We start from the raw sequence: 72,089 nt of genomic DNA on the forward strand, positions 1-72,089 counted from the left end.
GTTTCATGTAATCACTGGTACTTTGTCCCCAATGGAAAAAAGACATAGAGAAGGATATGGCAACAATACATTGTTGCTCATCATGAACATGACCCATGCGGTTTTAAAGAAAAAAGATTGCTGGGTTTGTGCCCATTTACCACAACACGGTAGGAAAGGGATAGGCTGGTATGTACAACCGTTATCATTGGTTTATTCTTGTGAAATATCAATGAGTGCAATGTTCTTTGGGAAATGGAACAAGAGCAATACTGGTCAGCTAGATGAGACCAATATGAATGAATTTGAGGAAGTGATCATGAGACCTGTGGGTTGCTCCATATTTCACAAAGCTTGCATGCTTTCTCCAGATCCCATGAGGAAAAATACACGAAAGACAACAAGACTAGATCGATTACATAGGCAGAATAGACCGACCCCGCCAGCAGAAGAAACATCAGTAATGACATTTCGAATAAGGAATGAATGGAATAAAGATGCTGTGCCCCCTGCCTACACAGTAGATTACAGCCCAAAAACTGCTCCCCTATGTTTAAAGAAAAAAGGTTCCTATAAAGTAGGAACGTTTAGCAGCTGCCTGAACACAGTGGTTTTAAAGCACGAAATAGAACCCGTGTACGTAGGGGACCCTGTTTACTTTATATGTGGGGAAAAAGCATATCCATGGTTACCTAGAAACTGGGGAGGTACGTGTACTTGGGTCTACTATTCCCAGGAGTGTTCCTCTTAGAAACTGCAGAAGTAGTGAGGAGGTTACGAGGTAGAACCCGAAGGAGTAGTGAAGATGGAATGATAGCAATGGATGTAGCCAAATCATTTATACCATCCTTGGCCCAAATAGAAAACTCCTATAACATAAGGAAACTGTCCAGAATACTAAAAAATACAATAGATACAACAACGGATATCTTATACAACATGACGTTGGAAGAAAAAGGAATTAGGCTAATGGCACTACAAAATAGGATGGCTCTTGATATAATATTAGTTGATCATGGGGGAGTTTGCAAACTCGTAAAAACTGCATGCTGTGTGTTTAAAGATGATTACTCCCCTACGATATTTAAAGCAATCCAAAAATTACATGTCCTAAGTTCCACACTCTCTACTGAAGAAGGGGGTTGGGGAATAGGATCTTGGTTTTGGGGACTATTGCGGTCCTGGGGATGGAAGCTAATTTCGATACTTGTGGTGGTATTTGGTATATTCATAACTTGTTGTTGTTGCATACAATGCTTACCAATAGTTTGGACTGAGATAACTGAGGGATGTACTAAGGGATGTATGCACATGGTGTCGAGAGGAAAACAAACGCATGGCCGAAATAACAGAGACACTGATGAAACAAAAACAATAAAACAATTCGTGGCTATAGACATTAATGATAAAGATGATGCTTATGATAGCATGAAAGGTTCAGACATAGATACCCCAGACTTATCCTCATCAGAGGAGGATACGATGAATGAATAAGACCTTTGGCATATGGCCAAAAGGAGGGTTTGTCAATCTGGACAAATGAAATACCCTTCATTTGGATGATAGACGTATCTTGATGGCCGAAGGCCAACCGTTTTATGCACAGAATTATAGAAATACAGACTGCTATGCTTGACCAACAAGCAGCCATTTTAAACGTAACAAGAATCACCATTTTGTTTGTTAACCATTGCTCATTGCTTTCTGTCTAAACTGCTTTGCAGCCTGCAATTCTTGCGAATTCTGCTTACTCTGCTCAACTGTTAACATTGTTGTCTGGATATGAAAGGGCAAGGCCGGGGGACTGAGGAGTTCGTTGAAACTCCTCATGAGCAGCCCAGGAAGGAATGCCCACGCTCCCTCTCTGTAGCCTTGAGGGAGAGCTGCAGGGCATTTCATCATTTCACAGCTGCCAGCCAGTCTCGTACTGTGGTAGAATATGCTAGAATAAAGCAGCTAAAGGCTTGAATGATGCTCTACTCCGCACTTTCTAAATTGCACATTGTTACTAGAATAGACAACGAAAGTGTCACAATTGCCATACTCGTCGGAAATGTCCATCATCATCCCGAGTTCAAAGAAACTCAATAAAAGGGGGGTGTTAAGCATGACATAGCTGATTGTATGATATGCATTTTGTATATATGTGACTGATGTACATAATTCGCTCTATTGCGTCCCTCGAGATCTAGAGAATACACGTCGTGGGGCGTGAGACCACAGTTGGCCAATTGGGACTATTTTGCTTGCAATAAACCCTAGCATTGGGAATTTGAACCTCGTGTCTGGCGCATCCTTTTGTGTTTAGTTTAGTTTTAGTTTATTCATTTGTATTGCGCACCAGACCCGAGGGTATGAGGGCGCATGAGCAGCATGGTTATTCAAAGCTTGGTTACAGGTTGCTTATACATATCTTATACATGTCAATTACAGTGTTACAACAAGAGGGATATAATACATTACAGATATTTTATAGAATTTGCAGATAAGCATTCATTCTAGGATAGCGGCAGTGTGGTGTTGGGTTGGAGTATTAGTGATCTTTGTTCTTTATCCATTGGATATAATTGCGTCTAAAGTGTGTAAAGGTTTGGGGTGTCCTGAGGGAAGGTGGTAGGGCGTTCCAGTGTTGGGGTGCCTTCACCTGGAAGCTGTTGCCGCGCATTTTGGTACGTTTGAACCTGGGGACTGTGAGTAGGTTTGCGTTAGAGGTTCTAGTGGGTCTGTTGGGGGTGTATTTGCATATTTGTCTACCAGGTAGCGTGGGGCAGCGTTGTTCAGACATTTGTGGGTTAGTGAGGCTACTTTGAGCAAGATTTTGTTTGAAGTGTTGAGCCAGTTATGGGATTTCCGGATGTTGGAAATGTGGGCTCTCCTGGGGATGTTAAGCGCTGCTCTGAGAGCGTTGTTTTGGAGCGTCTGAATTTTGTTGGTGATTTGCTTGCTGGCTCCTACTTAGAGGGCATTATAGTAGTCCAGTTTGGATAATACCAAGGCTCTGGCTAGTGTAATGCAGCTCTGGGGAGATAGGAAGGGTTTGGCTGCTCTTATAAGCTTACATGTGTAGGCCGTGGAGGATGCCATGGAGCTAACCTGTTTGTGGAAGGTTAGGGCGGAGTCGAGGTATATTCCTAAAGTTTTCACTTCTTTGGCTACCTTGATCGGGTTCCCGTCTATGATGAAGTTGGTGTAGTTATGGTCTAATTTGGATATGTTTGAAGTGGGCCCAAGGATGATGAGTTCCGTCTTGTCATCATTCAGGCATAGACTGTGCGAAGCCATCCATGCCTGGATGATGAGGTACACCTTGTTCACCAAGGACAAATCCTGGTTGTAGTCTCCCGTCAGCGGGATGAGGATCTGTGTATCATCAGCGTAATTGGTGTAGGTGATACCCAGGCCATCTAGATCATCAAACAGGGGCTTCGTGAACACGTTGTACAGAGTGGGGGAGACGCAGGATCCCTGAGGGACTCCGCATGTGATGGGGATGGGGTCGGCAGCGGCAGAGGTGGAGAAGACACACATGGATCTGTTGCTGAGGAATGACTCGATCCAGCTGATGGCTTCTTGGGAGAAGTGTGCGGCTGAGTTTAGATGATTGCATAGGATTTTGTGGTCAACTAGATCAAACGCCGCGGAGAGGTCTAGTAAGAGTAGTAATGCAGTTTTCCAGTTGTCTCTGATGGTGTCTATTTGGGCTTTCAGATCAATGAGGGCTGTTTCAGTCCCATGTAGGGGTCTGAAGCCTGATTGGTGCATACCCAGAAGGTGGTTTGTTTCCAGGTATTTTTGGATTTGTTGGTATGCTGTCTTGTCTAGTATCTTGAGCAGGAAGGGGACAGTGGTAATGGGTCTGTAGTTGGTCGAGATAGAAGGGTCAAGGGAAGGTTTTTTAAGGAGGGGGAGGACCCAGGACTCTTTGAGGTTACTGGGGACTGTTCCTGAGGAGAATGAGGCGTTGATGAGTCTGGTGATGAATGGCGAGAGGTCTCTTGCCGCATCTTTAATGATTTGTATGGGGTAGAGGTCGCCTTTACAGTTAGATGGTTTAAGGCTGAGAATTATTTTTCCACTTCTAGGGTGGAGACTTTGGAGGAGCTGAAGCGAGTGGTGTTGGGTGGAGGGTAAGTGGGTGAAGTGCTTGGGGGGTGTTGATGGGGTTGGATGGTTTGGTAAGGGAATCTTTCTTGTTTTTAATTTTGGTTTGAAGGCCTGTGACTTTGTTGTTTAGTGCATTTTGGACACTAGTGCCCCATTGTTTGTTCTTCACGCAGGTATCTGGGATAAGCACAGGTGTTTCCAATTCTTTGATAATTGTAAACAATTCTTTGGTGTTGGAGTTGGATTGTGCGATCCTCTGGTTATAGGATTCTTGTTTGGCAGCTATGATTTCTTTTTTGTAATTGGCCGTGATTTTATTAAGCAATAACTTGTTGTGGTCTGTGGGAGACTGTCTCCAGACTTGTTCCATTTACGTTTTTCTAGACGAAGCGCTTTAAGGTGGCTGGAGAACCATTGGTTGAGGTGCTTTTTTGGTTTGCATTTTCTAAGTTTTAGAGGTTCAATGGAGTCTAAGGCTGTGCGCATGGTATTATTATAGCCTTCTACAAGGTCATAGGGGTTGGAAGCAGGGAGTCGGTTGAGCGTAGGGAGGATGAGGGGGATCAGTTTTTCCACTGTAATATTTTTCTTGCTTCTCGTGGGGATGGCTGCGGCTAGCGTCAAGTTAGTTATAGGGCTTGAAGCTTCAAGAGAGAAGGAGAGGAGATGATGGTCAGACCAAGGTTGAGGAGAGTTGTTGGTGATAAGTGCAGCGCAGTTATAGTCTGCTACCCAATCGAGGGTTCTCCCTTTGTTGTGGGTGGGGCCGGACACTTTTTGTGTGAAGCCTAGTTCAGACAAAGTGTTATTGATGAGGGTGGCCTGGTGGTCTTTGGGGTCTTTGTAGCCTAGGTTAAAATCTCCTAGGAGGAGGCATTGCGAGAAATTTTTTAGGTTATCGGTAAGGATGGCACTGAGGTCTTCCTCAAAGGATCCCAGGGGTCCAGGTGGTCTGTAAAGTAGGTGAATGGATATCGTTTGGGAGTTAGCAGTAGGCAGCTTGGATGTGAGTGCTTCGCATGATGGGAGGTGTGTAGCGGTATCTAGTCTGATGTTAAGGTGAGTTTTGGCGATGATGGCCAGGCCTCTGCCTCTAGATTCAGTTCTATCCGCTCGGATGATGGTCATTGCCTTGTTTCCATATCGCGAGGGACCCCTAAGGGCCCCTTTCATTCCCAATATCACAGGAATGCTGGGAACGATTCGAGAAGTGGAGTGGTTTTCTACCTTAAATGTGAAGTCATCTTACCATCAGATTAAATGACACCCCTCATCGAAAAATCACACCTGTGGGCTTATTCCAATGTGTGGACTGGCCATTCGATTTAGTCTCACCACCGGCTGTGTTCAAACGTAAAACGTATCAGTTGTTTCGTGATGAAGAAGGCATCACTTGTTTCAAGATGACGTATTGGTTTATGGAAAAAGGTAGAGGAACATAATAGGAGACTTTCAAGAGCTTTAAACATCCTTGAGACAGCTAGTAAGAGGGTGAGCAAAGAAAAATGCAAAATACATTATATAGGACATGAAGTTTTTAAACGTGAGATTAAGATCAAAGTTTATTTAGTAAACAGTATTAGTGGGTTTGTGAGTCCCCAGAGAAAGGAACAGTTATTGTCGTTCCTGGGAATGGCTGAATACTATGCAAGATTAATTCAAGGTTTTTCGAGCAAGACATTTCACATGCGGAAATTTGCGAAGAAGGGAGAAAATTCTATCTGGGATAGCCAAAGTGCTGTATCAAATGCTCATTCTAAGTAATTACAATGTCTTCAGAGTGAGTGTTGTGATGACGGATGCCAGTAACAAGGATTTAGGACAATGCGAGGGGGTGCCCTGCAAAGTTCATGAAGTTATAGGGTAAATGGGAGGGGTGGGTGTTGGCGGGGGGTAGCTAGTTATTGGACTGGCAAATATGCTCAAGAAGCTGTGTGCAAAGGTGGCAGCGGATTTAGGTGGAAAGCCCTATATTGTATCCTTTTGTAAAGATTGTTAGTGGTGCAATGTAAAGCAATGATGGTTGTGTTCATGGTGTTCTCTAAGGGTTTGGGGGCAGTCTTGTCACAAAGAGAATGATTGGAGGAGTTCACAGTGGCATTTGCATCTAGGGTTTTGAAACAATCAGAGATAAACTCTTCCACTATAGAGAAGGAGTTACCAGCAATCAAATGGGCTGTGGAGAAGTTCCAAACATTCTTATGGAGATCTAGGTTTATTTTGACTTCCAAGGGGTTGGATAAAGTGTCTTTCCAGATAAGGAAATGGATTAGAAACATGCAGGAACATACATGGGATGTGGAATATGTTCCACATGTTCAGACAAAGGCAGCATATTGTTCATATATGCTCACTAATGTGATAGCTGATAGTGAGTATTAAGATGATAAGGATCAGGTCCTAAGTGTAGAACAAGGGACGGTGACTGAGGTTGAGTGGTATGCGGACATGAATTTGGATAAAACATTGAAAAGGTTGAAGGATACTCTAGAATGAGGGAGTGCAAATGAAGAAGCATGTTGGGGATTTCAATCAGAAGCGATTAAGATGATGCATAATGAATTGCTTGTTGAGAATGGCTTTATTTTGAGAGGTAATCAGAGTATCCCTCCCATTGGGGTGAGAGAAACGATTTTATTGGTTGCCCATGTGGGCCATCATGGAATAACGAAAACCAAACAAAGGGACAGACTGGATTATTGGTGGCCAGGTGTTCATTTGCAATTTGAGAGGATAGTCAGAGTTTGCAGTTACATGTGAAAATGCGAGTAAAGGATGTGTCAGTAGGACTACTCCTATGAAAGTCATATCCATTCCAACAGTTCCATGGGAAAGGTTGATTTTGATACTGTTGGTCCCGTGAGGAGTCAAGGGAAACAGATGTATTTTATGGTTTTGGTTGATTTTTGTCTTGTTAGGTTGAAGTACAGTGTACACAGAATATATGTACCAGTGATCTTATAAAATTCCTAGATGTTGTGTTTCAGAGGGCAGGTTACCCCATGATTATGCTCATGGTGCATCTAGTATCAGGCAAGATGGAGGAATTTCTTAGGAGGAATGGAATTGAACATCGCACAAGTTCGATTTACCATCCAGAGACTAATGGGTTGGTTAAAAAATGTTATTGTGTGAGTAAGCAGAGCATTCAGAGTGCCATAGTGGAAACTAAGGACTAGAGGAACATTGTGGATGGGACTGTGGTGGTGTACAGATTTACTTCCCATTAATGACTGCAGTATCTCCTTTTGAGTTCCTCAAAGGCAGGAATTCTAACACCAGGGTGTGTCCAGCGTAGATGGGTAGATTTAATGTGAGTAAGGTGAGACTGGAAGATATTAGAGAAAACACTAGAGAGAGAGACAGCTGAATACCAAAGCTGTGTATAACATTGTAAAGCATCCAAAGAATGTAATGTAGTGGAAGGTGAATAAGTGCAAATTCAATTGCCATTTGCAGTACTGAGGCAAAGTAGTGTCTGGTCTAAGCACATAATGGTGATGGCAGTGTTGCACAGAGCTGGAAGGATGGCAGATGGAAGGGTGTGGAATATCGATAGAGTGAGTAGATGTGAGAAGCCATCATTATCTCTATGTACCGGTGGCAGAAGTGCTGTTGATAAGAATGACATACATGACAAGTGTAATGAGAGGAGGTATAGTAATGAGGTTGATGATAGGGCCAGGAGAGAAAGGAGGAAGCCTGGTTAACTAGATGAGTATGTTGACTGATTCTTTTGTTTACCTTAATGAGTTTGTTGACAGATTCCTTTGCTCTCAGCATGTTTGCGGGTCAGTTGTTTACCTTGATGAGCATGTTGACTGACCCACATGTCATCAGCATGTTTGAAGTTCAATTTAGGTGTGTGTTTTGTTGCTCAAATTCTCTTTCTTTAGTTGTTGTATGTAGCTGTTCTTATTGAAAGTAATTGTTCTGAAAATGTTAAGAATTGCATTACTGTGAATAAGGAAAGTAGATGTGTAGCATTCTCTTCCTGTGCACATTCTTCACAATATGGAATCATGCTTTTCAGCCTTGATTCCCTGTTCCATGAGTTGAAAACCAGCGGGGTTGTGAGTGTCTGGACCCCAAGGATCCCTTACGCAGGTGGCCAGGGCACGGCCATTGCCTTTGGTTTCAGACCCTGGGGGTGGACAAGTGTGGGAGGATCAACTGGGTGAGGGGTCCACGGGAAGTAAGGAAGAGACACCCGATGGGACATGCATTATCCTCCTTTCCCAATATCTCTATCCAATCCTATTTTATGGGATATTCCAACTTTCCAGACCCCCACACTTTCCTACACAAACACTGAGCCAATGAAGAGGAGGTCTAAGGTTGAAAGGATTACCACCCATGCAAAACATTGGACATGTCCCTCTAGCAAGATCTCGCAGGGTCAGGCACTTGACTTCAAACACACACACCTAATACCTATTAACTCTTATTAACTCTCCCCACATGGTTTAAAGGTAGAACACTGACACACATTTTGAGCAAGGCAGTGCACAAGAAGGAGCAGTTCCTCCAGGGCTATGGCGAACCAGGCGAAGGAGAGTGACAAACCGAGGGATTGAACCGAGGAGGCAGGAAGCCAGAGACCCCCCGGCGAGTGATTGTTATTTCCGAAAGGCCGTGTGGATTGCGCACGATAGCCCAGCTAGAAGGGAGAAATAGTCTTCCAAGTGCTATAAGGTTACCAGTCAGCAGAGTTGGGGAGGTGCAGAAGCAGCAGTGGTAACAACCTTGACTCCTACATCAAATGCGTGAAAGACGGAAAGCATCTTAACACAACCGGTGAGTTGAGGGAAGCAAAGAAAGCCCATTCTGTGTTTAATTGAAATGCTTGCGACAGTATCCGAGCGAAGAAAGTTACGCAAGTGCGGATAAACTATGAGAGAAAGTGAATCCATTGTTAAGAAGTGTGAATACGAAATACAAAGTAGACGAGTGGTCCGGCGAAGTGAGATTGCCTAATCGAAAGTCTCTGTGAAATGTTTTAAAGATGCAGAGGCAACAGGAAGCGAGAGAAAGAAAGTAACAAGAAAACCACATGAAATAAAAGTTTGAAAGTCTTGATCTAGGAGCAATTTATATGAAAGCAAGTCATAAGTAGCAAGTACATTTTCCAAGAGACATTGAAACGGAAGGAAAATATTTAAAGTGGAAGTAAAGAAAGAAAGGAGGGTCGAAGAGGTAATGTGGCGGTGAGAGCAAAAATCCTCCCAGTTTCGAAAAGTCTTCGACAGCAAAATCAAAATATAAAAGCAGGTTTGAGCACAATTGAGGGGAGCCTATAGTGTGCAATGTGAAGAAAGCTTGGGGAAGGGAACCCTGCCAAGAAGAAAAGGTTTGAGTCCAATTGAGGGGAAACTATAGTGAACTGTGACCAAATACTACACTTAGAAACTTTTTGTTAAAACTGTGTAGAAGCTTGAGGGTGACCTGGACTTGGATGATGGGAATCCAAGAGGTTAAACCCGTGAACTTGTAACTTAGGCGTGAATGGCCAAGAAGACTCTGCAGGGCAGAGCCAGCTGCCTAACTGTGTTTGCAAGCCAAAGTGTGTTCATCCATCAAGTTTTCATCTAACCCTGTGCTATACAATGTGGGGACGAGAATTAATACTGATTTATATTGCTATTCTGACATTCATTTCACCACTGATTCTTTATTTTTTAGATGCATATCCCTATGTCGCATTAGAGTGAGGGCAGGCATTAGTTTTTATTAGTATTGGCCTTTATTGTTTGACTAAGACTGACTAGGGCTGGTTCTTTATTATTTGATGGTCGAGATTATTTCCATCGTAGTTATAGGGCCAAACAGGAGTTTTTCCAACCCCCTTGAACCTAACAATAGAGGTTTTGAAACTTGCAACTCTCATGTCATGTTGTGTTGCCTTGCCTCCCTTGCACATGTGAGAAGGATTGTCGGTTGAAGAGGAGCCGGTGGGGTAAGAAGGCAGTAAATAAACAGCACTTCTTACTTACCGTTGTTGAGTGTCTTTATTACAGACACCAACAGTGAGAATCTGGTAAATCAAAAGAGTGGACTCCCCAACCCCTGGATCAACCAACTTGTATACCCTTGAGTTCACACAGGTTTGACTTCAAGTGAGTTGAATTTTACTATGACTTCCTAGGGAGGAACCATCCCATAATTACAACAATAACCTGTAGGGTAGGAGCTGTACTGTCCCAGGTACTGCAAAGTTGAAAGCTCTGTCAGAGTTAGATAAACATGCAGCAGTGGACAAATGGAATAAAATAATGCTTTGAAGCTTGTTCTTGCAATATTAGAAGAGTGGAAAACTTATCAATTTGCACTTAATAAAATGTATCGATAAAAGCAGCTATTTGTGCTAACATAGCAAAATATAAACGTGAAAACAAGTACATATAATAAAATGTAAACATACATCAGAAAGCATTGTTTCCATTGCAGCTAATCACAAGTTTTAATTTACAATAGTTTTTCAATATAACTTTAAAAATCAGTTTTCCTGACAGATCCCTCCTTTGAAATTCTTCTCTGTGCAGCATCAAACATTGTGTAAACATTCTGGATTGACAGTTCTAAGAAATAGGCATCAGCGCGGTCACTCTTAAAAGCGTCTTCAGACACGTTCATCAACATCATTCGCTCTTGCACATTCAAAATATTGGAGTAATCTTTACAAAGAGAACACTTTTTGTCAGCCTGAACAAGCAATATACACCAAGTATGATTGTGAATAAAAGCAGGATACCATTGATTATGGATGCACCTAGCGAACTGGCTGATGCAGTTTATCAAGTCCTGAGAGACTGCCAGAATATGAATTATCTCTGGGTAAGGCAGCAGAGGTTTGGATATGTGTGAATATGTTGGATATATTATTTGAATGATCTAGGATGAATGTGCAGCATTCTGAACCAATCAGGGTGTCTACTCCTCCCGGGAAGGCTAAAATGTTATGCAGAGCCATGCAATTCTTTATTACTATACTACACAAGGCTACCTGTTTATGATGATTAATTAAGGTCAGGATACCTAATGCATCATTTGCCACTTTTTCCATCAACAGGGGAAACTGAAGTTGTTATCTTGTGTTAGCATGATGCTGACCCTAGTTATCAGTAGCTACCCCATACCTTCAGCAAACTTTTCCCAATTTATTATCTGTTGTTTCTGGGGTGGGAGGGTAGTTTAGAAAGGTATCTAATTGCAGGTAATACATATTCTATATAACAGGAACTGTAACAATTCTTTGGAATCCACCGGTAAATGGAGGTTTAACAAGTGAAGTAAGTAGGTAAAGTAAGTACCTCAAGAGGTGGTATTATATAATGCAGTGAAAGAGAAACCTTTGTTAAACAAGAGTGATATTCAGAGCTCTCTAGATATCTCTAAGAACCTGGTTGGTAAAATGAGCACCCTTCATTACTTATGATAACTTTGATGCCAAAAATAGGATTAAACTTGCTTTAAAACATTTTTGCCATAGTGATAGTGTAAGATATTCTATAGGGATAGGGTTCAACCCACCCAGAAAATACATCAATGATGACTAAAAAAATTTTATGGGGCAAATATTTTGGAAGCTGAATCAAATCATTTTTTACATTTATGAAAGTGGCTTTGGGGCTAGAGTGTGTAGAGAGTATTTACTAACGGGAACAACAACATTATTATGAGATAAACATATGGCACAAGTACTACAATCAGGGTGCATCATAGTAGGAAAACAATGTGTGAACCAATCACAATTCATAAGATCAATCATTCTTGTCTTACCAGCGTGGGTCACAGAATGGTCTACTTGGATGTGATGTGACAAAAGTGATCCTAGCACTACCAGGTAGCTATCAGGACTGTTTCATAAAGAATCATTTTCCAACCTACAATTTCTGCACAACCAGTATTCCTTCTCCTTTTCAGCAGCTAAATGCTATAATACAACCAGACTAGAGAGGGTAGCACTCACACACTAGCCTACTGCAACACAAATAAGGACATCAATAGCAGCTAAAAGTCCTTTGAAGGCTGCGGTTGTAGCTGATTTGTCAGCCTAGATGTTTCTTTGTGAGACAGCAGTACCAGATAATGAATGTCCTTTGCATTTAATATTGCAAGGGCAGAAGGTAATAATATAGCACCTAACAAAGAAGCTACATAAGGTCCATTGCACACAGGGGCACAAGCTGAAGTTAAGGTACCCTGTTGCTGCCACAGAATGTCAGAGCAATGGGCATAGTGGGAGTCATTATAGATTGTAACTGTTTTATTCTTGGCTATAATACACGCACATTTTGGAGCAGCCAGCTCAGCAACTTGGGATGAATGGCCATTTGGCAAGCAATTAGCCTCTAACACTTCATACTGCTTACACACTGCGTACCTTGTATGTTTTCCATGAGGATTTCTCAGACAAGACTAATCAAATATGGGGATCAGGAGATGTTCAATAACTGCAAGACAATTATGGGGCTGACCATCAAAGAGAGTCCAAATAAAGAAGCGCAGTTCAAAATAGAATGAGAATATGGTTACATTAGCAGCAGAAAATAAAAATGTTTCATCATATTTTATTAAATAAGAAATTGAAATGTGCTGTGTTTAAAAGAAAGCAGTAACAGCATGCAACAATGCCACAGTCACTGGATGACCTAAGACCAGTGTGTCAGTTTTCTCTACTAATGAAGCGGTTGCAGTGACATACCGAAAGAAGGGTGGCAAACCTGCTGTAACAGGGTCCACGGCTGAGCTATAGTAAGTTATAGGGCATTGCTTTTCATTCTGGCAAATGACTCAAAACTCTTAGGGCATTACCATCACCTACCTATTAATAAAGGTTAAATGTTTTTGACTGCCAAACTAGGGCAGGGGCTTTCAACAGCTCATGCATGGGTTTGACAAATGCCTTACCAGTTTCAGGGAATCAAGGGTTCAATCATGAGTAAGAGTCTGTAGGGCTTTTATAATCGAGTAGTAACCCACTACCCATTGCCGACAGTAGTTGGATATACCAAGAAAACCGCTCAGATGATTGAGGTTTATGGGTTTGGAACCTGGAGGATTACAACTATTTGCGTCTGACATAGGTATCTGTCTCCTGCAGTCCTGTCGTGCTCCGGGTAATAGACTAAGGTTTAGTATAGCTGGAATTTTTCTTTCAAGGCTTTATGACCTTCCAAAGCAAGAAATGCTGATAAATTGGGGGTATGTTGTTGGCAGACTTCTAGTGATGGGGATGCCAGCAGGTAATCAGCCACATAGTATATCAAAACAGACTCTCATTTGAAGGCAAGTGTCAGGCTTTCTACAAAAGTCTTCTGAATATATATTATACATTTTTAAAAGTAATGGCAAATAGATATTGACTGACAGAGTGCACCGGTACAGAAAATGCAGAACACATCTACTATAGGATTAAAGCAGGCTGCAGGGATGCAAGATAACATGGTTGCAGGGTTGGGAACATTAGTACAAGTGGGCAAAATGCCATTTTACAGAGGTTATTCATGGGCAAAATAGGGTTTTGGAAGTGTTGTGGATCTGGATATAAATCCATGCTGAAGCAGAAATGTAATGATGGATTTTACAACTTGTCCTTTGAGATGGAATGTTGTCTGGCAGAAACAAGAGGTTTGGCTGGGTTCAGTGTGATATGTATGGGTTGTACACTCAAGGTGTTTGAAACCTCATTCATATGAGAGGACCATAATTGTGGGGGAACGCGATCCAACAGTTCCTGTTGCAAGAAAATAGTGTTCTCTCGTGGCCCATACATCATTTGGGTTGGGGAATCTTTCAGCACAGCCACAAATTCCAGTCCCTACACACAGGAACATACAAGTAAATACTATTGGTGGAACAGTTAATAGTGCAACCCATTTTACGTAAAAGATCCAGTTCTAAAAGGTTCACAGGTGTCAAAGGAACAAGTAGAAATGCATTAAGCAGTAACAGTCCAAATTTGGTATGGTGCAGAGGCATGACACCAATACTTGCAGCATTTATAAGCTCCTTTGAACATAGAACACCTGGAAATCTGTAACTATCAATGTGGAACTAGACACCCCTCTGTCTACTAGGCAAGAAACATGTTTTCCATTAGCAGAGCACCCCGCATAAGTAGCAGAATTAAAGGTACAATGATGTTTCTTGGGCCCTTTGACTGTCCAATTGTAGATTGAAAGAAGTGAGAGATGAAGGCGATTGGTGGAAGTAATTGTGTATAAGACTGAAGTGCAATGTGGGCAGTCTGTTGGGCTGGTGGGTTTGGACTTTCAGAGCTCCAGTGACCAAATTCTTTACAATAGTTACCCTGGTCAGTGTATGAGTTCTGGGGTGGTCGTGGGTCTTGTGTTCAACCAGGGTTTTGGTTCGCAGATACTCCTCCTCTCCTGGAATTTCTTTTCCATATGGTGTCAATCCTGCCCTGTGTCTCATTCTTTCTTGAGGAGGCTAGAGTTGCTGGATTTTCGATGCCATGAATCACGTTTTGGTTGCTTCTTTCTGCTGTTCCATTAAAGTATTATTTGGCTAGCAGTACTTCAGTTAATTTCTTGCCTTCCCAACATATGAGTACTCCTTTAATTCCTTCCACAATTTTGGGCTAAATTCCCATTACAAATGTGGACATACAAGCTTGTTGAGCTTTCTCAGCTTCATTGGCTATCCCTATCTATTGATGAAAACAAGTCTAAGTCATAGCTGGGTTACTTTCTTACATTGTTTACATGTGTTTATTTTCATCCAATCCGTTTTCTTGTGGCAGATTTCTTAAATTCCAGAGAGAGAGGCCTGTCTGTGGAGTCTTTCAGATTAGCTCTTAAAGGTTTTTGTAGGGGCCAATTGCTTGTTTGTTGAAGTAGGGTAAATGTGTCAAGTGGAATAGCAACATGAAACAATTGGTTTAGATCATCCCTCAATGGGTAATTACCGGATCCGGCGGGTTCGGAATACCCCGGTAATTGCCCATTAGCAGGTGCTGGTATTTTCAGAAGTTTGGCAGCAGCCTTCCACCAAACTCGTAATGAGGCACATTTTCTTTTTATCACTAATTTATCACTTTTATAGGGATCTAACCAAGGAACTTCGCTGATCACATATTTCTAATACCTACATTACTTGGAGCTCTAAAATGGAGTTGACATAGGATAAGAAAACTTCTTTTTCACATCTGGTTGCCTATATTTTGTTAATTATTGACATCAGACTTTGTCCTTTTTGGTGTTTGAGAAGGGACATCTAATGTTGATTTCCTCTTCCTGCTTTACCATACAGAATCGGATTTGATTGAAACCTTAATCATGTACCACGTTTCATTGCCAAAAGGACCAGCCAAACTTCTGTCTTCCTATTACTTTGTTACACGCGGTTATCATACCGGGTACGTTGATTACTCTTTGCCCTTACTTCTCAAGTACTATACTCAGGCTTACATTGACCTGCTTCCACTTATTTGTTCTTAAGGTTTTGTTCATTTGTTCATATGAGGGAATCCCCACCCATCATAACCTGAGCCAAGGAGAAACACAAAGGTTCACTTTAGGTTTCATTTTGTTTTTGGCTTTCGAAAAGTCATTGCCCTATACTGCGAGGTGCATTCTGCTAGCCTGTCCTTTCATATTCTTTCTTTTGTTTATTTTTACATACAAAATATTATTAACATCAACCTCACCCACATTCTTCTGGGATAGGTGATAGACAGCTGGCTTTACAACTGATGTCTCAGTGGAGTTTTCATAAGGAGTCACATCACCTGAGACTCGTTCACAGACTGACACCCATCCATCTGATACAGGTCCAATCTCAGGACAGCATGCGCCCTGCTGCGTTCTGGGAAGAGCACCTTCATTTGTGGGAGGCTGTATTAGCAGTTTTGAAGAACAACCACATTGGAAAGCGGAATGTTTAACACATCCATGCACCCCATTTCCTGACTCTGCGATTTTTCTCCATTGAGGAGGCTAGAAATTTCAAGTAACAATTTTGATGGTGCAAGTCTTCAGCCAACAAATCTAGACTTTTCCCAAATCTAAATAAGACAGAGTTCATAGGTTCACCAATTTCACCAAAGTGGCCAAATTAGATTATTTGTAAAATTTTAGATGCATTTATCATATCACAGGGGGACATTTGTTGCAATTCCTTGTATTCTATTCCCCCCCTGAACATCCAACATTCCCCCCCAATATCGGGAATAGTGTGTCCAGTAAAGCTAAAGAAAGATCATTCTGGTACATACAGGAATGTGCAAGACAACAAACGGATGAACGTAGCTATTAGTATTTAGCTATTGATCTAACGCAGAAGCTGCAAGAGATCTTTGCTGAAAGAATTGCCATGGAAAGGCAAGTCTTTCCAAAAAGGAAATGACTACCAAGAATTCCTGTCTTTTATATGTTCCCTATAATACATTATCATTGTTACTAGGGTATTTATTGAGTTCAGACCTAGCTTTGAGAAGCAATGGAGCACTTTACACTCATAAGAATACGATTAGGGAGCATAGAAACAAGGGAGTAGGATTCTAACAGGGGAGGGAGGGCAATAGTCAGCAATGGATCTACAAGCGACCATTGGAGGGAACAGTGGGGATCAGATCATCCACTCTAAGGTTAAGGTGGGGAGTGGATGGTGTATGGACCTAGATGTTAGGGAGGAACCATTCCTTGCAGAGGAGGGTCTTGAGCTCTTTATTTAATTGTAGAAGTGAGGGGCAAGTTGGATATTCAAAGGAGGAGGTTCCAGAGTCTTAGCGAATAGACAGGGAAGGCATGTCTTCAGGGCTTTTCCTTGCTGCACCATCAGAGTTCAAGTCTGCATGTGTCTTTACTTCTGGTGGATCGTAGGCTTCCGGAGATGCTGAGTTTCTCAGTGAGGTTGCTGGGGGACTTCAGGATGACAGCCTTGCACATAATGCAGCAGGATTTGAAAATGACATGGGCTTGCAACGGGAGCCAGTGCAGTTAGATGAGGGTCAGGGTGATGTGGTCAGACTTGCAGAGTCCTTTAAGGAATCGTGCTGCAGCATGCAGGACACCTCTTAGGGGGAACCTGAGTAGTTGCCGGAAAGCCTTGCCTTATAAAAAGGCATTGCCACCATTCATGTGGGAGAGGACCAAGCCTTGGACAACAGACCTGAAGTTGTTTTCTGAGATGAAGGGATTGATTTTTCCACAGGAGAGAAAGTTGGTACCAAGCGGTTTGTGTCTTCTTTGCTACGTGCTGTTTGAAGCAGAGGTGTCTGTCAATGTCGATGCATAAACAGGTTATTCCACCGCTGAAAGGCCCATAATCATGGACATGTTTTGTTGTATTTTATTGTTTAAAGTGCAGACCTAGTTTAAGAGCAGCAGCGCACTATATAGGGTGAGGGTAGTGAGTGTTTGAGCTGGTGTCTTTTAACAATAGTGCAGTACCATGAGTTGCAGTCTGTGGATCAGTCTGTGGATCCATTGGGATTAGTCCTTGGTCAGGTGGGTTGAAAAAGCCACATTTTGAGAGATTTGTAAAACTGGTGATTGTGGTGGCATTCCAAGCTGATACAGGGATCAAGTTCCAGATGGTGGTTGAATGACAAGAGAAAAATTGTTTGTATGGCCTCTCTTTATAGACAAATTGTGATTTAGGCCGGTTGCACAATTTTCTGTGCATGGAGCATGTGCCACCAGAAAAGTGGAGCTTAGACATGAGGTATGCTGATTGGCTTCTCGCCCCTGCTTTGTAGATGATACAGGAAGTCTTGGACAGTAGCCAAGCCTGGAGAGGAAGCCAATGTGTTTGTGTAGGATTGGGGTGATTCAGTCAAATTTCCACACACCTGTAATTAGATGTGCTGTTGCGTAGTGGACTGTTGTTAGGAGAGCTGCTGCGAGCCCTGTCAGGAGGGCATTTCCCCCATCGATGTGCAAGACCTCAAGTGCCTGCACTACAGTCTGGAAATACCACACCGCGATGAAGGGTTTGATTTTGTGAAGGGTGGAGATTTGGAGCCAGGCTGGTTGGGCATTCTTGGCTATGTGTTTCTGGAAGGAGAGTTTGCTGTTGATAATGAAGCTCGAGAGTTGCAGATCAAAAACTTCCAGGCGCATATCATTGAGCCATATTATTGAGCATATCATTGAACCACGTGGATGCTGGCTGTCTCTATACTACACTTGGGGCAGAACCCTGACTCATAGTTGTTTACAAGGTGTAGTTGTTCGAGTCAGGTGAGAAATTATGTATCAACTACTTTTCCCAAGATTTTGCCAATATATGGGAGGTTCATAATGGACAGGTAGTTGGCCAGGTCATCATGGTCTAGGGTCATTCTTTCAAAAGAGATTGTATGACATCAGCCTTGAGGGTATACGTGAATCACATTTCATTGAGGGTGTCATTAAGGATGTTGCGGAGTTCATAGAGTGCTTGGCCCATCAATTGTTTAATGTCAGATGTCGAGATGATATCTTCACAGTATAAGGAAGATTTGGGGGAATTAAGCATTTTATGTGAGGTTATGGGGAGAGAGAGAGGAGAACATTTGGTCCAGAGGATCAGTGTGTATCCTAGCCTGCAAGGGGGGGCTAATGAACGCAGAGGGAAGATTGTTCGATGATCAAATTTTGTCTCTCTTTTGCTGATTCCATGGCATATTATTCTGAGTTGCTGGCACCTTGGAGTCTGGTGATGGTTTGGTACTTTACTACTTTGAAGATGGCTTTGCTCCTGTTTGGAGTCTGCCACAATGTTGGTGGAGTAGTAAGCAGCTTTGGTCTTAGTGATGACCACTAATTTGGTTTTGGATTTCAAACAAAGCACCTTATACATAGTGCCATGCATTCTGCTAACTCCAGATGATGGGTGATTAATTGAAATACGAGTCGATGAAGAAGAAATTATTGGTTGATAAGTGTGACTGGGTGCCCTTTTTTATTGACACGTGTTCCGGCCCCACTTGGGCCTTTTTCAAAACAAGGCTGCACAGATCAAAATGATGCAGTAAAAATAATATCACATAATATCAAGATGCCGAAAGCAAAACAACGTTATAATGCTGTCTCAATTTGTCAAAGCAATCAAAATACACATAAACAGTGAGTCGCATCATGAACACATGTATATTCAATATATGGACAGAAAACATGGGATGGGACAAGGGAGGATCACAATGGATATGAGAGTGGAAAACAGAGATTGTATGATTCCTACATCACTAATTAATTCAAAACAAGATCTGTGTCTTGTTATTGAGTGGTACTTGATTATTGATACATGGTGACCTCTTTGTACTGCCTTTAGTAACTCCTACCATATTCTCAAGGTGACTAATAATGGTTATTGGGTGATCAATGATGTCATTCATACATAAAGTATCAATGCAAACTGTGTGAATCGTATTCGTCTAAGATATTGTGACTCAGTGACAGCTATCACACATGCTCTGTGATTGCTGTTGGTCCAAGATGTTGTGCCTTTGTGACAACTATATCCTCATTATGCACCAACAATAATATAAATATGTATCATTTTTTTTAAATAGTGAAAATGCAACCCATGGACACCAACTGACTTTGTTGTTGTTCTGTGTGACATGAATGTATTCCAATATATAAGCTTACCTGGTGTATACTACAACAATGACAGTTAGTTAGAAATATATATATTAAGAGGGCTGGTTCCCTTGATCCTGAAACAAAAGGAATGTACAAAGTTAATGCTGTAATCGGGGTGAATCAAGTCATTTGATTTTTCAAGTTAATTATATGGTAACTGAATTAATATCAAAGTGTGCAGTGAGCAATGATGATGCCACATTACAGATGCTAGGAGCATCGGACTCAAAAGGATTAACCATGCCTAGTTATTCTAATTGTGTCATTAAAGTATCACGTATCTAAGGCTAGTGGGCTAAGGTGGTTGTGTATCCCCTGTGCTTATCAGGGGTGCAGTTGCATTAGAAATATTTGTGCGGTCAGTATCTATAAAATGACCCCTTGGCAAGCAGAGACTTCTGATGCATCTGTTCGGATAGCATGTTGATATATCATTAGGGTTCCCAGTGCATTGATAATAACAGTTTATCTATATAAAAGACTGTTTGATGGATTCAAACATGCATGTGGTGACCACCCTCTAACCTCCTTGCTAAGGCAGGATCCACAAATACTCTGCGTTCGCCTGCTGATATTTCATGGCCGGCGCCAAAGAAACTGGGGATATATGATGCGAGTGTGCGTGACGTCATGCGTATTATGCATGACTTCATGCGTAAATCCACCCTCTTGGGATCGGTCAGGTTCCGTCTGACCTGTGCAATATTCAAAAGAGCAGAGGGGTTGGAGACCCTCTTCAAAACACAAATATTTACCTTATAAATGTTTGACAAGCAAAATGTCTACGAATTGTTAGTTCAAAAGATTTGTTAAGTAATGAGCATCATGTGTCAAACCCGACTCTTGGGATAGATCCGATATTGCCTGACCTGTACAGTATTCAAAAGAATAGAGGAGATGAGATCCTTTTCAAAACAGAATGAATTGCCTAATGATTGTTTGATAAAGACAGTGTCTATTATTTGTTAGTTCAAAAGAATTGTTTGGTAGTGAATATTAACAACCTGAGTGTATTGGGGATTAGACATTGCTGGTGTTCCGGTGCCCCATGATGAAACTCCACTACAATATGGTTGCCTCTATGTGTTATGTGATATATGTTTGGCCAAAGAGTATAATTTGCTTTTGGAACTATTACTCCAGTTTTCTGACAGTTTTCTAACTACACATGTTAAAAAGATGGCCTATTATGTTAGAGGTAGTACTGATATGATCAATTTGGTTGAAAGTTTGCTTTTGATCGATGGCACCAATTGTCGATTAGTTTAGACATACAAGTGCTTTATATCAGTGTTGCACATAGGAATCCCTTAACACAGTTTTGAACACATTAGATTCACCACCAGCAGTACCTATTGACATTCTGCTGTGGTGTGTAAGTATGGCAATGGAAGGGACTTATTTTCAATTTAACAGAAAATTGTACAAACAAATTAGTGGTATGGACATGGGTGCTAAATGTGCACCAAATTTAGCCAAACCTTATTTGGAGTACTTTGAAAAAACAGTCCTCTATTTCGGAAATAATCTGTTAAAATAGAATATTGTGACTTGCAAGAGTATATTAGTGATGTTGTCATCCTCAGAGATGGTCCAGAATAGATAGATGTGGATTTTGTTGAATGACTTAACCAGTAATACCAGCTCCCGAACTTTGCTAGTGCCCGCAAATGCACTTCCTAGATTTGCACTTTTTTATGAGAGAGGGTGCTTGGCTACTAAAGACTAGAGGACTCCTACAGACAAGAATGCATGTTTGGGAAAGTGTGGTGTAAGTGAGCAGTCCTGCAGTCATCCTGTCTTGCTATTGAAGACTACTGACGATGCTATCTGGTATCTGGCTATCTGGCATCCATTGGTTTGGGCTACAGTATCAGCAATCAAACACTCTGCCTGGGAGACTTAAAATTACTGTGCATTTGTAGTTACAATCTATTCAACTAATTCATAAATTCTGTCATGTAGTCCAGTAACCTAACTGGAACACGTATCACCATTTGTTTTTTAGGATTTTAGGAATCTATTTAAAAAACACGCACAAGCCAAACTAAGAGGAGTTACATTTTCATTCTCAAAATGGCCATCCTGGATTATCAAGCCAGATATCCCACATCCATTAGTGAGTATTACCATCACTTCATAAATGAAGGTTGTTGAGTCTCACATCAACCGATGTAACCAATCAAATTCCTTAATATAAACATCCTTAAATGAATTTGTTTAGACTGATATCAAGTCATTTTTTGTTTTAGGTTACTCAAAATTGCATCACTGAACCCTCCTGAAGAACCACCTTAACGGTTGGGGAAACACGTGTTGAGGTACCACAAAGTATTTCAATAAAGTGAATAAGATTTAATGTATAATCTTCAAACTGAACTTTAACAGAAGGACCTCGAAAGCTGTTCAATAAAGTGAAGAGACTCAATTCATATTTTTCACTGTGAACTTTATCAATAAATACACAGATCTTGGTGCAAAATATTGGATTCCTTCCTTTTCTTTTCATGTGCTTGGGCAAGTCTGGTGTAAGTGAGCAATCCTGCAGTTCAGCTGCCAGTGAAGACGGAAGGAGTGGGCTGCTGGAAAAGACATAATCTGCGCTGAGAAGTAAGTGTCATCATGATTTTTATTAGAGGAAGCCTTGCAGTTGTATGCAGATTGTAAAATAAAGTGTGAAAGAAGCTACTGCTCAAAACATTGATATGCCTCCCCACAGGAAGGCCAGGTCTGCTAATTATAATTTGTGGCCGAGACAAAGGGGGAAAGGGAAGTCTTGAAGCATGCTCGATTTGGGAGGAATGGAAGAAACACATAGTGACATCACTATGGCTAAACCACAAATATCTGATGTGTGCCAGAGAGGCAAATTTACACACGTTTTAGAAGTTGAGTCTAACCGTGGTACGCCTGGGACAAACTCAAGAAAGAGAGAGGGTGGAAATGAATGAAACAACAAGATCTAAATCCACAGCAATTGATAACAACTCTCTTTTGGAACTATGCTACTCCCTCCAGAAATAAATGAATTACATACCCAAGAGTGTAGCAACTGAAGGTACAGGGCCGGAAACAGTGGTAAAAAGTAATCATCAATGATGATACAGAATCCTCCAACAAACAACCTTATGCATCACTGTTGTTGTTTACAGACAGGTCGAATAAAGCGCTTGATTCTGATAATGGCAACCTAACGACTATAGATAGTGCATCACTGGATAAGTTTCATTTTGCCGTCAAAAATTCTGTTAAAATTATGTAACAGGATACTTGAAAATGTTTTTATGCAGGGAACTGCTTTAATGATGATAGAGACAATGGAGGACATTATAAAGAAAGCCAGATCAGAGTGCTGGGAAACCTCTATTCCCTCATTAAGTGTAGGAGATGATGCCTCTATATCAGAGAACAGAGAGGGACGGCTAACTATAAATCACAATAATCCAATAGCCACAGAAATCACAGAGCAATAGCAGAATATTACAGGAGCTATGCATGAAAGCTCAGTCAGCATATATGTGTCCCGTAAAGAAAGAAGACGATTAAAAAGACTAGCGGTTATGAAAGCCAAAAACAGGCAACATCAAAAGGCCTTACCAATGACTAATAATGATTTGAAAGGTAAGGATAACTATGTGTGCAACCAAAAAGGCCAGGAAGAAAACTAAGAGAAAATTAAAAAGAGACAGTAAAAATGGTGTACTGACAAGCTGGCTAGTGAAACCCTAACAATGTTAATAACAAAAGGGGCAAGGAGGATGAGGCACTCGATGGCTCTATCTGCAAAGAAAATCTATCGATAGACAATCTATCGATAGACAATCCATAGAAATTAAGCTCAAAGGAAGCCGATCGACATTGGGGGAGGGGGCGAGCAAAGGGTTTACTATAAGTAACCTGCTTATGAATGGTGATGATGAATGGCCAAACAGGCAAACTATTCTGCGGTTGTTTAATACCATTCCACAACTTTGTGTGCTTCTGTCTAGTGCTATATGTTGAACTTATAGAGGACACCAAAATACCGACCATGATTGTACATTGTCACGCCCATGATATAGTTGAACTAGTTTGACATCACTTGCCACTCCTCTTGAAAATGGGCTATGAGATAGAAATAAAAAAGTATTCTTTTGTGGAGGAAAGTAAAACACAAGTGCGGAATCCCCCTGCTGGTGATCCGGTTTGGCTACTAGCAAAAACATCGTAGGACAGATGGCCAGCTCTTCCCAAGAGGGAAATAAAGGGATGGGATGTATTGGGGGCCTCTTGAAGAGCACAGCCTCTAGTCAGGGCAACACAGTGGTAAATTAAAAGGTTGGGGGTAAAAATGATTCCTGCCATCAAGAGTGGGACTGGCTGATAGGCTTCTTGCCAGTAAACCCCCAAAATGGGCCATGAAATTTGAAAGTACCAACACCCGGGATTGGACCAGCAGAAATCTAAAGGCTATGAATTCCATCTAGGCAGAATTTGGATTGGGTGAATTCTATAATAGGCTGAAACTACATGAAACTGCACTAATAGGCGATAGATATGTTCATAAAGAAAGAGTAAGACATGCTAGGGTCTTTGATCCAAAGATCAGAGAAGCTAAGTGCCACCGAGGTGGTGTATTAGACTACTAAGGAGATGGGCTTCAGAAGTTGCTGTATGCATCAAGAGAGAAAAATGCAAATATTGCATCTGGGTTAAAAGATGGCGGCACAATGTGCCTCCTGGAAGAACATGATCTCGATGTCCTCGGTCTCACCAAGGCATGGTTCATGGCCAGCTCTGTCACAAGCTTTGACAATCTCCTCCCAGATGGCTACTAGATCATCTCCGCACCCAGATCCAACCATTCTGGAGAAGGTGTAGCCTTGATCTTCCCAGATTGTATTCCTGCCTTTGTCATTTCTATGCAGGCCTACTCCTCTTTTGAATGCCTTGTCTGCAGGCTCTTTCTCTCTGAGTGGGTGGACCTCTCCTCCTCCCTCCTGGTCTCGACCACTCAACTCCTCCTTCCTGGAGACTTTAACATGCACCTGTATGCTTCCTGTCCCTCTGGACTCTTTCGCGACCTCTGCAACTCTCTCTCTCTATTCTCCCCTCTGGCCCGACTCACTCTGCAGGGCACACTCTGGATGTTCTGATCTCCTTTGACCTCCTCCTCTCTATCCCCCTCACCACTCCTCTCTCTTGTAGTGATCACTTTCTCCTTTCCTCCCATCTCTCTCTCTCTACACCTCAGGCCAAGCCAACTCCAGCACTGCCACCTACCTTCTGGGTCATCCAACCCATGAAGCGTGTGTCAGTTGAGGCTTTTGCCGCCATGTTCTCTCCCCCTCCTCCTCCTCTAGCTGACACAGCTCTTTCGATTCTCCACTCTTCTATCTGATACTGTTGATGTTGTTGCCCCTGTCATGAGGATCCGCTTGAAGCCCAAAGCCAAGTGCAACTCCTGGTATGACGCTGACCATGTCGCCCTTAAACGCAAGTGCAGGGTGGCTGAGAGGAAATAGCTAGCTTCTTGTGCATCCTCTGATAAATTGGCCTGCCGCCTGCTCCAAAGACAATACCAACTCTCTGTCAGCACTAAAAAAAGAGCCCACATCCAAGCCTGCCTCTCTGCGGCATCTAACTACTCGATCAAACTCTTTAAAATCTGCAAGGAGCTGGCCAGTCCTGCTGCAGTCTCTAGATCCGGCCCTGGCTTCTCATTTCATCTTTAAAACCCAGGACATCCTGTACACCCTCTTGTCCTCTCGTCCTCTCCTCCTCCTCCGTCTACTCTCTCCTCTACCTCTTGCCCCCTTGTGGCCACCTCTACTCCCTCTTTCTCTTCCTTTCCTCAAGTCTCCCCTGACAAGGTTTCTAGACAAGTCCGATCTATGAAAGTCTTGTCAAAACAGGTTCTTCCCTGTTCTTCCAAAACCATCAAGGACCACATTGACACCCTCGCACCTGGCCTGGCTGACTTCTACAACCACTCCTTCGCCATGGAGCCTTCCCTTCCCCATGAAGCACTCTCTTGGGCACCCTCTTCTCAAGAAACGCTCACCCGACCCCTCCTGCCCGGCTAACTATTGCCTGATCTCCATCACTGCTTTCCTGGGAAAACTCCTGGAAAAGCTGGCCATCTCCCAACTTAATTTTCACACTGAATCTGTTGGTTGCATCCATGAACATCAGTCTGGCTTCAGAGCAGCCAGAGCATGGAAACTGCTCTCCAAGCCCTCTTCCTGCTCCCGCATGTGAGGCTAGGAACCTCGGGGTCATCTTCGACTCCACACTCTCCTTTTCTACTCACATCTCTGACATCTCTAAGAATTCAAACTACCAACTGAACCTCCTCAGAGGTATTCTTCCTTTCCTCTCCATCCCCCAGACACTCACTGTCTCTAGAGCTCTGGTTCTCTCTAGGCTAGACTACTGCAACAGCCTCTTTCTAAATCTGCCTGCTTCTACTCTCTGCCCTCTGCAACTCATCCAGAACAGGACTGCAAAACTTGTCCTTTTCCTCAAGCCCAAGGATTGTATCTCTCCAACACTGAAATCGCTGGATTGGCTCCCAGTGGCTGCAAGGATTAAGTTCAAGACCCTCTCATTGTCCACAAGGCCTTCTGGGGCCTGGGTCATCAATACCTTCAACTCTCTCTTTGTAAATACCTTCCTACTCGAGCTCCTCGCTCCTCCACCTCCAACTCCCTCAGGGTCAGTAGCTTCTCCAAGCAATGAGTCAGTAGTAAATCTCTTTCTTCGCCTTGGGCCTTCTTCTGGAACAGCCTCCCTTCCTCTCTGAAATTTGAGGAGAACCATCTCCGGTTCCGGAAGCACCTCAAGACCTTCTTCTTTGCTTCTGCCTTCTCTCTTCCTCTCCCCTGCTGATTTCCTGTCTGGTACTGCACTGGTCACCTGGCTTCCCTCTGATTTCGGGCGCAGGTCCCTACCCGCCCAGTTGCACACCCACACTGCCTCCTGGCAACCCCTGCACTTGGGTCTGTATCTGTAACCGTACAGTCCACCTAGCTGCACTTTTGGACACCTGCTGTCTGCACTTCCCCTTGCACCTACCACCTGCTGGCCACACTTCTTGTTATTGTTTTGATCCCATGTACAGCACTGCCACCCTTCCCTTTCCCCCGAAACCTTTCCCCTCCCCGCTCCCCTGCAGTTGCTCGATCTTAATGTCACTTCGTCTAGTAAGATCGTTGTCTCTGTCCTCCCTCATTTCTCCCTTCCTTGCCTCGTCGCGCCTTGAAACACTTCTGTATAGGCGCGTTACAAATGCTGTATCATATCATTTCATATCAATGGCAACATATATTCTGCATCATAACTCTATTGATGAAGATACCTTTGTCAAATACATACAGAAAGTGTATGGCAGCGATGATGACCTGAGACACCAGAAAATAGAAGATCTACCACTTAACTTCACATTTGACAAGGAAGATGTTTTGCTGCGGATAAAGAGATTGAAACGATCGAGGGCACCGGCGCCTGATGGCCTTTACAAAGTGGTGCTAACTAGAAATCCAGAGGTCTGGGGAAAAATACTGTTGATGCTGTTTAAATGGGGAGTGCTGAATCCCAGATCTTGGAGAAGGGCCATTATAATACCTATCTATAATATAAAGCAGAGTTCAGATCCGGCAAACTGTAGGTTATTATCTATGATGGATGTGCTAGGAGAGATTTTCGCTGCACTTGCCTTAAAAGAACTTAAACGCTTGGCTGATGATAACAATATATTAGGTCCCTTCCAAACGGGGTTCAGTGCTGGCTCAGATGCTGCCCACAATATAATATTATTAAATACATTGATTAATAAGGCACGAAAGAACAACTATACCTCGCTGCATTTGATGTATATCGACTTCAAAGCGGCCTTCGATACAGTAGATAGATCAAGATTATTGAATAAGCTGGAGCAATGGGGGATACCACAGGATTTATTATGCATTCTTCAGCACTTTCATACAGACACGTGGGTGCAGGTCAGGCTGGACAGCATGGTGTTGCGAGTCCTACTAGCAAAGAAAGGATGTGACACAAGAGGAACGGATGGCACCTCCACTTTATTTAACAGCTACATACGAACTGCTGTTTCCCTCCTTTGCTCCTCCCTTTCCTCTCTCTCACTCCTGCTTCCCGCCAGTGCGCTGGTCTCTCCCTTAAAGGTACAGAGACCTGTAACATTGCCCCCAGACAAATGATCTGTCGTCGGTCTTAGCATTCTTCTCCCAGGCCTGCAGGCCTCCTAGTCATGCATTGCACGCGCAGAGACACCTCGCTGTGTCCGGCTGATTCTATTGCTCTAGATGGGTCCTGTGTTTCATGTCGAACCTTCTTGGGAGGGATACATGTGTCATCTCTGGGTTCCCTGGGTTCAGGGTCCGGTTCTGGTGGGAGCAGTTTGGGTTCTTTTCTTTTGATGAGATGTTTGAAATGCAAGCTGTTCCTTGTTATTTCGTGGGCCGCGTTTTGGGCTGTCACCATGGATCCTTTAACGGAAACCACTTTCAGTGGTCTTGGTGAGTATCTTGCATCTGTTTTCCTGTCATAGCTTGCTGTACCAGAATGTCATCTCCAACCTGGATGTCTTTGGGTACAGCTCTCTGTCTTGTGTCGGTATCCACTTTTACATGTTCCTTTCCCTCCGTGTCTCTCCTTATGATTTCTTCACTATCCCTCTCTTGTTCACTAGCGTTTCTCACAATCCTGGTGTGAACTTGATAGCGCATCATTATTTCTGCGGGTGACATTTGGTGGCTTCATGGGGCGTGTTGCGATAGTTACGGAGCATCCTGAAGAGTGCTTGGTGTGGGTTGGTAGCTTTTATGCAAACTCTTTGGATTGTCTTTTTAATTGATGCCATGAAGCGTTCTGCCATTCCGTTGGCTTGTGGCCACCAGGGGGCAATATTTTTGGTGTGCGAATCCCATGTGTCTTGCGAATGCTGAGAACTCCTTACTGTTAAACGGGGGTCTGTTATCTGACTTGATGGAATGTGGAATGCCGCACTCGCTGAGTACCTCGTCAAAGGTGGCGGCCACCTGGTGTTATGCTGTTGTTGTCATCTTCTTTACAATGGGAAATCTTGAGTATTCATCAATAAATACTAGTACTCTCCTGACTCCATGGAACCATAGAAGTCGACAGCCACTCAGCCCACGACCGGTCCGATATGTGTGTCAGTTGTCGCGGGAGGGGGCTTCCACCTGTGCGGTGCATTGGCAGGGCAGACAGTTCTTGACCCAACTGTCTACCAGTGAGTCCATGAACGGGAACCATACGTGGCACCTCAGCTGCTTCTTTGTATTGTCAGTTCCACATGACCTTTGTGTACTGTTTTGATGACTTCGGCCCTGTGTGTCGCAGTGATAACCAGTCGACAACCTCTTAGTAGAATGGAGTGGTCCTTGACCACTAATTCGTTATGCACCCTCGGTAGCCTCTGTAGCTCTTCCTTACTCACCCCCCTGGTGGCTCTCAACTGCACGGCAGTAGTCTTTCCATTTGTTGTTGCACGTGAGGCTGATGGCTAACGCCATTGATGGGTCGGCCGCCGATGCAGTTGCAAAGGTTTCCACGGATAGTGCGGGTGGTAGGGCATTAGCAGCCACAAAGTTGATGTATTTGTGTTTCCTTTGTGCGTCGTCGGTGCCACAGACCGATGGCGTGAGCTATATTCTGCCAGATTTTGGTCACCTCCTGGCCTATGGAAGATGGTGTAGTCGTACTCCTGCAACCTGCTGCCCCATCATTCTATCCTGGGTGGCATTTTCATGCAAGTGTTTCCAAAAAGCGAGAGAAGCGCTTGGTAGTCGGTGACCATCGTGAATATTTTTCCAATGACGAAATTGAGAAAATGCTTGCATGCCCAGACTGCTGCCAAGCTTTCTTTCTCAGCCTGCGAGTATACTGACTCTGCGGCTGACAGGGCTCTGCTTGCATAGGCGACAATGTGTCTGCAGTGTATGTCAGACTGACTTATTTGCGCCAAAATGGCACCCACTCCCACCAGGCTGGAGTCCACTGTTATCACTGTGTGCCATGTGGGGTCAAAGTATGTAAGTCGGAGTGCCTCAGCTGGAGCCGTCTTGATGTCGTCAAAAGCTGTCTTGCAGTTTTTTGACCAATCAAATGGGGAGTCCTTCTGCAGCAGTCTTCTCAAAGGTTCGGTGAGGGAAGCATAATGTGGAATGTATCGGGCGCAGTACCTAGACATGCCAAGAAATGTCTGTACGTCCGCTACTTGTGCCGTTTCCTGTAGGTTGGTGATGTCGATTTTTCTTACTGAACCTGTACTTCTCTAGGTTGAGTGTCAGGCCTGCTTTGTGTAGCGCCTCGCATGTCTCTATTAGTCTCTAGTAGTGCTGTGTCGTGTTCCTCCTGAGACGTGCCGAAGACGAGGATCTAGTCACTGTAGTTTAGTGCACCTTTAGTCGGGTGAATGACTTGCTGTATGTCTGAAAAATGTCTGTGTCAGAGGAGATGCTGAAATGTAGTCGCTGATAGCAGAAGAGTCCTTCATTCGAGGCAAATGTGGTAATGCTTCTTGATTCCAGGTGGAGTTCCAGCTGGTGGTATCCTTGTAAAAGATCAAGTTTTGAAAATGTGGTTGTTTTGTTTAATAGCACAATCATGTCCTCGATACATGGACCTGGGTGTCGCTCCCGTTGTATGGCAGTATTTGCCATTCTCATGTCGATGCATATTCGCAGGCGTCCTGCTTCCTTCAGCACAATGACTAACGGGGATACCCACGGGGTGGGACCCATAGCTGGTTCAATGATTCTGTCGTGAAGTAGTTGGTCGAGTTCCTTCAAGATGGTGTCATGGAGGTGAAAACCTACCCTTCTCGGTTGTTGAGGGACAGGTCTGATGGTTTCGTCAATGTGTAGTCTAACTGGTACCCCATTGAATGTTCCTAGACCTCTACATAAGTCTGGGAACCTGGGTAAAATTGTGTATTTTGCAATATGGTCAAGTTCTTTCAGTGTAGTATTGATTGTGCACACCAGCTCTCGATTGTTCTCTGCGAACGTGGTCGATTGAATCACCTCAACCTCCTGGAAATGGATGTCAATGAGGCCGATGCAGCACGCTGTGTGATAGCTGAGGAGGCAGCAACCTTTCGTCGGGCTCCGAATGACATGGATGGTGGTGTCTAGTGTTAAACCGTTGTGCATCAGGGGTCTCCTGAACTGTCCCATTGCGTGTAAGGGCAGTTCTGCTCCCCATTAGAAGATGCTTGAGTTGGCTTTCGAGAGTTCAGGTCTCTCCGGCATCTGCAGGAATTCCCGTTCCCATTTACCGTTGCACCTGAGTCAATGAGAAAACAGAATTGCTTGTTCCCTAGATGGACTGCTATTCTGAGTGCTTCTCTTGCTTCATGGTCATCTTGGATGAGGTTGACGTATTCATCCAGGTAACTTTGGTCATATTCATCGCCAACTTGTTACTGGAAATTGTGTAGGTCTGGTACGTGTTTGGGGGTTCGCCGTATTCATCTCCGAACTAGGAGTACTGTTCATACTGGTCATAGCCCTGTTCACTGTGTTGCGGGGGAGCCTTTTCTACTGCTCTGATGTACCACTGCTGCCCTTGGTAGTAGGGTATGTTTGGTCTGTTCTGATGGGCTGGAGTCTGTGGCGGGCGGCCATATGTCCTACCTTGTGGCTGAGTGTTCATTCGCGGGGTGGGGAATGGTCTTCCTTCCCTGCAGACCGACAGAAAATTACCTTCTCTGCCACAGTTGGAGCATTTTTGTGATAGTGCTGGGCAGGTCCCAAAATGCGGGAAGTTCATGCCACAACATTAGCATTGTCTCTGTGTCCTGAAACCCATTTGGTTGGAAATTCTGTTGGGTGTGGTCTCCTCATTGAGGTATTGGTTGGATGGCAGCGATGGTCTCTCCCTTCTCATGTTTTGCGTACAGGTTTCCTTCAAACGTGACCGCCTGTGCATCCACCCTCTCAAAGATTCTAGCCATCTCATCTCAATGGAGAGGTTTTCCTTTAGTAGTTTCCTGAGGGCGGCCAACGTACATCCTTCTGTTACGCATAGTCTGATCACCTCGTCAGTGGAGAATAGGTGGAACTGGCAATGGATGCTCTTCAGCCAGAGGCGAGTGATAAACTCATTGATGGTCTCCTCGATTCTTTGAATGCATTGATTAAATATGTATTTTTCATAGTCTCTGTTAGGTTCGATAATATGTTTTCTGTTGAGGGCGGTGATCAATGCAGTTAAGTCTGTCTTCCCTTCTGGGGCAATGGTTTTGACAATAGTCTTTATTTTGCTGCCCACCAGGTTGATGAGCATGTCACTTAAGTTTGGAGATTTCTCCTCTCCTGCCGCTTTCACAAAGTGGTGGAAATCCTCCACCCACTCAATCCATCTCGGGCCTTTATCAGACTGGGGTGAAAGGGAGTGGCTTGCGTAGCAGTGCCAACGTGGATGTGGGGGCGGGAGTGGGTGGTAGTGCCTCTGGGCTGCTCATGATGGCAGGGTGGTAGGTGGTTGCCTGAACTGATCTGGGCCCAGTTGCCTGTGCACCTGGTGGGCCGTGAGTTTGGTGATGCAACGTGTCCCCAGTGTTGGGATGCTGCCTCTCGGGTGGTGCTTTGTTAGTGTCCTCTTCAAGGACTGGAAATGAGGGTATTGTGCGCAGCTCCTGCTGTGGGGGTGTGCCCCTGGCCGTGACTTTGCTACTAATTTGTGCTGGTGGCCGATCGCGGCAAACTGCTTAGAAAAAAAACAGCCTGCATGTGATCAGTTCTCAAAGGTTCAAACACACTCACACCAATCCCCCACCCCCAACCACTCCTCCCTACTTACCAGTTTGCTCGCGGCCTGGTTGACTGCAGCACTGCGGTGTCAGATCTGTCCCTCAAACGCGGGTCTGATTCGATGCCGCAGGGTCCCTTTTCAAATTTTTTTTAGGTCCCCGCCCCCAATATTGAGGAAGTGGGGCACACCCCTGTATACCACCAAGGCTAATACATACCAATCAGAGGAGCAGGGGACACCCCCACAACCCTCGATCCACATGTTCAGTATGTATTAGCCAATGTGTATGTTTTTATTCGGTCAAATGGTACAAGCCAAATTCGGTCAAATGTACCATTCAGCCAAATAAAAACAAACACATTTACTAATGCCTTATTGGACACCTACCTGTGGGAAATATCTGGCAAATTGGATGAAAAGATAATGAATGTGGAGATAGAATTGATGGCCACTAAACAATGTCTGTCTTTACCCGACTATCAGGTGGGCCTTTGTCTGCGCTGGGTAAGCCCTGTGAGAATACACGCAAAGGGGACGGGAGGTGTAGACAATTGGAAATGGGACAGATACGGTTACTAGGGTCGTTCCTAACAGCACAACTACCCGGCCTCCCGGGACAAACAGAAAACATAATGGCCACTGTATAACACTTGGAGGAATTGGAATAGGAGGAGCCGAGGCTGAGGTCCAGGTAAAAGTTATACCATGTCCAAATGTAGGTAAGAGAGAAAGGAGGAGTGAGGAAGTGAAGGGGTTTGCTGGGGTGCAATCAGAACAGGAAAACAGCTTAGTATGTGTACAAACTTTAGTAATGAATTTGAAGGAGAGTGTAGATAAACATCTTAAAAGAATCATTAAAACCGATTTGGGATTTTTTAAAAGAATTTATTTGAAAACAACGCTTTTTACTTTTTTTAAAGTTATGCATGATGTGCTCAGGCAGGCAAAAAATGAAGCTAGCCAGATAAAAGGAATTGTTTGCTGTCCTACTATTAACAAAGTGCAGGATGATTCTATTGTCAGTGGGCAATTTAAGAATACCATCCCTGAACCAGCAATGGGCCATGAGCGAAACATGCTTGTTACAGCCCAGAGTATTCAGGATTGCCCTGAAGCTAAACTGTCAGCCATAAAACCAAATGAAGGAGTACCAAATGGCAACAATGTGGTGGGTAATATTACCTATGGTTTCTGTAGTAAACTCTGATTCAGTAATTACTCTGCGTCTTCCACAAGCAACTGCCCCAATTGTGGGTATAATAGTGGGGGCAGAACCTTTACCCAAAGGATCTTTTGAAACCACAGCCTCCTTAATTAACAAGGCAGCTCATTGGCTAAACACTCATATATCTGGGACCTTTATTAATCCTAGTTCCATTATCATGGCCAGGAGAGTAGAATGGGTGGGTGCGATTGCTAAAAAGGAGAAAGGAGATTGTATGGTTCTGTCTTTTACATCATGCCAAGTTTCGTTGTATGTACTTAGCTCCAACTTGGCATATTCTTGCCGGACCTCACAGCTCAGTATGCCCCCCCATTTCTTTATTTATCCTAAAACAGTGTGTGAGGAAAGGACTGGGCCTTCCAGGCAGACATTGGGCAGTGGTTTACAAGGTAATGTTAACAAAAATCATGGCAAAGTACCAGCAAATATTGGGAAAGTGGCAATGAATAAGTGCAAAGCGTTGAAAAATGTGGGCAATCTTACACTTAAGAACAGATTTGATCCTCTAACTTCACTAGAATAAATGTACTGGCTATTGGTCGAGCTACTATATGAAATCTGGAAATGTTAAGTTCCCCTGAGGACACCTTGGCAGCTGAGACCGGGGTCTCACCATAAGTCATTACCAAAATCCAGGCTGATGGCTTTAGTTCACCCAAGGATTTGACGAAATTGTCACTAATTTCATAGAACATTGCTTTGCCAAAGATAAATTAAAAGACCCCAAAGTGAAATCTGTACTTAATGATACCATTATTCTGCTGCAAGAAACCTGGGAAGGGGGGAAATAGTTTTCGATGCCTATATGGCCTATCAGGTTAAAGCTAACAAAGGGAAACGTGGGAAATAGTACGGTGGTCTAGGCTTTCTTTTCAAGTAGTCACTTGATACAGAGATATTTGATTTGGGTGGTCACTTAGATGCTCCAATGCAAGTGTTTATGTTAACTACCAAAATTGGCAACCCTATACATATTTTGAATATACATACTAGTCCCTATGGACTCGATCTCCATGATAAAAGGGGAAATTGAAAATCTCTTTAATCAGTCGACTGATAAAGATCTAATGATTGTTGGTGGTGGGGACATAAATATCAAAATAGGCAATGGCCCAGCAGAGGCTTTATTTGATCCAGAGGAAGGCATTGCATTGGATATTACACCCCCTCAAATGCCGAATCCACTTATGTGTGGTGAGGGCCTACAATTCTCACAATGGCTGATGAATATGGGATTGAGAACAGCAAATGGTAAATTCACTGATGATCAACCCAGTGCTTGGATGTTTAGAAACACAAGAGGTAATTCAACTATAAACTCTTCTATGGTGATGATCAACATGTGGGGTACAATAGAGGAATTATTTAGTCACCATCATGCACTTGTGTTAGTTTTACAGTGGGGTTGGCCCGAAGTAAGAGGCAGCATTATTCAACAACTGTCTGAGGTCTCGTGCCAGGGTTTTGCCACCAAGCGACTGAGATGGGAAAAGGCAAGCAAAATACATTTAGAAGCACACATTACGAAAAATAATATGCCTAACTTTTGCATTTTGTTAAATGAGCATATAAGAAACGTATGGCTGATATTCATGAAGTAACTCTAGCTAGGAGTATGATAAATAAATATAAATAAGATTCAGAGAGAAGGGAAGAATGGATGGTTCGATAAAGACTGTAGAGTTGCGAGGAAATACCTGCTGTGTTTATTGAACAAGGGAGATACGCCAAAGGGAGAGATTTTACAAGCTAGAGCTAGTTACAAAAGTGCAATTAGGAAACAGAAAACTGAGTTAGACCTATTGGCATGGGAAAATCTGGAGGCAGTCAATGGGGAGAAAGATTCCCAAAGGTTTTGGGAAGCCGTAAACAGTGGTCTGATATATGAAGAGTAATTGTCTGGATTAGAATCCAGTGTCCCAGATAATAACTGGGTGTGTCACGACCCTTACCCCAGACTCCTACTGGCAAGCCCACTTGCAGGTAGGACCAGGGCTCAGGGCTCCATCAAAGCCTTGAAGGCCTGGCACCCACTCCCAAAACTCTCTTGGGGCCAGTCCTGGCACCTGTGGTGCCAGGCTCATACACCTTGAAAAACATATGTAAAGGGGACTACTTTTTTTATTTGTGCCTGCAGCCAACATTGAGGCACCCACATAGCTTGGTTCCTAGGAACTAAGCTATACGGTATAGTGTTTTGGGTGTGGTGGCCTAGGGACTACTTTACCTGTACTACTTTGTTGAGGCTATTTAAACCACACCCGAACAAGAAAGCACGCTTCGTGTTACTTTGCAGACTGCAACATGACGCTCACCGTGTCCTGTGATATCCACAAGCCTCGGAGAAGCGAACCTGCAGAAGGAGACAAAAGGGACATCATTAGCAGCATCTTACCTGCAATCTCCATCCTGTTATCCGCTCTCATCTCCAGTGAACAGCTTCCTCTGGACTCTGCATACCTTCCGGACCGAAAGACCTCAAAGAGGAAAGGAGAGGACAATATTAAAGAAGGCATATTCTTACATTGCCAAACCACAAAAAGCGCAAGAAGCTTACCTGGCTGGTCGCCTCCCGGGCCGGCACTGCTCTGGAGCCCACACACGCTGGAGAAGCATCGCGACCTGTAAGGGAGGAAGAAAACAGGTTAGCAAAGTCAAGGCAAGGCAGCGCTGCCTTTAGCGCATACTTACCACATCGTAGCAAACATCACGTGCCATCCATTACCGGTGAGGCCCAACTCAACCAGTTTGCCACGCTGAAGCTCAGCACACCTATGGGAGAAAACAGAAATTATTAGACAATGAAAGGCATGCAGGAATAACAACGCTATACAGAACTGCTGCAATATGACCTACCTGAGAGACACTTAAACGGGCACACGCCAGTGAAGTAACTCGCCCGCATATGCCCACAGAAGACAACATGCCCCTGCCAAGAAGGCAGGACGGAGAGCACGCCTAATTCCACAACAAGGTGAAGAGAGGGCCCAAAGGGGCTGAAGTCGCACGGGGTGGTGGGAGGATACTTACCTCAGTTGGCCAGTCTTGAACCCAGCCCTCTTGTTCTTTCAAGCTAAACATTCTCTGTAGACAACATCTGGGAAAACTGGGGAGAAGATACCAGCAACCAACCAGGGCTGAGTGGCGTCCCTGTGGATACCAGGTGAGCGTAACAGGGTGGAACATATCAGTGATATTCATAAAATCCTGGGCAATGGGGCAGTGGAGATGAGTACATATATGCAGAAAATTTTAAGTAGCGATACTGGCTATTTTGGAAGGCCATATACGAGAGGGATACGGTGCGTTTTTTTACATATATTTAGGTAATCAGGGCCATCAAGACAGCTAAGCGTAACTGAGCAGCTGGAACTAATGGACTCCCTGCAGATTACTACCAGGACTTTCTGGAAGTTTGGGGTCCAATTCTAATGATACTCTTTAGTGCCATATTGGAATCAAATACAATCCCAGGTGACTTGACAAGGTCAATCATTGTCCCTATATTTATAAAAAGGATGCAAGAAAATCCCCCAATACTACAGGAGATCTCACGTTTAAACACACGTTTCAAACTATTTGGTAGGTGCCTCCTAAATATAATGGAGTACTGGCTTACCTCAGAAGATATCCTCGCTCCAATTACGATTTAGACCGCTATTGGGAATTATGGAACAAGGGCTAAATCTATACCTATATATGGTAATTGGCTACCAGCTGTATATCGAACAAGAGCCTGTCTACCTGGCCTTATTGGTGCAAAGCACTGCATTTAATGAAGTCAAACGGAAAGAAATCTTGGCGGGTTCTCGGGTGCTTAGGTCCTATGACATTCCAGCAAGCATTGTGGATCCCAGGGTGTGCTTATGCTGACGATACAGTCCTCATCGCTCCTACCCCAAGAGCCTTACAGACCCTAATTGATAAAAGTATGACTTTTGGGGGGGATTTAGATCTAAAAGTGAACTAAATAAATCTGCTGTTGTGGCTTGCTGTCGATAAGAAGAAAGACAACATTTACCACCATGTGGTGTGATGCCAACCCGATCCTGGGGGTCAATTATTTTTGACTATCTTGGGATCCACTTTTCAGAAAGTTTCAAGCTGGAGGCTCACTCCACTAAACAACTATTGGATTTAGATCTAAAAGTGAACTAAATAAATCTGCTGTTATGGCTTGCTGTCGATAAGAAGAAAGATAACATTTACCACCATGTGGTGTGATGCCAACCCTATCCTGAGGGTCAATTATTTTTGACTAACTTGGGATCCACTTTTCAGAATGTTTCAAGCTGGAGGCTCACTCCACTAAACAACTATTGCTTATGGGAGTCTAAAGGGGGAATATTTTGTGTCATCAAGCAGCACAAGCAGCAACTACTTAATATTATTAAAACCATCCATAGAGCACAAACCTTGGGGGCTGTAAAATATGGACTAAACGGGTTGTGGAAAATACAAAATCGCTCTCTAATATCAAGATGATTGTGGAAAACATCAATGCAAATAATTGTTTTGATGCTCCAACCTTATTGAGTAGCAAAATGAGCTGTGAAGTCAAAAACAGGTTAAAGATGTGGGCAATGGAGGCTAAAGAATCTCTTCAAATACTAAAACCTGCCAATAGACGTTTTATGATTTTAGCTAGTGACAAAATTAAAGATTATCTGATCTGGACCAACAATAAATTCCAAAGGGCCTGATAACAAGAACCTGGTTTCAATGCCTTTTGTCAGGGGAAACCCTCGGCAAAGATCAGGATGGAATATTAAGGTGAGATGTCCGATGTGCCTGGTAGAACCAGAAGATTAGGAACATTTCTTTTTTTCTGTACTGGTTATGATTTACTGAGGAAAAGGTTGCTGGTTCCTTTATTAAAAAGAAATAGATTTGCTCAACATCATCCGGCATTATATTTCCTATTGAATGTTGGATCTTCACTAGTGGCTTGGTCAGTTTCCTTGTACATTCATGGAGCCTGGAGCATATGGGAAAAGAAAAGTAAGATAGAAGGTTAATAACTTTCTCCAATTAATGTCTTTGCTATTAAACCTTTACTGTCCGTTAAATGCCCAGGCACTTTAAGTGAGTCATTAGTGATTTCGACCTCCATGTATTTTAGATATTGTTTTATTCTATAAGCGTCATTATTGGAATTGGTCTGCATGAATTTTGAATTTTTGTGGACAGTGATTTTAATGTTTCTTTTATTTCTTATACATGTATATTATTACATAAATGTATGTTTTCAAATTGCTGTTACATGGATATTATTATCCAAAATAAAGAATTGCACTTTATGTAATGATTTAATGAATACTAATTTTGATATCTTTGGGAAAATATAATTTTATGTGATAGGTTCTGTGAACCAAAAACAATAAAAGAATTACGAAAAATGATTTAGATTTTAGGGCATTCCACCCAGGAGCTCTAAGAGAATATATACCATATATGAGATATCTTCGGTTACATCATAACGATACCTGTCATTAAGTTAATGAACAGGCAGCCTCTGGTTTGACCAATAAGTTAAGGAGAAAGGAAAACTCCAAGAAACACTTAGGTAGAGCACAGAAAAGAGCTTGGCATAACAAACAATAATCATGTGATGGGAAAATAGTTTTTGTCACCACAATCTCATTTTAGTCCAACAAAATTAAGAAGATCACAAGTAAACTCTGGGATATACTAGATAGTGGTGATACATCTGTAGAGAGGCCATTCTATGTGTACACACAAATTACTAATTTGAAAAACATTCCTGGTAAAAGTGACATTTCTTTTTTCTTTATTGTGCATTTGGTTAGTAAGAAAAATATTTAGCACAAAATACAAGACAAGCATAGAACATTAAAAAAACATTCATGTATGCATCACCTAACTATATTACAATTCACCAAGCAAAATTAAGGTAAACATAGCAATATAATCCTACCATACCATATGATAAAATCTTAATAGAATTAATCAAATGCTAGCTGGTACATAAAATAGATTCTGGCACTATACTTTAAAATAGCCAATATACTTTAAGATTAAAAAAACAAGGATTACATACTATTCATATTTATTTAATTGTTTTTATAACGCGCTAATTCCATACCTGAGTTTGGTTTCTGAGCGCGGAACCAGGATTTGCACTTCTGTTGCTATGCATGGTCTTGCTTCCAAGACCAGCGCGTTGCCCCAGTGCTATCCTCCGTTCACATGAGTAAAGAAAGAAATTCATACATAATCCAAATAAAATTAGTTGGTCTAAAGTGCAAAGGACAACTAATCACGAGGGTTAAATAAACTAAGTCCCTCTTTCCAAACATGAAAAGCAGCCTTTGTAACCACAAGGGACTCAGCCCCATAAATATGACTCCAGAGCTGGTCAGTCTCAATAAAGTCAATTGTGGGGGTAAGATGATTGTATCCCTTAAAATAAGCATTTTTTAACTTTTTGCAACTCGTTAAAAGGTGCTGAGATGTTTCAATTACATTTGCGCAAACTGAACATACTCTGTCTTTATGTGGAGTCTCGATCCATCTACCAGTATGTTCCCTAGTCGGGAGAACATTAAACCACATCAATGTTATGAATCTTCTTAATTGTGTGGAACATAGTTTGAAAGGATACATACAAGGGAGATGAGATCTGAAACACTGCTGGCTGTATGTTAGATAATTGCTTTTCTGAGCAAGATTACCAAGATTATTATCTATATGCCAAGCAGCACTTTTCTTTTTTAATAGCATGCCAACATTAGGCAACACCTTGACTTGCTCCATATCAAGTCCCAAATAATTCAGATAATTCTCCACAGTCAGAGTTCAGACAGAAAGCTATTATGCTGAGAGGAAACTACTGCTTAGCAGCAAAGCCCAGTCAAGTATCAGGGCATAATAGGGGTGATAGCATGGAGAGAAAAAACTTTGTGTGCTGTAAAAGCCAAAGGGATCGCAGAGAGACTAACCCTAATTCGCACCTTAATGCTTCCACGGGAGCACAAGAGGGTCCACCAAGTATGGGTCATAATAATTTCACTTTGAGCTTGTCCAACCATTTCATCTTGATCTCCTGGAGTACCGCTGTACCATATATGATTCCTGCTATGATACTGGTTTTATAAATGGTGATAATTCCTTCAATATTATAACCTCCCCTTGTGCTTTTACATTTCTTTATCACTTGCCATTTCCTCATAACGTTAGGTAGAACAAAGTCATAATGATAATTACAATCTCTGTACGGTTTAATAGGGTTACCTAGGTAGATATCTCTCTCAATGACTTCTAATGGTTTATCCATGTAAAGGGGATTTTTTTTAAAGTGACTTTAAGAAGCATATAGTTGTGCCACCTCTGATCACTATTACAAGGATGTAGGGTCTTACTCACACCACGGTACAGCATTCCAGTGGCACATGCATGATTTTTGTGTACACAATGAAATCCCGGCAGGTGGACCGTCTGATGATATTTACTAATCACAACACAAAAGGCTTGATCTATGCCATTTTATGCCCTTTTAACAAGATTTACAATGGGCACATTATGGGGAGAGTGGAAAATCCTAATCTAGAGCACAGGGGTTGCATACGCAACCAGACACTTCGAACAGTGGTTCAACATTTTTTAGCTCATTCAGATAATGAGCACGATCTCAGATGGACGGTTCTCAGGAAAATCACCTGCAAAGATTCATGGACTATTGACATTGTTCTGCTCAAGAGCCCACCGAAAAGAAGTGTTCACTGGTTCCCATGTGAGTGGTCTGAAGGGGGAGATTCTATGGCAGTGAACCTTCATAGTAATATGCACAGTATTGGATTTTGACCAAAGGTTATAAAGTACTATAATACTTGATGTACCCGTTATGATGACTTCAAGCGTCATCTATTAACTCATCTATTAACTGTACACAAGTTTTTGAAGAAAGGGCCTGTTGGAGACCTCTACACTCAACCCGTCTCTGTGGTCGAACATGAAGTTGAATTGATCCACATAAGCAGAGAACTAGCTAAACACCCAATACCTCAGTCAAACGATTGAACTGGCACAAGACTACTGAGTCCCATGACCACCTTATTATCACCATCCAGGGCTCTGCAATGCTGTAGGAATGGGGGGGGGGGGGGCTCGAATAATATAAAATTGAGGATGACAGTACTTACAAAGTATCACTCTGTAAAAAGGTAGTCCTGAACATGTATTTATCTGAAAGAAAGTAATTTAGATTAGGGTGTCAATATTTATGGCACATCACAAAGGTGCTGAGAATCTAAGAAAAGAGCCCCCCCTGCATTGAGTAACACGGATCCAGCTCCAGCAGGCATGAAATTAACTTGAGTGTGAACGTGCAGGATGCTTGTCATATCATACAGTAATGGAGGTGTTCAAGAATAAGCCCATTGGCAATGTTTCTTGATGCATACCAACTATTTGTAAAATGAATTGTGGAGTTGGTGGTTACACAGACACATAGAGTAAAGGTAAGCCTATGTTTTAGGAATCTGAGGTACACAGAGAGACATGTAAGTGCTGGAAATTATCCAACCAGTGCGAGCTCGTCCGCAGTGGAAGGTAGGTATGTGCTGTACAAACAGCGAAAAAACGACGGTGTTTAAATTATTCCTTATATGGTTACTAATGTGATTGCTTTTTTCGATTGCAGATTACGTTGCCCCTGACGAATCCCGTGTTGGCACATAGTGGGGTGAAACATGGCCATGCCTGGCTAAACGTGAATGACTATTCACGCAAGAAGAGACAGCAGTGAGTGATCACAGGAGCTCAGACGTTGGCACACTGTCATTTCTTAAGCTTAAACAGCTGATGGTAGGCTAGTAGGTGCTCTATTTCCAATAGGAGTTATAGGCACAATTCATTTTGATTTATTTTGTTGGTGTTGTATTTTTACTCTGTGATTGATTGGGTTCGGATGCTATGTTTTAGGTATATGATTCTATTTAAGATTTATTTTAGCATTTATTTACAATGCACATAACCGGTAGGTATCTAGGCGCTAGTTTCATTGCAGGTTATTTATAACACGTCAAGCACGGGTCCGGGATTCGAGCCTGTATTTGCTCAGTGTGGTCTTGCTTCCAAGACCTGCGTTGCGACAGAGCTATCCTGCCATCCCAAGATATAACTTTTGTTTTAATAAATTGTGGCTTTCAATGTTTCTAAGTAATGGAACGAATGGGATAAGTTCAGCATTCCACTCTGGATACATTGTCACATTGTCAGCATAGATACATGATGCAGATGCTCTTAATTTGCATCTGTATTTTACACTTGGGTAGTGAAAAATCCCGGTCCCCTCCTTTGGTAGTATACTGGAAAATCATTCTGTTCCTGTGTTGGGGGTCCTGGGAAATGGACTGTATTATGTATATGCATACTGGAATTGTTGATAGGATGTAGGGAATGGAAACGAATAGACTGTCTGAAGAATCCAGTGACAAAGTCAATAAGGCCAAGATAAGTTCCCAAAGCATCAGCTCGAGTCAATACTGAGTGAGCAATTCTACTACCACTCAGACTGAATGCAACAAGCAACCACCATGGGGATTGCAGAAAGAAAATGGGATAATATTGAACTGAGAAACATGTGTTGAGGAAAGAGTTTGAAGGGGTAGCTTTGGGCAGTGATTAACAATACTGACTAACTTGCTAATAGTTAATACAAATGTCATCAGAGCGTTTCAGAGTTACTGCACTTTGGAAGAAAGATAGTGCTCGGTGGGGAGATATTTTTGGAGTCGGTACAGGCCCGTCCAATACAGTCATTGCAGACCACCATCAGTCATCTGGGCGTGTCTACAGTGTCTACAATATCAACAGTCGTATACTCCTCATTACCCTTCATGTTTCTAGCAGCCAAAGATGAGCTGTGAAATAGACTAATGGCTGGGAATGTAGCATCTTTACAACAGACAACTGTAACGTTGTTTACTCCACCATGTCTGCCTGCGAAACCCCAAAGAAATACAGGACCTAGTGAATGTGCCAAGCTCAAACCGGTGCTACCTCCATATTTTTTTACACCTGACCCTGCCTGCACTTTTCTCAGGGGCTCTCCCGTACTGTGCTTGGCCCTTTCTTTTCCCTTCCTGTCTTCCAGCCTTTGATGTCACCCTCCCTCTTTGCCCACTGGTGTCTCCAAAGGGCATGTGGCCCAGTGTTGGGAAGGGAATGTCCCTCGAAACCTCTGCCTCTTGCCAGCTTTCCTTCTGCATCCCCCAGAGCAACATAGAACATAGAACCCAGTAAGGGTGTTTGGTAGAACTCCTGGGCCTGCATGCACTTTACTCTTGAGCTCTCCCACACCGCACTTTGTTTGCCCTTTCTATTTTCCCACCTCTTCTCCTGCTGCCCTTGCCTGACCATTGGTGGTTTGATGGGTCAGTGCCCGGGCAGCCCGCGAAGGGCGTAGAAAAAGGGTCATGCCTGTCTGTCTTCTGAAAGTGGGCATTCCCAACAGTTATAGTAGACACACCCGAGTAGGGAATAAGACCAGGAGAGATTGCGAGTGAGTGAAAGATATTCTTTATATAAAGATGAAATGGGGCAGCAGATGACTCTGCTACTCCGAGAGCGCTCTGCCAATATTACAGAAGGGTTAAATTATAAATCCAAAACGCGTCATCTATGACGTGTCGTATATGGGTTACATGGATTTGTTTCATTGGTTAAGCTGAGCAAGACATTATACAATCTGTAGTAGTGCTGCCGCTGGATTGGCTGTGGTTGAACCTGTTGCTTCTTGAGGCATGCAGGACAGCTGGGCTCATCAGGGAGGGGCAGCGGGTCGCGACGGGTCCACACTTATAATTCTGACTAAGCTAAACTTCACAATAATCATGGGCATGCAAGATTTAACACGAGACATAAAAGTCATCATAACACATTGTTGCCTGTGAATTCTAACAAGAGGTATGCAGGCTTCACCTGTACTCGAATAGGGCAGGTGAGGGGTGGTCCAGGTGCCTTATCTTTATGTGTGACTCTAGAGGTACATTTAGCAAGCGCCTTGAAGATCAAGCGAGGGTGACGGGACTTGTTAGTGCAAAGAAGATATGTGTTTGCTCAGGATTAGTTATATGGGGGGCAATTGAGGGTGGCCCATAGACAGGGGTCCCACCACTGCTCATCAAAGAGGTGAGGGGCCTGTGGTTCATACAGCCAGTAACTCTAGGCGGTGGGGGTTGTTGGAACAGGGGCAGGTTTGTGAAGATAAATGGTTTCCAAGAGAAAGGCTCTGGCCCGGTCACACAGGGCAATGATCTCAGAGGAAGAGGAGAGATACAGTGTCAGTTTGCAACATTTTGTGCCCAAGCTTGGATATTGCTTTCAGGAATTATCATTAGGGCTGAGTGCAGCGTTGGGGGACGGCGGGAGGTGCAAGTACGCCTGTTTGCCACACACGCAGTAAGTGTCCATTAAAGCTGCTGTTCCTTTCTTCATGTCCGGCAAAATGAGTGTCTTGTTGCATTGTTTGTATGCACCCAGGGTTACCTTCCCTTCATCATGAAAGCAAAGTTCATATTGTATTTCACGTTGGATCTTGATTGGCACGTTAGTTTGGTGATGTGCTGAGACCGAATAGGAGTGCATGTTTCTCCGATCCATTGTAGCATTTCATTCGACAATCCTCGCAAGGCTTCTGCTTTGCACATTACTTGCTCTTCTGGCCACCTATTGTTGGCGAACATTGTCCCCCTGATAACGAAAAATGGCTCCTTTACAACGAGTACTCCTTGTGGCTTGCTGTTGCAGGTTTTTTCATTTTGCAGTAATTGTAACAAAATGGTGTGCGCTTAGTAGGGACTTTCAATTCTACACTGTGCAAGATGAATAAGACACTGAGCCTCAGAAATGGGCGCTTCTTGTGGTAGCAAACTTTTGGGGGTCCCAGAGGCATGGGGAATTAAGGAGCACACATAGCAACTTTCATTAGTTGCTTGTGTTGCCATTATGCTCATATCTGCGTACCATTTGTTTGATTGGTCTGGGTGTCATGGGTCTTCCACTGTATCTAACCCCAGGCCATGAAATACATCATACCTTTTCCGCCCGCCCCCCTTTTCATATTCTGCTCCCCCCTAGACCAGTCTGAGCTTTTAGTAATTTTTGATACCTAATGGGGAATATTTCAGTTACTGCTTTTAAACTTTTTTCATTACTCAGCTGCCAAGACATAGTGTGAGATAGTGGGGTGGAGGTCTGTGGCTCATCATACAAGTAATCACCACTTGAGGTAGGTTTCAAGGTTGTATGGACATTAACATGTGGCATCATTACTGCATCAGGGTTAGGATCGTTCATATCATATACATAAAATTCCTGATCAGGAGTGTCAATTACCGAGCATTCAACTAATGGAAGTCTGATGGTTTTGTTTTTATGTAGGGTAGTAACGTTTGTAGTTACATTGTGGGCCCAAATTAGTTTAAAACCATCCCACACTAGGTGGGTACCTTCTTGTATAATTTTCCGATAGAAATAAAAGATATTGCCCAGTACATTCCGAGGCACAGTAACATTGTCGAAAACACTATGGCTACAAAACACAAGCCACACTCCAAAAAGAGTAGGCCCTAGTACTACTAATATTTCTCCTTTTGCTATCTATTGTTGAGTCACTGACATTGATGGCCCTCATCTCAGCCATGTTTGTACCTACAGAGCGAGATGTAATTATTTAAGTACACATTCATCTTTCTTCATTTTCTACATTTTTTATAAACCTTTTCAGTACCAAGTGGATAGAGGGTGTGATAGATAATTAGTGGTGAAGTGAAAGAGAGAGAGAGAGAGACAGTAGGAAGTCATTGTTTTATATTCTTATATGCATGTTTGCTTTACAGTAATGACATTCATTATTTCTCTTTAACCAGTGGCACACTTATGGTGTTGTTTAACACCTCAAGGTGCAGCCATTTCTTGCTCATTCTGCTGCTCCTCTTGTGCTATCACACTATCATGTGCTTTTCAAACAAACAAGAGATATATCGAGTATTTAAGGCCCTTGACCTTCACGGCTGTTGGTGTGCAATATACTACTTCATATGGGCCATGAAATCTTGCAGCATTTCATCGTCCCACGAAGCTGCGCACGTACACCATCTCCCCAGGCATTAGTTGTGTGTTGGGGCTGTCTGTTGCAGTTGTGACAGTGTCAGTTTCACTTTTTCGTGTGAATGGCGGTGCTATTTGTTTTTCTATACTCCTTACTGCTCTTGTCAATGGTGTCAAATATTCCTGGAACGCCTCGCCTAAAATTGTGGCTGTTTTGTGAGCATCTGATGCTCTTCTAATTGGAGATATTGGAGAATGCATGCGCCTTCCTGTCAGTATCTTGTACGGGGACAAGTAGTGGTCTTTGCTTGGCAGTCTTCTTAACTGGAATAAGGCCAGCGGTAAGCAATACACCCAGTTCTTCTTTAGGGTATGGCACAATTTTGATAATTTCTTTTAAGGAGGCCATTTATTTTTTCTACAACTCCATTCGCTTGCAGGTGATAAATCGAACATAGTTTGTGTGTGATGCCTAGTAGGGATGTTATTGCCTTAAACAAATAATTTACAAAATGCGTTCCACTGTCAGAACGTATGATGTCACAAATCCCCCATCGTGGGAATACCTACCTCACTAAAAATGTCGCTGCACATTTCACATCTGGGTGGGCGCATGGTCCTGCCTCCAGCCAATGTGAAAAGGGCAGACCACCACAATGAGATATTTTGCCCCATTGCACCTTTCTCCCATATCCGCATAATCAAGATGCAGTTGACAGAATGTTCCAATGGGCCGGGCAGGGTCCCTCTCAACCTTCTTAGAGTCATTCCTGAATTATACGTTTGGCATGTTGTGCATTCTATTGTTAATTTCACCACATGTTCCTCTAATCCTGGGACAAACCAGTCTTCCTGTATGTCTGCGGCTATGTGTTGTTTTGCAGTACGTGCTGGGAAGTGCAGTTGTTGGAATGCTATTTGCAAAAGTTCTAGGGGTATTACTACCTTCCCTGTGCAGATTTGGTGCCACAGGAGGTCTGTAGCTGACTGTGTGCATCCTCTTTTAAGCCATCATTCTTGTTCCTCAATCAGTGCTCTTTTTTCAGGTCAATTATCTGTGATATTGGCATTGAGTTATATCCTGTTTCTCTTTCTTCTTCCATATTTGTTTTTAGTATGAATTCTCCTTTAAAATCTTTGTCAACATATTGCCGCGTTTCCCAATGAGATGGCGTCACTGTTATTAGTGTGTGCTTGGCACTTCACTAGGGCCACTACTGATGGTTCTGCCAATGCTTCTATTAGTTCTTTCAATAGTTCTGCATGTTGCATCTGCTCTTCTAAAACCTCTCCTCCCCCACCTTGACAACCCCCCGGGCACGGTACGTGGAATCCGTGTGGATTGTTATCGCGCACCCTTTTACTGCATGGAGTGCCTCAATTAATGCCACTAATTCCACTGCCTGAGCTGAAAGATGCATTGTTAACCTTTTCTGTACGATCGTCTCATATTCTCCATCCTCCAACCGCACTGCTGCTGCTCCTACATGCTTTTCTCCTGTCTCTCGGCACACTGATGCTGACCCGTTCACAAAGTACACTTCCCCCTCCTCTAGGGCATTCTCATTTGTTTTTGGTATGTCGTCACCTTCCCCTTCATATGTGGCACAATCATGGTTTTGCATTTCTTCCACTGTGCATGCTTCTATGATAAATGTTGCTGGGTTTACTGTTTTACAATGCACTATGTGTATGTTGGAGCTAGACAATTTGATGTCATATGCTCTGTGTCGTCACTGTGGATTTAGATTTTTCAAGAATGGCAAATAAGGAGTGCTAAAAAATTAAGTTACTGAACATCCCATTACAATGGTGGTGCTCTTTTCAATGGTGAATGCGGTGGCTGCGAGAGCCTGTTCGCACGCAAAGTGTCCTTGCATTACAGGATCAAGACTGCCGCTGTAGTAGGATAGCGGCTTCTGCCCTAGAGATGTTTTCAGTGTCAATACTGCTGTAATGAGTGTTCCGTCACATTGTGAGAATAGGAAGAACTTGCGGTCATAATCAAGGGTTGCTAGAACTGGTGCTGTGGGGATGAGTTCTTTCAGAGTGTCAAAAGCTGTGTTAATTTCTGGGGTCCACACAATCCCTGAACTCTCTTTCTGTGCTTCCTTTAGTGCTTGTAGCAATGGTTTGGTGTATGCTGCATAATCTAGGATCCATGTTCGGCAATAATTACGTATGCCGAGAAATTTCTGCATGTCTTTCACTGTGTGCAGCCTGATAGTTGCGCGTACTGCTACTGCCCTGTCTGGGAGTATTTGTTTACCATCCTTTCAGATCAGCTGTACCACGTAAGCACCTCTTTAGGCAGCACTTTACTTTTTGTCTGTCTACCTTGTACCCCTTGTAGGCCAGTAAATTTAACAATGTGATTAAGTCTGCCCTGCACTGTTCCTCATTTTCTCTGCATATTAAAAGGTTGTCTACATAATGTATTACCGTAATCTTTGTGTCAATGTTGCCAAGGTCTTCATGTAGTATTCTATTGAAAATGCTTGGGCTCTCACAATATCACTGGGGCAGTCTACAATGCTCATATATTTTTCCCCCCAGAGTAAATGCAGTCAGGTACTGTGATTCTGGGTCCAGTGGTACTGAGAAAAATGCATTTTTCAAATCTACCACTGTGAAACAAGTTGCTGATTTTGGGATGCTGCACAAAATTGATGCTAGGTTAGGGACAAGGGGAAATTATTTTTGTATGATGTCATTAAGTGGGCGTAGGTCCTTTATCATCCTCCAAGCCCCACCCTTTTTTAATTGGGTAAATTGCTGTATTGCAAGGTGAGTTTGATGGCACAATTATCTGTTTTAGTAGGGTTTGAATGGTCTCTTTTATTCCCTCCTCTGCTTCCCTTGACAAGGGGTACTGTTTTACTCGCGGCAATACTGCGCCGGGCTTGAGCTTTATTTTAACAGGCATTACTTCTTGCAGGAGATCTACGTCGTGGGGATTGGTCGTCCATAATGTGGCTGGCACCTGTTGCATGTCTTCATTAAAAAATGTAGGAGGTGCACTGACAATGGCCACGAGGGGGTTGCTTACTTGTCTATTTTGAATCATTATGTCACAAGGGATACAAATCTCCATTATTATCTCCCCATCAGTGTCACTGTCAGTGACTATTTCCTCATCTGATAGGTCTCATAGCGCTATATTGGGATCTATACACAGTACTGTTCTCCACTCACACCCGTGCATGTCCAATCCTATCACCGATATTCGATATGTGGATACGTGCACTACATGTAATTGTATGGACAGTATCGTCCCTGTTACCAAATCGGGGGCAGCCACGGGCGACACACAAAGTCAGCAGGTGTTATTTCAGGCACTGGTTTTGCCAATACTCGTATCCCTTGTACGAACATGTCTGGGTCAATTGGCACTCCCTGAACCATTATTTCACTGGCAATTGTGTTTATAAATAACATTGATCTCATGGCACATATACTTGGTGTAGAGCACACTATTCCCCTTTCTGGGAAGGAGATGGTCATGTTGAGCTTACTGAGGCGATCCCTCCCTAGTAAATTTATTGGTGAGTCTTCGTGGTACAATAGGGGTGCTCTGTCTTTCCCCCCACTGTTATGTCCAAATATTTAGTGTACGGAACTGTGACCACCACCCCAGAAAATCACTGCGTTTCCAATGTTTTGTCTGAGAGCGGAAACTGGCCTTCCTTTAGACACGATTTTTCTGCCCCTGAATCCACCATGAAGATGAACTGCTTGTTTCCTATCTCTGCCCCCACCAGTGGTTCCTCGTCTGGGCTTAGGGTTGTCGATAGGATTGGACACGCATTTGCTCTCTGTGGGCTGTCCTATTCTGGCTGTCTAGTTGTCTCTGGGTGGATGAAAATGCTGTCCCCCATCACTGCTGGTGCGCCATTTGCCGTGGTAATGAAAGAGTTACCGTGTGTGTTTTCCATGTGGTTCTGTCGTGTCAATCGCTGCTGTGTACTTTGTGGTGGTGCTCCCTGCTATTGTGTGTATCAGGGATCAATTTCTTCTTGTCTGTATCCACTCATAGGTAGGCAGTAGGGGCTGCCTGGGTGGGGGTGGCCATACTATTGTTCATTCTGATAATACGCCATGGAGCGAGGGCGACATTCCCTGGCAAAGTGGCCCCATCTACCACATGATCAACACATTCCTTGCCCTCCCCCTGTCCTCCATTCCCTCTTGTTGGTCCTCGGTACCCACCTCGTCCTCCTTTTCTAGCCCTTCCTTGCCATTGGGGCCCTTCAGATTGCTCCTCTCCAGCCCATTGCTCTTGTCCGTTTGCTGGCCAGGTGGCTGCCATTCTTGCTTGTATTGCTATTGGCCCCTCCTCCCCATCTCCCTGCCATTCTGTGGGGAAGGTGGCAGCTACTGCCGCGACCTTCGCCGATTTCATCTGCACAAGCTTTGCTTCGTCTGCCAATATTTTCTGCGCTATTTCCTTCTCCCTTTCTTTGATCCTCCTACATAGATTTACTATAATGCTCTGTATTTCCGGCCAAACCTTGGCTTCTTTCCCAGCAATCTTATCAAGGGCCTTCTGTACCTCCTTCGGGAGGCCTCTCTTAATTATAAAATGAAAGAGGGAGGTGAATTAGTCCCAAGCCGTGCCCGTCTCCACCCTCCACATATCCTGCACCGGAAGAATGTAAGTCGCAGCATCCTCGTCCTCCCCCATTGTGCATTGCATTACCGATTGTAGGTTAGGCGTGTCTGGAAATGTGCTCCTCAGTGCATCCCACACCTGTGCCCTTACATTGTTAAATAACGCCCCATCATGGCGGTCACAATCCAATGTCACCCTGGAAAACCGGCCTTCACTCCACACTCCATTGGCCTGATCACTCAACGCTGATACCAACAAACTTTTAACGTCACCAATTGCTAATGGAATACCTGCTGTATTTTTCACAAAAGCATATATCCATTTGCTCGCTCCCCCTGAAAGCAGGGCAATGTCTTCAGTAAATTGGCCTTGTCCATCTGTGACCACGGAACATAGTGAGGCCTCCCTGCCCCCTTGTGTATTAGAGGCATCTTTAAGTTCGACTTCCCTCTCCCCTTACTCACCTCTGTCCCTTTTTCTCTGCTAGCGCCATTCTCCCAATTCTATTTCTTAGTCTCCCGAAATGCCACCCTTCTTCTTCCCCTTCATCACTCGGTACTTTCCTCCTGGGCAGGGACACCCCTCCTGCCCTGGCTCCTTCCTCATACTCATCCAGATCACTCCAACATTCTTCTTCCCTCTCTGACGTCACACTTCCTGGTCCCGTATTCACCTGCTCTTCTCCCCGTCCTACCCGTATTACCTTAACGGGGGTGTTATCAATGCGGAATAGGAAGTCTCTTGACTTCCATTCATCTTCTGCAGTGTCTGTTGGGGTATTTGGTGTTGGGGTGGCGGAGTTCGTTCACCTCCGGGCAAAAGTTGACTTCTTTCACATATACCTCTTAACCGCCTTAGCTCCGCCTGGGTCATAGTTATCTGACTTTACAAATCTTGTGTTAAACACCCTAAATTCACTGGGGGTGCACAAGTTGGCCAATGCAGCCCTTTAGGGTTGTAAGGGGGAGGAGGTGCTGCTGCCAGTGTGGGGGTGGCACTTGGCTTGGACACGTACATAGGGTCACTGTACCCCTAGCCGGGTTTGATTAGTAATGGGTACAGTTTTTTGGGTTCTTTCCCCTCCTCCTTGCCTTCTCCCTCCTCCCTTATCCTTGTTGCTTGGGGCGGCTGTTTCCTGTCGGCATTCTTAACCGGCAGCACTTCCTCAAACAATCTCCACAATTCTAGCACCTCTCTCCTATTTTGGAGCTGCTTACCTTTATATTTAATTGATAAATATGTTGTTACAAGGTCCAATACTGCCTTGTCAAACAATCCTCCTTCTGGCCGTATTTGGGATGTCCCGTCCCCTTTTATTTCCATTAACCATTGCTCATGATATTTTTTTATTTTCTCACTATGCACTGGGAGGTGTTTTGGCATATGTGCATGAAAATTGTGTCGCCTCTATCATGTGTTTTCTCTTCACTATTGGGTGTGTGCGTGGAGGTGTGCTCGATCTAGGATATTTCTTCTTACAGCACCTTATTATGCCTTATTCACCACAAAAAATTCTTTGCAACCTTTCATCAATACATTCTGTTCACACTTTTTCTTGATGTGCCAGACAATTTGCAATACCAAACATATTTCTCAACAATGAAATGACAAAACACTAACCATAAACTTGAAACGTGACCCATTGACGTACTTTTATAAACACCGGAACATAAAACCTTACTATTCCCCTACCACCCTTACCCTGATCCCAGAGTTTCCCCCTTACTTCTATCTCCCCTCTTCACCCTTCCCTGGCCCCTTTTGGACCGACCTTTAGAAACTCATTCCCACAGATAGATAAGAAAAAGAAAAGAGAACAACTAACATTTCCTGAGCCTTCTCCTTATACAAGATCCCAATTATTTACTTTTTCACCTTGTAAACTCCTGTACTAGTCGAGATAGTACTTTGCGGCGCCGCCTTCACCCCTTTTCAGAGCTAGGTTCCCGTATCTCCTTTTATTTCATCACCTCTTATAATATCCTAATGGCAATATGCAGAAAAGAACATTCAAGGAAGAACCCACCGAGTCTCACACCCACCAAATATCCCGTAAATACCTCAATCTGACTCCCTTCCCTTTTTCCCTTACCCTTCCTTTATAGTCTCTCACAATCAATACTCATGTGTCCGTGTTGATCCAAGAGCCTCCACGCACGGTCTATCCACAATCAGGGTGCCGCCCGACAATCAAGAGCCAAACCCGGCTCCAGCGAACAATAGGGGAAAAGCCGGGACCCGTGGAACATTCTCAGTAGCATACATGTTTTTAAAAGGTACCAGTTGCATTAGGTGGGCAGCCTTGATGGGGGCACCCCGTATCTCGGCGCTGTGGCCGTGGGACTTCTCGTATCAAAAGTACTAAAGTCCGCTATTGCCTCGGGGTCACCAAATGAAAGTGGTCATTCCCCACAGTTACAGTAAAACAGTAGAATAAATGGACACCAATGGACACACCCCAGTAGGGAATGAGACCAGGAGAGATTGCGAGTGAGTAAAAGATATTCTTTATATAAAGATAAAATGGGGCACGCAGAGGACTCTGCTACTCCGAGAGCGCTCTGCCAATATTACAGAAGGGTTACATTATAAATCCAAAACGTGTCATCTATGATGTGTTCTATACGGGTTAGTTTGTGAAGATAAATGGTTTCCAAGAGCCAGGCTCCCTCCCTGTCACACACAGGGCAATGATCTCAGAGGAAGAGGTGAGATACAGTATCAGTTTGCAACAATTCATGCCCAAGCTTCCGTGAGGATTGGTCACCAATAGATCACAGACAACCATATAACATATGGGGCTTGTTTTGACTTTAGAAGGACAAGTGTTCTCTTCATCCTCCCCCACTGTATGCCTGTGCACCATTAACCAGTGCCTACTAGATCTGCTTGCTTTATGTTGCAGTCTATATATTTTTCTTTTTGTTCTATTCTCTAAATTGTTGGAAATGAATTTATCTTTTCTATTCATTTTCTTTTCTCTATTTTTTATTATATTGTTAAACTGACTGTGTGAAGTATGTTGTTTTAGTTCATGTCTTCGATGCAGAACAAATTTGAGACACATGCTCTAATTATGCCTGCACATTTACAAATGTACTGGGATGCTCTACCTTGACTGTTGCATATCCGGTAATATAAGCTTTATGAAATAAAAGTCACCTATACCTCAAATAATACTCTTTTTCATACAAGACTAAGAATATATGTACAGTTAAATTACACTTAGTCTTAACACCTAAGGGATCCTAAGATTAGACCATAAGGATGGACCACCATTGATTTATGGAACACCACCATTATCATGTTCTAAATAGTAACATACAGAATTGGTAGTATGTTTTAACTCTGTCTGGCGGCTACTCCTCTTGTGATACATTGTATACTTCAGCCTCAGGTTTCGCCTCTAGGGCTGTCCCTCCGGTAAGCTTCCAAGAGAACAGGACACCCACAGCGCAGACAGTGCGAGGAGGTGGGGTTGCTGGGCTGGCCGTGCGCAGTGCTGGACATGGAAGAGATGCAGGCTTGCCGCTGAGAGTTTCATGTGCGGCCTAGTCAAATATGGAGTTGTGGTTGTTTACAAAATGAAGTCCCTGGGGTCATGCGAGAGGTAGAGGATATGTTTCATTCAATGGCTGCCTTGCACCCGTCATCGGGGCTCGGCCGAGCGTACATTTCCAACCATTGTATGAGCATACCATACACTTCGCCAGGAATGTAGGGGGGCCCAAACAACCCTTCCTGCCTTACACTTCCAATCCCCTAGCAGACAGATTCAGCAACCAGTTAAGGTAGAATACCATGACTTTAAGTTCCCAGTTCAATTCATTTTGTTGCCATTGCACAGCTAGAACAATTCATTTTGTTTAGCTAGATTAGTTCATTTTGCTGAGCTAAATCAATTAAATTTGAGTAGCTAGATTAACTTTATACATTATTTACAAAAGAAAACACACATTACCACTGCCTTAAAGACGTCTCAATAAAAACAATAAAAGCAAGGCACTCTTACATGTCAAAACAAAGGGGAGAATCTCCTGTACAATAAAACATCAATTTACTAATAAAAAAACAGAACAAACTCACAGAATGTTATAGCATAATTAGCAAATCTGCCTCGAAGTACCAACATATCAAAAGATATATGAAACAAAAGTTGTCTCCTTCTAAGAATGTCCGCCAGATTAAATTAGAGGCGTACTATGCCCCTGCTCCAAGCGCTCGAAAACGTTTTTTGCGTAAATTGGCCAATGCCTCACACTCCATTAGCAGGTGTTTGAGGGTTTTGACTCCAGGGCCACCACACACTCGACAAAGTGTACTGGCCATTCATATGCCCTTGCTATAATGTAAAGCACAGCAAAGGTTATAAGTAGTGATGATATCATTATAGGGGTCATCCACGAGGCAACCGTTGTTTCCTGTAAATGTCATAATATGCGCTACATATTCTGATGCAACGGACTTGGTCGCTAAGTTAACCAGGGTCTACTCATAATCAGTGGGCTGCAATTCCTTTTTGACATGGGATAATAGTTCCCCCAAGAACTGACTAAAGGGCGAAATGTCTCTGCTATCCACCCAATTTTTAATGTCTAGGAGGTTTCTGCAGAATGTCAGCTTCATACAGTCAAGGACATTAACACCTGCATGCAGCCCATTCGCATGTAAATGAAAATAGCTACAGTAATGTATTTATCTGCCAGAGAATATAATTATAGAGCAAAGGTTTTTTGCTTAGCATGATTCATATATTTTGCCAGAAAATTGCACTGATATATACATTAATTGAATCATTTATATCAAATAGGCCATATGGCACATCCACATGATCCCACAAGCCTAACTCAGAGCATCATACAATCTGTTATTCTGTCTCCACTACCAACGTGGAAGGGATCATCAGAACATCCAGAAACCTGAAAACCTAGGACACCCTTGCTGGTGTGCCGCCAATGATCTTTGTCTGAATGCCAGCAAGACGGAGATCCTCCTCGTCAGCACACCTTCACCATCCTTTGCCCTCACTCTCTGGCCGGCCTCCCTTGGCCCTTCTCCTACCCCTACCTTCGAGGCTAAGAACCTCGGGGTCATCTTTGACTCCACCCTTTCCTTCTCCGCACACATCTCTGAGGTCTCTAAAAAGTCAAATTTCCGACTGCACCTCCTCAGAGGTACTCTGCCTTTCCTCTCCTTCCCCCAGAAGCTCATGGTATCTCAAGCTCTGGTTCTCTCTAGCTTGGACTATTGTAACAGCCTCTTTCTAAATCTACCTGCCTCTACTCTCCGCCCTCTAATCCAGAACAGGACTGCGAGACTTGTCCTTGGCCTCAAGCCCTGGGATCTTATCTCTCCAGCTCTGAAATCTCTCCACTGGCTCCCAGTGGATGCAAGGATTAAATTCAAAACCCTCTGCATTGTCCACAAGGCTTTCTGGGGCCTGGGTCCAAAATACCTTCAGCTATCCCTCCGCAAATACCTCCCCTCTCGAGCTCTTCGCTCCTCTACCTCCAACTCACTCAGGGGCAGTCGTTCTTCTAAGAAACGAGCTGGGGGGTAGATCTCTGTCTTCGGCTGGGGCCTCCCTCTGGAACAGCCTCCCTGCCACTCTAAAACCTGAGGAGAACCATCTCCAGTTCCGGAAGCACCTCAAGACCTTCCTCTTTTCTTCTGCCTTCGCTCCCCCTCTCCCCTGCTGATCTGTTCTCTCTTGGCACCGTGCACCTGGCCACACTCTGTCTTTTGGGGCCAGGTAACTGCTTATCCTGCCAACCTCCCGCACTGCCTCCGGGCCACCCCTTGCACTGGGGTCTGTATCTGTACCCATACAGCCCCCCCTTTTTCTTCCTGCACTTATCAGACCTACCCTGTCTGCTGCCTTAAACCTAGCTCTTGCAAATTGCTGGCTGCATTACCACTGTTTGTTGCCTTTATTATTTATTTTTTGTTATTTATCTGTTTCTCCTCTGCTTCGCACTTTCCACCTCTCCCCCCTTCCATGCACTTTTCCCCTCACCCCTCTCCCATGCACTTGCGCATTCTCAATGTCACTGGGCATAGTAAGATAAGATCGCTGTTTTGTTCTCCCCTGTTCCCCTCCCTTGCCTTGTCGCGCTCTGAAACACTTGGGTACGAGCGCGATAGAAATAAAATATCAATCAATCAATCAGTCCCATAGCCAGTATACTTCCTAAAACAACATATGGGGCCTCATTACGAGGTAGGCGGTAAGGGATTACCGGCACAAGTAAGGGCATCGGTGCCGGTAATCCCTTACCGCCCTACTACGAGTTCACTTTGTGGGTCCTCCCTTAACGCCTGGTTTTTCCAGGCGTTAAGGACGGGAACCGCAAAGGGACTCTGGAGCAAATAACGGTACCGCAAATTGCGGTACCGTTATTAGCGCCTTCCCCATTCCCATTGAGCCCTATGGGGGTTCAAATGGGAATGGGGAATGGCCCTGGTGAATGGGGAATTATCGGTCCCGCCAACCTTGGAATGGACCAGTAATTGCTCCATTCACCAGAAGCGGAGTCATGGCTACCTCCAACCTCGTAATGAGGCCCATGGTCTCCCTTTCTCGTTCTATTGCCAACCTCTTCACTGCCTCATTCTATTCTGGGATATTGCCGTCCCATCTAACACAATGCAGACCCTTCTTTACCAGAGAACTAGAACCCAATTGTTAGCATTCCATTTGAAGGACAAATAATGGAAATAATTGTGGCCTCTCAAATAAACACTATTCTCTAAACACCATCCTCCTGTGTGACAGCCTATATATGCCCTGACCTTTGAGGGGTACAGAGACTGCTCTGGGTGGTATCATAGACAATAGCTTCTAATTCCTTAATATAAATTGACCATCAACCCCTTCTGTTTGACGTGTGTGAGGGGTCAGAAATGTGAGGCGGACCACGTTGTGAAGTTTTCTCAACAGATGCCATTTTATTTCAGTATAAGGTTGGATGAAAGCCTCACTATATCTAACCTGACGAGGATGTCCCAGACTAAAAGAAACACTCTAACAAAGGATATCGGTCCCTCACACTTATACATACAACAAATAAACAAGGAAATATATGGCAGTGCAAAACAATAATGATTGAATTCAAAATATAGTCTCAGTTTCTTCTCATAACCTGCGAGTACTCCCTTTCCACAGGTTTAAACGTGATTCAGCTTCAATGTTCAAGAAAGAACACAAGGAAATCCTGATTGCAACAAAAGTTCCAACGCAGTTCAATGCTGATTAAACTTGTCAACAGAAAGTGCAACACAGAAGATATACATCTTTTCTTCGTCTTTAAATAGATTCTCAGTTCCTCAATGCCAACAATGATTGTTATCTTGTATCTGTCAGGATGATTTGCCACTTTAACAACTCAAGAAATATAATATCGCTGTAACAGCCTTGCTTGGCTTTTTCTCCGACTCCTCAAACAACATGAAGTATCAAGACCAACTTGTAGCACTTGGCCTTGGTTTGCCAAGGTGTTGCTGCTTTCCCCTGATTTGATGTTTGAAACCAACTTGGCAATCCCTTTGACTCACAAGGGAATAGTGCTGCTGCTGTTTTACAATAGTCCGATATGCATCAAAAATGTGTGGCTCACTTTCAGTCACACGCAAGTGCTGCTTCTTCTTCTTTGTAATAAGTCTGCTTCTATGCGAGTGCTGTTCACTCATTGTGTGCCTGCTTTCACTACACGAGTGGGGATAGAGTGCTCTGGGGTCTCTATCATGCATGGAACTCACTGGATCAGAGGTGCACCTCTGTTCCCCTCGCTGATCACAGGACTCAGCTGCTGTGCCTCTACTCAAACCGGCTAACCACTTCAGTAAGTCTGCCTTCGTCCATGGCACTTCCAATTGGAACATCTCCTGCTCCTGAGGCTCGCTGGTGCATACCAGCCTCCGGAGACAGCCTCAAGGCCTTCAGGTGCATACCAGCCACCAGAGACTGCCTCCTGCATGCTTGCTGCTGCGCCGCCTTCGCAGATCATGTCACAAGGGGGAAAGCTTTCCTCTGATTCGCCTTCTGCTGAGCGATATCTGCACAGACCCTGGGGGACAGACCCTCTCAGGACGGCAATCGATATCTGCAAAGCAAAAGTCATGGTGTCTTCTGTCTCCTCCAGCTTCTGTCTGGCTGCCAGCACGAACCACGCTGCTTCTGATGCTGACTTCTTCTACTCTCCACCAACAGTGCCAACTCTTTGGCCTGCACATGAGGGGACATTTTAAGCCTCTAAGTCTCCCTCAGGTGTGGGTCATCTGGTCTAAGGAACTGATCACCCCTGCAGCATTAAGCCTCTTCAGCCCTCTTCTTCATCCCAGTATTTAGGGGATTATGGGACTTGAAGTCCCTAACAAGAAAATCAAGCGCTTCTCATTTCTGTTGTTTTTCACTAAGCCATTAGAGGAGTTGGGGCTTCAGGGAAAGTTAAACAAGGGAGTTTTCCATTCCCCCCTAATGTGATCCTCCCACAGAACACCACCCCCAGGGTCGGGATCAGAAAGCGTCTGCCTTTCTCTGGCCCCATGAGAAGGGTCCCAGGCCAGGTTTTCTGGAGAAATCATTGCTGATTCATCACACGTGTCTACAGGGTACGATACAGTTGACGACAATATCCTCCTTCATTGCCTGCAGAACCACTTCTTCATAGGGAATGTAGCGCTCAAATGGTCCACATCCTACCTGAATAATCACTACTACCAAGTAAGAATTGGCCACTACATTTCCGAACCTTGCTCGACACATTGTGGCCTCGCACAGGGATCAGCACTATCACCATGGCTTTTCAACGCTTACCTGAAGCCTTGAACAACTTTTTTTGGATTCCTTTGATTAGACAAATCAATGTAATGCAGACAACATTCAACTCCTCATCCATGTCGGATAACACCCCTCTCCTACTCTTCTATCCACCCATAACATTAATGTCATCTTCAACTGGATGTTTGGCAATAGTCTTGGTCTTAACAGTAATAAAACCAACATCATCCTGTTTGGCCTGAAGGGCCAGTCAGTGTTTACATTCCCTTGGTCCCCATAGGCCTTTCCTCTTCACCCACCACACAGGACAAGAACTTATTTGTTATCCAGGAGACAATGCTGACTTTTACACCTCATGTCAACTTCCAACTGCACCTACTAAGAACATTACTCCTGTCCTGGAGCTCCTCCAGAGAAATGAACTGGTTGAAGTGCACATCCTACCTTACCTAGAATACTGTATTAGCATCTTTGCAGAAGCATCAAAATACCTGATCAAGAAGCTCCAACGAGTCCAGGACCAGGCAGCCAGAAAAATGTATACACTGAAGAAGCTGTATCACATGCCCCCAGCTCAGCACTCTGAACTGCCTACTCATTGATAAAAGAATATCCTACAAGATGTTTAACAAACAAGGCCCTTCATGACTCAAGACTTTTCCACCAAAACAGACTGTTTATCTTTGACACCACAACCAGATAATTCAGATCAGCCACCAAATTGTTACTCAGTAGATCCAGGTTGAACAAAGTACAAGCTTGCTGAAGGAATTTTACATTTGTCACCCCTGAACTTTGGAACAACATTTTAATTTGCATAAATCGGAATCTTGGTAAGTTCAGATATGATCTTCAACTATGGTTGTTGTGCATGGCCACTCGTCTGAACTAGTTCACCTGTGGATTTTTTTCTTTATTCCTCTGTGAAGGAACCATTCAGGGTTTGAAATTGCTATTTAGCTACTGCTTCTAGCATATAAGAGCATGGTTAGCTTGGAACCAGCATCTACCAGGAGCTACTTTTGGCTCCTCCGGCCAACTGGTGCCTAACAAACATCTATATGCGACATTCACTTGCAGTATTTGCTAATGTTAATAAAGAAGAATCAGAACACATTAATGCACATTTAAACATGATGGATCATACATAATGGGCTAAAAGTTAAAGTAGCATCTCCTGGTAGCTCTTGGTTCCCCTGAAGTAGCCCCTGTCTACAGCATGACACCTGACACACAGGAGCTGGTTATAGCTCCTGCTCATTGAATCTTCATTTTGAACCCTGCAGCTGCGATTGTGGGATGATGCTATAATGAACCCCCTTGTTCAACCTTCCCACTGCCTATAACCCCACCAGTGATTGCGCTTTGAAATGGCTTACTCTTTATGTAACACATCACAAAACTCTAATAAAATAAATACAAACAAATACATTCATTTTGCAAAGCTAGATTAATGAATTTTGCATAACTTTATTAATTGCCTAAAAACCCAATGAACAGCTAGATTCATATTTTTGTTGGCAGAGGCTCTCATTGCAGAGCAAGATTTATTTACTATGCTGCCCGAGAAACTCTTACATAGCTAGATTCATTCATTTTGCATAGCTAAATGCCATGGGTGACTTTAACAACTCCCATACTTCAAACGATGTTTCAAGAATTTTCATTTTTAAAATGTTGAAATCATGGTTTTTATCCCGGTTAGGGTGTAGGTTAGGGTTTATGCAGGGTCAACTAAGGGGCTTCCATATTTAATCTCCTGTTGGCTTCCTTTACCCTAGCTTAGGCATCCCTAGAGCCAGGTCTTCCAGTTAGCGATGGGTAACACCTACTGTCTAAATTTGGCCATAGGTGGTGGGCTAAAAGTGAAATCCTTATCTATCGGGCACCCTCCGGGGCTCTTCTTGGGGTGTCCTAAACCTAACACTTCCCAGGCTTGCCTGTGGGACTTGATGGTTTTCTTGTGCTAGTAGCAAACACCCTGGTCTGTTCTCCCACTCACTCACTCACTCACTCACTTTCTCTCCAATCCCTGATTTTACCACTTCTCCTTCCTTCCTCCTCTCTGCTACTCTCACCCCCTCTTCACTCCATCACTCTCAACCGGCACTCTGTACTCAGGGATATGGTGCCCTGCTCACCTTCCAGGGATCCGGTGCCCTGCTCACTCTCCACAGATATCGTGCACTGCCTACCCTCCAGGGATATGGTGTCCTGCTCACTCTCCACAGATATGGTGCCCTGCCTACCCTCCACGGATATGGCGCCTTGCTCACCTTCCACGGATCTGGTGCCCTGCTCACTCTCCACAGATATCGTGCACTGCCTACCCTCCAGGGATATGGTGTCCTGCTCACTCTCCACAGATATGGTGCCCTGCCTACCCTCCACGGATATGGCGCCTTGCTCACCTTCCACGGATCTGGTGCCCTGCTCACTCTCCACAGATATCGTGCACTGCCTACCCTCCAGGGATATGGTGTCCTGCTCACTCTCCACAGATATGGTGCCCTGCCTACCCTCCATGGATGTGGTGCCATGCTCAACTTTCTCTACTAACCTCATTCTCTCTCTAACCTATCTACACCACACATCTTCCTAGGTCCTAGCCTAACAAGTTTCTCTGCCTATTCCTTCCAACTACCTTCCCCTTCCTCCTGCTTCACTTCACCCTCACCACTACTTCCACGGCCTCCTTGCACTACAACCGCTCCTATCATACAATCTCTCTATCACTCTCACTCTCTCTTATTTCCTCTACACTTTCTATCCCTCTCACTTTCTGTCTTCACTATCCTTTCACAGCCACCTTTTATACACACAGACCTTCCTCACACTACACACAACTAGTACCTCTCTCTCGCACACGCATATTTCATCTTGTCCCTGCTCTAGTTATGCAACCAACTCTTCAGCACTGTGCTCGACCATCCATCCTCCTCCTCGTCTTTCGGTCTACCTCCACACCTCCGGATCTGTCCCTCGTAACCGCACACTCATTAACACCCCTTGTATACTGTATTTTCTCCTGCCTCTAGCCAGCTATCACCTCACTCTCATGCCCAATCTTTTGCTGCTTTATTCCCCCTGAGGTTGGTTACACAGGTGAAAAGCTTTCCAAAAACCTCTCAGCCCTGCTTCCTTTTCAATTTCTGTTTTCAGGGTAGTAGCGAGTTGCTTGGGCCTCCTCTTTTCCCTGTGGCTTCCTTCAGGTGCTGGTGTGTTTTGTTGCCAATTCGGAATTCGGTTTGGGCTGAGTTTCAGTTTCCCTCCAGTTCCCCTGCAATCTCTCCTCACTCCCAGTTTGTTTTCCTTCCATTTCCCCACCATTCACCTGCAATACGTCTAGGGTTGTCGGTTGGGTGTTGAGTGTCTCATCTCTGTTTGACAGACGAAATGCCTGTTTATTACATTTCTATTCTGGATTGCATTACCCTGATTTCCATCCAGGTTTTCTTGGTGGCTCCCAGGTGCATTTTGGAAGCTGTGGTTCTGAAATAGAAAAGAGATAAAGCTGGCCAGAAAACTGGTTTGGAGGTATTGTGCGACTGAGCGTGGTACCATTATCAACATGCATGGCATGTGAGGGGGATTCAGGGACTGAGACCCCCTCCTCCAACTCCCTCATCCTACTTCTAGAAGGGTCCTGCACCTCATCTGACAGGGACATAACCCTGACCTTGTCACATGAATACATTAATTCTGCTATTACCAAAAAAGGGATGGGTAGAAGGCTTTGAATTAATCTGAACCACTGACACTACTCTGGGCAACCATCCTCACCGCCGTCTTTTCGCCCATCTGTGCCATTGCAAATCGGGTCCAGACATATGCAAATCAGTCAAGTACTCCCACCAATGGAAGCAGTCCAGTCTGACCTGCTAGGCCAGGTGCCCTCTGCACAGAAACACAAGCATCTCCAGACATGTTTTGGCCTTGTTGGGCCTCATCAGTGAGGTGCAGCTTGGTTCCCAAAAGCTCAGAAAGCAAGGGACCCACGTCTGGGCATACCCTCTCTCACTCAGGGAGACACACTATAACCAAAACACGGGATGGGTGGAAGGTTTTGAATGAATCTGAACCACTGGCACTGCTCTGGGCAATCATCCACACCACTGTTTTTTAGCCCGTCGGCACCATTGCAAAAGGAATACAGCCATAGGCAAATCAGTCAGGTACTGCCACCAATGGGCTGCAGCTCAGCCGGAACTGCTAGGCCAGGTCCCCTCTGCACAGAAACCCAAGCATCCCCAACCTGTTTCTGCCTTGCTGGGCCTCATTATTGAGGGGCAGCTTGGTTCTCTATGGTGCAGCGAGCAAAGGACACACGTCTGGGTATGTCCTCTCACACTCGAGAGACAAACTATAACCAAAAAAGAGATGGGTGGAAAGTTTTGAATGAATCTGAACCACTGGCACTAATCTGGAAAACCATCCACACCACAGATTTTTACCCCTTATCCACCATTGCAAAAGGAGTCCAGCCATATGCAAATCAGTTAGGTACTGCCACTGGGAGCAGGCCAATCCAATCTGCTAGGCCAGGTCCCCTCTGGGGAGGGGATGTTTGCGTTTCTGTGCAGACATGCTTTGCTGCAAGCAATTCTCATTTCATAGCTATATTAATGTATAGGGAGTATTGTGATTAATTATTTCTCCAGAAATTGGCACTACGTAGCAAAATGAATTCAGTTTGCTACAATAGAATCTCATTGCATAGCTACATTAATTTATGGTTTGTAGCGTTATTAATTAATTTTGCTAGAGTATCTCATTACACAGTTAGATTACTTAATAGCCAAATTCATTAATTTTGCTATCAGAGAATCTCATTGTATAGCTAGTTTATTTTATTTAGCTGCCAGAGAATTTCATTGCATAGCCAGATGAATCAATTCTGCACAGCCTGATGAATGTATTCTGCAGGTAGAGAACGTCATCACTTATCTAAATTAATTTATTTTGCGTAGTGTAATTTATTTATTTCTCCAGATAAACTCATTGCTTACCTAAATTATTTCATTTTGCAAAGCTGGATGAATGCATTCTGAATAACTAGATTTGTTTATTTTGTTAACATATAATCTCATTACATCACTTTGTTTGCTGCCAGAGAATCACATAGCATTGTTAAATCCAATTATCTTGCAGTCAGAAAATGTCCCTACATAGCTAGACACATTTATTTACCACCAAAGAATATCACTACACAGCTAGATTAACTCGGATGCTGCCTGAAAATGTAATTGTGCAGAGAAATCTATTCTGCTACCAGAGAATCTCAGTGTGTTAGAAACATTAGTTTCTTCTGTATCGCTAGAATAAATTATTTTACTGTCTGAGAATCTCATTGCGTAGCTATATTCATGTATTTCGTTTTCAGAGAATTGCATTGACTATCTGAAAATTGATTTCAATTAAAGAAGCTATGTAGATCAAATAAATCAAGAATTACAAAACTAATCTTAAATATGTTTTTATTCAAAATGAAAAATAAATAAAGGTTAATGATTTATTTTAATAAAAAATGACTTGGCATGTTTATTTCCTAGATTAATTCATTGTGTTGGCAAAATAATCTCTTTGCACAGCTAGATCAATTTATGCTGCATAGCGTGATGAATTTAGTTTGCATAACTAGATTCAATCTTATTTTGATGATTGGAATTGTATTGCATACGCAAATTAATCTACTTTGCATAGTGTGGTTTGTTTACTTTTACCAGAGAATCTCTTTGAATAGCTCGATCAATTTACTCTGCATAACATGTTTTATGTACCTTTTTGTGAGATAATGATGACCGTGCATGACTAGAGTAATTCCCTTTGCTGTCAGAACATTTTATTACATAGCTAGATTAAATTGGGTTTTTCTGCCAGAGAATGTCCTTGCATAGCTACAATAATTTAATCTGCAAAGAGTAATACATTTACTTTTGACAGAGAATAGTTGTTTTATCAATACATTAAATTATTCTAAGTAGCATGAATTTATTTTATCAGAATATCACATGCATATCTAGATGCATCCCTCTTGCTGCTCGAAATTTTCCTTGCATAACTAGATTAAATCATATGTTGCTATCAGTGAATCGCATTGCATAGTAAAAACAATTCATCATGTTTCCAGAGATTTCTCTGCATTGCTAGACCAATTTAGTTTTGCCACCAGAGAATAACAGTGTATAGATAGACTAATTTGCATAGCAATATTATTATATATTGTGACCAGATAATCTCATCATATACCTTGATTAATTTTGTGTGGAATCCTTTAAAGTCCTATTACAATGTCAAAACTCTAATGGAGAAAAGGCAGAGAAAATAGTCAAATAATCAATAAATCTACATGAACACTTTTATTGATTTGTTCTATGAAAAGAAGGGTCTGTTCAAAAGAACAAGAGATGTTTTTATAAATATTGGAAAGGATTGGAATTCCTCTTGTTTGGAATTTTAAAAAAGTACCAGCATTCAAAATATGATTATGAGAAGTAACATCAGGGAATGGGAGAATAGTAATTCTACAATAATTGACAAATGGGGAATGAAACCTATAAAAAGTCATTACCCCCATTGGAAAATTTGGAGCTTGCAAACAAAAAAAAAACATTAGGTAGATACTGGACTTCATAGAAAATTGACTTTAAAGGATTTCTTGAACTGCGATAGTACAAATGTGATCAATTTGATTACATTCCCTTGTGGCCTTACATATGTGGATAAAACAATCCAAAAAATCATGATTTAAATCATGGAATACAGGAGATGTTTGAAAAACAAAATAGAGACTTCACAATTGGTTAAACTTTACATTGCTTACATAAATATGGCAATCTTTGGACAAAATCGGAGGTAATTGCCAAATAAACATTAAATAGAGATATTTATCGAGGTAGGAACAGAAATTATAATTGCAAACTCTTAGTTGGTCCAAATGTGGCCATAGAATGGCATAACATCAAATCAGAATAATTCCTGAAGAAGCCTTCTATAACCTCTTTCCCAATATTAACTAAACAAGAATTTTGTAGGTGATATCGATGTCAAACAAGTATGTGTAAAAAATGGTATGAAATGACTAGAGTAAAGATGGGTTTCTTTCCTTCTTTAACTGAATTTTGCCATTAACTTTTCAATAATGCTAATGAATTAAAGCATTCATTGTAAGGCACATACAATATAAAGTGGATAAGATATTGCCTCTTTCTAACGCGTTTAAAAACACTTAATAATATAAACTGTTGGTTACAGTTGGTTCAAATTTAAAAAGATCACAGTGTTACCAGAATAACATGTAATCTAAATTATATACAAGTCCAATAGTTATAATAACATTACAAGTTGATTAGTTTCAGAGTACTACAGCAAAATGGCACCTGCCAGAGACTAGAGCAATGACAGAAATCAAATGAGGTCATTACATGGCACCATAATAATAATGTTCAGGTATGAAATAACTCACGTGTTAATGGTGGCGGCAGTACTATGCAAAACACCAATGAAAGGGCAAGATATCATCCAAGTAAAGGGAAGAACAATAAATAGAGTACAATAATTATTTTTTAAATACATCTAATAAAAAAATGATTTAACAACAGACAGATACTTGCACATACAATTATTTGTTCTATTTTATTAGACTGAAAATGTTCAAACAAATGTAAATTCCCTGGTGAACTACATTATGACAAAAGGAGTAAAGGAATTTCAGATTGATATGGACTTCAAAAAAGTGTTGTACATTTAGAAAGAAATACATTTGGAAGGTCCATTAAAATTACAAATTGTCAAGATAATGTTAAAGTACATTTCAGCTATTCTACTTCTCAGTAGAGTTTCCTTTAGTTTCCATAGGGAAACTCTCCACTCAGCGATTAATGAGCATCAAAGGAACACTGAGTGAAAAAAAGTTTTCTTATAGTAAAGAAATAGTAAATGATTCACCCCCAGGATCATGATACTGCTACTGAACAAATTGAGTTTTATGGTAGTAATTACACTCAACTTTTCTGATCTACAGATAAAAGGAATAGAATATTGTATTGGTATCTACTCCCCAAATGCATATTATTATATAAGTTAAGATCCCCAGAAACATTTCTAGCATTTATAAATCATAGAAGGACATAAACATTTAGGGAAGAGTTAGCATGTCAATTTATCACGTGTACAAAGAATGTAGGAGTTATAACTGTTTTAGGCTACTATTCATACATTGCTGTTTAATAGACATGTACAAAATGGATATACTCAAAATTAATAAACAGTTGAAGTCTTCAGTTCAACCAATTGTGATATTGCAAAGGAAGTGTTTGCAAAACATTTAGTATATTTCTAATATTCCATAGTGTGGTTTTATACATAACTGTACACTTTGTTTTATGTATTTGTTTAGAACATTATTAAAGATTACTAAGGTTGAAGTAAAAAGTGCATTTATAAATCTGGTCACCTTTAGCAAATTAGTTTGCATATCACTTATTGAGGTTTCTCCTGAAACAGAGTTTCTTACAAGCAAAAACACCATAGAAGTAAATGTCTGCATCTTATCTAAGCGCATTTCAGAACGGTTCAGCTTGCTTGCTGCCCGTTACTGTGCGCTGCAGACACACCACCCAAAATTTCTGAGAGGTAAGATGACTTATGGAGTTTACTCTGCAAAACCTCACGAGTGTAAATGATTTACACATTGAGTAACATTCTCAAATCATTGAGCATCTGTAGAAGAATAGGAGGTCATTAGACCCCAACAGAGTGCATAGGGGTTGCCTCTGGCAACAACAGGGTATGTTGGTTTTGGCATGCAATACTAGTTAATTTGTAGAAAAAAATTTTTTTATGCCAGAACCAAAGTTGACATATCACTGATGTTAAATGGACTTAAAACAAATGAAACTGTTGTGAAAAATCATGTTAATACCCGTTATGTCGCATCTTGATGCAGTCTCCACCATGTGTGTTTCACCCCCTTTTTCATTGCAAATGAATATGCCAATTACATCTCAACACTTTGAATTTTACTGTACATTATTTGAACTCTTTGATATGAAGTCGAAGCATGGATTTCATTCAGATTACAATGCCTGCATTTAGTGACATCCCTCTATGGATTACATATCTAGTGGTATGTTTGGCCAGCTTGCTTTAGTGATCTTACTGCTTCTAATCACTTTTGGTAATGGTAGGGAATCAGCTCATTGAGTAGCCCCAACCTTCTGACAGTTATGCCTTGCTATTCTGTAAGCAGCATGAGGCTGGTGTATTTTCAACTGTGGAATTAAAGCGGTTTTGTCTGATCCTGGTATTAAGTTGTCTGGCGAGCCAAACGCCAGAGGCTTGTCTATGGTGAAATCTCCCGCAAAACAGTTTTAGTTAAGATTGTTTGGTAACCAATTGTGTAACCAACAGCTTCTTTCTAAATCTACCTGCCTCTACTCCCCGCCCTCTGCAACTAATCCAGAACAGGACTGCAAGACTTGTCCTTGGTCTCAAACCCTGGGAGCGTATCTCTCCAGCTCTGCAATCTCTCCATCGACTCCCAGTGGATGCAAGGATTAAATTCAAAACCCTCTGCATTGTCCACAAGGCTTTCTGGGGCCTGGGTCCAAAATACCTTCAGCTATCCCTCCGCAAATACTTCCCCGCTCGAGCTCTTCGCTCCTCTACCTCTAACTCCCTCAGGGTCAGTCGTTTTTCTCTGTCTTTGACTGGGGCCTCCCTCTGGAACAGCCTCTCTGCCACTCTAAAACTTGAGGAGAACCATCGCTGGTTCTGGAAGCATCTCAACACCTTCCTCTTTGCTTCTGCCTTTGCTCTCCCTCTCCGCTGCTGATCTGCTCTCTCTTGGCACTGTGCACCTGGCCACCCTTTATCCCCTGGGCCCAGGTTCCTGCTCACCCTGCCACCCTCCTGTACTGCCTCATGGCCACCCCTTGAACTGGGGGCTGTATCTGTACCCATACAGTTCCCCCCCCTTTTCTTCTTTTTCTGCATTTATCAGACTTACTCAGTTCTGCTGCCGTAAACACAGCACTTGCCACTTGCTGGCTGCACTACCACTGTTTATTGCCTCAATTTCTATTTATTTGTATTTATTATTATTTATCTGTTCTCCTTTGCTCCGCACTTTCCACTCTCCCCCTTCCATGCACTTTCCCCCTTTTCCTTTTCCCATGCACTTGCATGTTCTCAATGTCACTGGGCCTAGTAAGATCGTTGTTGTGTTCTCCCCTGTTCCCCTCCCTTGCCTTGTTGCGCTCTGAAACACTTGTGTATGAGCGCGATACAAATAAACTATCATATCATATATCAGTGAGGGCAACCTGTCTTGTAGGGGTGCTACAGTGCCTTGTGGTGTAGACCCTACATTTCCATCGTGGTGCAATGAAGTGATTGTCAAATCTAAGATCTGCTGAATTTCAAAGTGAATTCTCAACAAATTCAGTTTTGTTCCTACCTTTGATGTCCTGTGTAGTTAATGAAACCACACATGTGCACTTACTTTACTTGTCATCGTCATTTGTACTATCTGCCGACACATGATGCACCTTTTGACTTGATATGAAACCCTTTGCCTTGGTGAGTGGTTGAATTATTCCTTTGTATCCCAACGCTGAAAAGGCCCAAAGAGAAACTAATGGTACCTCTCCACTATAACCACGACGTGGCACGTGAGAGAAGCCATGTACGGTTTTGTCTAAGCTGGATGTGTGTTGCTTACAAAAATAGGTTGTTGCTAAACTGAGCTTCTAGGGGCCTCATGGTTACGGCGTCAGTTGTGGTGTGGTTTGGATGTTTACGTATGAATAAGGAGCAGTCATGTGTGCTGATTACGAATCAAAGCTACCCCAATGGCATTGTTTTTTTCGTATTTTGTTGCTTTTGTTCACTTGTTGATGAATGCAACAAACATATATATACTGTAGGCAATGTTTGGTTGAAGCTTATGAAACCTTTAGGAAGGAATTTGTCTTGAGGCTTGATGGGCAATGGGGTCTGTGCTGTACTGTCTGACACTGTACAGGTTTAGAAACGTTTCCAGTGATGAAACTGTGCACATTTAGATCCCCAGGACATCCAGTACCACATTTTAGTAACCTCTCCACAAAGTTCTTCTCTTTGAATCAACCTTCCTACCCCGTGTTTAGCATATTTGATATTGCAAACTGTGACGACTTATTTTCTTTTTAACAGCAATTAGCCTCACAGATTGGTGGCCAAGGGGACATGTTGCAGACTATGAAACAATACTTGATATGTTGAAATCATTCACCCACTGCTGAATGTACACCTGTTCAGTGCCCCTTGATATCCAATGCCATCTGTTCCTTTCTCCACAATAATTTTAAAAAAATGCCATTTGACCTGCTTTACCAGCTGTACTTTGCTTGGTCAAACTACAAAAAATAAGTAGAATTAAAAGCAAATAATCATAATGGTGTTGATGAAACCACATTTTGCCATACTGTACATGCCAACCATCTCTATTTAGGAGGGTAGACTCCTGGTTTCTGATTTCTCCCTCCTTTCTTGTAAATATCACTCAACCCAATGCAAGCCAATGTACCAGCAAGTTTCGCTCTCAAACGCTCACAAAAGTGTGCATGCTTCTGAATACTAATGTTCTCTTACATTACTTGCGTTGCTGTACATTTAGCCACCTGTGTGAGTTCAGTGACTCCTTGATTAAGACATATGATAAGTGAAGCATCTTTCAGGTCACATCTCTGCCACGTCTCATTACGGAATCAAAGTTACGCATGAAGTTATCTACCATGCTGCTGAGTTCTCAATTGGAAATGGTGGCCTGCAACATAGTTAGACTTCACAGTTGCTCTTAGCTGATGAGGGTGGAGGGGGATTTAGGGGATGTGTACACATATTGCATTCTGTGACTTGATGTCCTGCTTTTATAATGGAAAAAAACAGATGGGACCT

This window comes from Ambystoma mexicanum, chromosome 2q, assembly GCF_040938575.1.
Source record: "Ambystoma mexicanum isolate Mex_15411 chromosome 2q, UKY_AmexF1_1, whole genome shotgun sequence".
Lineage (NCBI taxonomy): Eukaryota > Metazoa > Chordata > Amphibia > Caudata > Ambystomatidae > Ambystoma > Ambystoma mexicanum.